Here is a 72089-nt window from a genome sequence, read left to right on the forward strand (position 1 = left end):
TAAGTTAAACTGGCACCATACAAACATTGTTCCCACAACTTCTGAGCTGCACTCACATTGCTAACCTTTAAAGAAAATGGTTGCTGAAAAGTTGCTGCTTCAGTCCCTGTTGTTCCTTTAGCTTACTTCATCCAATCCCCTTATTAAACTTATTTTCTGAGAAGCTCCAGACTGTGTTCTGCCACTGCCCTTTCTGCTACTGTCTTTTCTGATGTGTTAGTCCTGTTACTGCTATCTGCTACTTAACACGTTTCTTAAAACTACTACAAAATCACACCCATGACAATGATTACCGCAAACCTCCTCAAATCTGTGCCTTCTTACATAGTGTAACAATCTCACATCCTGGTGCATGAATAGTCCATTAACATATGAAGGTGATTTCAAAAGGGAGGACCCTGGTTATCATGTCAGACACTGTAATCAAAAGTTCTCTGGGATTTGCATTTCCTAGGAATGTGGGGATACATTCAGACAGTGGCTTCAAATCTCCAGGTATTATTTACAGTTCTATAGTTTGGCCACAGGAGTTCAATGGTTAAGACAAGTCATTTAACTGGATATGCACTGACCTATTGCTGTGGTCTAATGGCTTCATTAGTTGTCTCTTGACTAGTACATTGAAAAATGTATTGTGTTCAAGTCAGGTTTCAATGTACTGTGGAATGCTCGGAGGCAAAGTTCGGCCAATTTCTGAAAATGGTCCATTACAAACGGCCTTTTTGCCATACCTTCTTTTGGGCTTTTAAATGTTGACTTCTGTTAAATGAAATGCGTTCTTGCTGAATTACTGACTACAAGTATTAGACTGCCAGTAAACAGTATTACATGTCACTGGATCAAGAATTCATTTGGTCCTTATAAATGCATTCATAAATATTTCCTCTGATATTTGTAGCAATGTTCTGTCTTGTTGAAATACTGAACAAGGATCATCTTCACAACTCCATTTGAGGTTAATATGCAAAGCAACCAGAGGGGTTGTTACTCTTATGTTGTACTCACCTTAATATAACAATCAAGATATTCTCTCTACTTCCCACCCTGCGACTTGAGGCATTTGCTCCAATGTGGGTAAAGTAGCTTTCTCAGAAGTTGCAAGAGTTTCAAACATACTGCAGATCTCATTAAACAGAACATAACTAATGATACTTGAAGCAAAATGATATTCAGAATTTTTGAAATCAATCCTTTAATACTGTGATCTTGCAAGTATATTTTTATCTGCATACCAATTTAAAAAAAAAACCAAGGATCACACTACTTATATGTTGTTAATGAGGATCACTCAGGACATGCAACCCTAGTAGGAAAACATGAATTAAAAATACTGCGGTTTGGTGAAGGATCTGCAAAAAACAGCAGTACAAATCAGACAAAAGAAATGGGCAGGGCCTCCATTCCCACAATACATAACTTGCAAGTGACATTCTTCCAATGAGCAACATGCCAGAAGTACAGTATATACTTACAAACACTAAGGGTGGAATTGTCCCAGATTTGCATCAAGTGTGGTAGTGGGTGGTAAAACGATGTTTTATCCAGCAGCTGGGATGGCAGATTTTCATGCCATATTGTCCCAAACCCACCACATTATTTATGTATTCCCGGGAAACATGCCATTTCCACAGTGGGTGGGCTCTCATTTGCCCGCCCACCATCACCTCGCCGCTTCAACACACTGGGCGTTATATTTAAAGCCCAGCCACGCACACATCTGTGCTTCCAGCCCACGACTGCTGTAGAGAAGACATCCACGAATGGTACAAAGACTGCAATCCCCCGGTTTAATGACGCATCACTGGAATGCCATTTGGACGCCATGTAGGCCCACCGTGATGTCTTCTACCCCGGCTCTGGCTGCAGGATGGGCAGCAGCAACACCAATCCAGTATGGCAGACAGTAGCATCAGTGGTCAGTTCCAATGCTGTATAGAAGAGATTGGCCATCCAATGCAGATACAGAATGAATGATCTCACCTGTGCAGCCAGGGTATGGCACCCATCACATCACCCTAAACTCTCACATTCAAGCCCATCACACATTCACTGGCATCTCACTCACTGCCAGCTCAAGGGCCATCACCACCCACTCTCACACACCTCTTACAATACATAACTTCACATCTGGTGGTTTCATCTTAACTCTCACTATCTTGAGGCCACTTGTACAGCTCAACATGTGCCCCCACATACCCTGGCTTACCCTCCTTCCCCAGTACAGGTCTTTACCTGCAGCCTCTTCTCTTGCCTAAGGCCACTTCCCCCCCTTCCCCAAGCAAGCCCTAGCCCTGCAGCCATTGAAAAGCTAGCCACATATGGCTGATTTAGTAGGCAGAGACCTGCCCGTGAGCCCTCCCTAAAAGTGATGTGGTGCTGCCTGTGAAGCTTGGTGCTGATGACTGTGAGTGCTAATCGAAGCAAAGTAAGCAAACAAACCTTGAAACCCTGAGCAAAGTATGGCCTGCCAAGTGCACGCCGCTTATTTGCTGTTGTGAAACGCTTTGGTGTGTTTTCCCGCCAACGTGGGTGGACAATCCGAGGGGTGTGCGCAGGGATGAGTCTGGTGGGCTGGCCTTATTATATGCTGATGTATTACAATAAGGTTCCTGATGTCTGATTGCAGGAAACGTGGCCTGCCATCGGTGGGCGGAGCAGACGATCGCAAGCTGGTTTCATGCTGTCATGAAACCAATTTTTGGCCTTCTTGCCATATTGTTTGCTCATGCCACCGAACATGCCCAACGCCAACAGGCATGGAAAATCCCAGCCTAAAATTCTGTGGCTGCCGAAAATCTGAAATATTAACAGAAAATGCTGGAAAACACGTAGGAAGTCAGGCATTGAGAGAGGAACAAATGTAATGTTTCAGGTTGATGAAGAGCCTGGGTATTTCCAGCTTGTTTTTATTACAGTATATGATTTTTTGTTAAGCTCTTTGAATGAAATTTTCTTGGTGTAATTGCATTTGTAATCTTGGTGAAGATGTTCAAGAATTCTACAGTTATTGTAAACACAGTTGTATCACCTACATACTTGGCAAATTTGGATATTGCTTTGAAAAGTTAGCTTCAGTTGACTGTGCCAGACTACAGAGGAAAGCATCTCTAAACTGTGTCTTCAAGTGGGGAAAATACTGGTTCATGACTAGTTCATGACTTCAACTATGCAACAGTCAAGAGTTATGTCTTTAGATTCTCATACTGAATACTTCCCTTGGATTCAGCATCACCACCCACTTCTGTAAGTGGACTTTGCATTTCCCAATAATTAGAGTGTGTATTCATTTGCTCAATATTTGGGTAAATGCAGCATGATGCCAGGATCAAAATAAAAAGAGAATGTTTGTCACAATGTCTTCCATAACCAAAAAAAATGTCAGGCTATAAATTAGCAGAAAAATGTATCTATCATTAAACAGCTGAATGAACTATATTCTGCACAAGCAGTACATTTACAGTAATTACGAACTAGACTATTTTCTTTAATGTCTATATAACAGACATTTCAGCTGTGCTGTCACCATAAAGTAGTTTCTTGAAACATGATTGCTCACGTTTTCTGTGTTAAAATGTTATCATTGAGCCACTGACTTTGGCTAGCCATTCTGCTGGCTTCGGAATGATTGCTGCTTGGGATGAACTCAGCAGATGACCTGAGACTGAAGCGGGGATGGAAGCATTTTTTTACACAAGGAATAGAAGACGAATGGAATTCTCTCCCCGTAAAGCCTGTGAATGCAGGATTATTTGAAATTTTCAAACAGATTTACAGGTATTTGTTAGGTAATGGATATGAGTAGAAAAGTTAGTTAAAGAGATCAACCATGATTTATAGAATGAGGGAGGTGCTGAATATAGCCTACTCCTGTTTTTAAGCCTTCTATTCTTCTATCTCTGTAAACTCCTCCCATTCTACAGCTCGCCCAAATGTTCTATTTCTCTGAATCTGTCCTTTTGCTCATCCTCCTGCTTCTTTCCCTAATGGCAGCCTTGCCATCAATCATCTAGGTTCTATACTCTAGAATCTTCCTCCGAATCCCTTTGCTTCTTCACATCTGTCCCTTGCCTTCTTTACATCTGTCCCTTACCATAAGACTCTTCCTAAAACCCATCTCCTTAACCAACCATTATTCCTGATAATATTTCCTTTGTTTCAGCATTCATTTCTTTGAACACACCTCTGTGAAGTGCCTTGAGAAATTTTTCAGTGTTAAAGAAACTGTAGAAATGCATGGTGGCGTTAGATGCTGGTACATACAGCACTGAAATTCATTCAAATAGTCACTTGGTAGTACAGAACTTGAGTACTGCTGAAAGAAAGACATGTCTTAGCTTTTCGTCTTGCACTCAGGATGCTAGCAAGATTACCAACATAAGGGGAAAGCAACAATTTATACTATATGTGAAGAGACTGCTGATTGGTTGGCAAGTGGCATTGCCATGGAGAAAGCACCAGTGATGGTGACTGAAAGTTAACTGCCAAGCATTTGTTCAAAACTCTTGGAAACTTGTGGTTTTATTCTCTTAGTGTCTTGGATCTCAAATTTTGTCTACTTTAAACAAAAATTTACTAGTTCCTAGTAAACCAGATTGTACCAAAAACTTTGGAGTCTGCTCTTAGAAGTGCTTAATATTGGGCACAACAGCTTCCATTTAAAGTTGGGTGAAAACAACTTGTAATCTCAAAAAGAAATATCGAGCACACTTCCACTGCTTCACTCCCATTTCTTCCCATCAAGATTTGTATCCCCAATTATAAATGCAAAGTGTTGTTTAAGATGAATTATCTGAGGTCAATTAATCCAAGGTTTTCTTGGATTTTATTTTTCCACATCACTAAAGTATAATAATTTTCATAATATCATTGTGACTTATTGTAAAAGTAGGTTAATAGTGGGGTTTGGATAGTTTCTGTGAGTGTGTGTGGGATTTAATTGAATTGGAGGCAGCTGCTCTGGAGGTTTGGAAACATCAAAAGAAATTAGGTACAGAGGGGTTTGAAATGCTAAATACGTCAAAATGGCTGGTCTTAGAACATGAGGAGAATTTGCATTTTTAGATAAATTGGGGCAGTTTGAATTTTGAAGAGATAGTCGGATGTTTACATCTAACAGGAGAAGCTAGGCCAAGCAGTGTGTTTATTTTTCAGAAAGGTAACTGACAATATTAGCACCATGGAAAGTTTTATATTATGAGAAAGTGCGTTTTCAAGGACATACAGAACAATGGAATTTACAGATTAAAAGAGAGAAAACGTATATACGGGAGAATGAAAGGCTATGGAGACAGGCCTGGTGACATCCAGCAAAACATCCTCAGAAACGCCTCCAGCCATTTCTGCATGGGTAGAAATTTTGGGTCGGCAGGCGGCCGTGATCGGCAGGCCCAGGAGCGTCCGGGGAACGGGCCGCTGACCACGATTGGCCCCCGACTGGGATTTCATTCTGGTTGGCCAATTAACGGCTAGCCAGTTTGCAAGTCGCGCTGAAAGGCTCAGCACTGCCGGGGTGGGAGGAGGGCGAGCGCTGAAGTCAGCGTGGGCGCGGGGGAGTGCGGAATGAAAGCTCCCCGAAGGCAGGGAGCTGACAAATTTAAAATCAATAGAAGCAGAATGTAAAATTGGGAAAAAATGTTCATGCGTCAGAATGAGACACCTCAACATACGGAGGATGAAAATTTTTTCAAAACATTTTAATCTTTTTTTAAAGTTAATCATGGAAACCTCATCCCACCCTTGGGTGAGGTTTCCCCAAAAATGCAAAGGCCGCCTGGCAGATTTGCCCGCCCACTATCCATTATGTTGGACGAGCAGTGAAAAATCAACATCAGTTGCTATTTTAATGGCCTCAGTAGGCCTCTTAATTTTCAGTGGGTGTGCTGCCAACTCTCACATGCATGTGTTTGCTGACAGAAATATCGTGCAAGTATGTGATGACGTCGGGACGCTCGCCCGATGTCATTGCGTGCTATTTCACGCTTCAGCATGTTGGGCGCGTGCCCGCACACTGAGCAGAAAATTCTACCCCTCAAGTCTGTTGCATCCAGCCCTTAAATGTGAAAATTGTGCAGGCCTTTTTTTTTTTTACTTTAAAGTCTAGTTTGGACTGTTGCCTTACAAGGGGTGCATTTGGGAGTCAGCTTAGGTCAGAATTTTAGTATTGACTATAGTATTAAGTAACTGGAATCTTACGTATGTGTTTGACATCTTTTCTTTTATTGATAAATATTTTAATTTAGTTTAAAAAGAATCTCTACAGGTCTCGGTGGATTTATTACTTCTGAATTCAACGCACACATTTCAAAATAAACACAAATTGTAAAATCGTTGCGATAGCGGGATCAAGTTTCCCTCATGGAATTGATCTGCCTGCCATGTCATAACACACAAAAGTACCTGTTTCTAGGCTAGCCCCATAACCTTCTCAGCAGATGCGCTTAATAATATTGGATCAGAAATGGTTTACAATTCCTCTTAAAGGAGGAGACACCTCATATTTTGAGCATCCAGGAAGGACAGCAATATTAATATAGATTTCAACTGGGAATATGTATTTTCTGTGCCTTAAAAAAATTGAGGCACTTGAAATTTGGGAAGACATATTTCAGGAAGCCTTAAGGTACGTGAGCAAAAGCAGGACATAATCATTGCATGGCTGTAATTTTGTTTGTACCTACCTTCACCTGCAGACACTAGAAAGGCTATGATTTTCACTTGGATACTTTCTACTTTCTCTGCTACCTGATGGAATTCATTATTAAAGAATCTCAGAGTCCCAAGTATTTAAGTTCTGCTTTTCAACGAAACTGACACTCTGTCATCAGTATATGTAGCCATCGTGAGTACAATAATTAAAACACATTGATATTATCAGGTCTTTAGGACCAATAGCAAATATAAGTGTGGACAATGGGCATATTAAGGGATTTTCTAAGTTATAAAAATGTGTCGACTTATTTAAGAATTGTATCACTTTGCAAATGGTAAAAGTAATTTTTGTAGCCGTTATATATTGGAGATAACTTAAATTACAATGTTATGCTCAAGGATGCTTGGAATATTCAAGATAGATCCATTAAATTTATGGATATAATTTTGACTTTAAGTAAATAAAGGCATGCAGCCCAGCGGCGCAGGGACAGCAATCTGTTCAAACAGCAAATGGCGGGATTCTGGTACTGAGCCTTCTGGATCTTTTCTCAGTTGGTTGAAAAACTTAATTAGGTTGATTTTCTTTCTCCCTCTAGAGATCCCACGGAAATAAAGAAGGGCTGAAACATGCTCTTCGCTGTAAATTAGAGGGAACACCAAAAATTAGGAGAATCTATACATAAACTATGGCAAACAAAAAAAATTTACAGCTTGGCTGAAAATACATTTATCAAGGTACAAAGGGTAACAGTTCAAAGGAAATTCAAGGTGATGGCAGCGGAAGTAGTAAAGGAAGCTAAGTTGGAGTGGGATAAGAATTGGGTGGAGCAAACACCTGAAAGGAGGAGCTGAAAGGTGGCATAGAGATGAGCAAGGATAAGGGTAAGTCAAAAGAGAAGCCTATCATGGGAAGAGGGGAGGAGGTGGCGTAGTGGTAATATCACTAGACTAGTAATCCAGAGGCCCAAGCAAATGGTCTGGGAATATGGGTTCAAATCTCACCATGGCAGCTGGTGGAATTTAAATTCAATTAATAAATCTGAAATTAAAAGCTACTCTCAGTAAGGTCGATCTTGAAACCATTGTTGATTGTCGTAAAAACCTAATGCCCTTTAGGGAAGAAAATCTGTAGCCCTTACCTGGTCTGGCCTACAGGTGACTCCAAACCCAAAGCACTGTGGTTGACTCCTGAAATGACCTAGCAAGCCACTCAGTTGTATCAAACTGAGTCAATAAGGAGTGAAACTGGATGGACCACCTGACATCATTTAGTCACCAAAAATGACAATGGCAAAGTCTTCCTTAGTAACATCTGGGGGCTTGTGCCAAAATTCCTAGTCAAGCAACAGCCTGACAGAGTTATATTCACTGAATCATACCTTACAGACAATGTCTCAGACACCATCACCATTATCTCTGGGTAAATCCTGTCCCAATGACAGGACAGACCCACCAGAGGTGCAGGCACAGTGGTATACAGGTTAGAGGGAGTTGTCCTGCGAGTTATCAACATTAACTCTGGGCCTCATGAAGTTCAGGGCATCAGGTCAAACATGGGCAAGGAAACCTCCTACTGATTACCACCTACTGCTCCAATCCCTTCAGCTGATGAATCAGTATTCTTCCACGTTGAACGTCACTTGGAAGAAGGGTGGTAAGGGCACAGAATGTACCCTGAGCGGGGGACTTCAATGTCTATTGCTAAGAGTGGCTAGGTAGCACCATTACTGATTGAGCTGGTAGAGTCCTAAAGGTCACAGCTGCTAGACTGGTTCTTTGGCAGGTGGTGAGGGACCAACAAGTGGGAAAAACCTACTTGGCTCAATGCAAACTGGAGGAACATCACCTCATCTTCTGACCAGGCACTTTACAGTCTTCTGGAGTTAATATTGAGTTCAACTATTTCAGATCATGAACTCTCTTCTCCATCCCCACCCCCTTTCCAATCCCCTTTTCCCAATAATTTATCATTTTTTACAAATATATTTTTCTTTTCCCACCTATTTTTAAATTTATTTCAATCTATTGTTTCATCTCCACCTTTTAGCCCATTTCGATCCCTTCCCCCCACCCTACCCCCACTAGGGCTATCTGCTACTAGCTTGTCCTGCTTGCTACCATTAATGTCCCCATTAGCATATCCTTTAGATAATATCACGACCGTCAAGACCCCTTTGTCCATTTGTCTATGACATCTTCGGCAGTCTCTTCTTGGCCTCCACCTATAACTGGCCCCCTATCCAGCTCTACCTGTCCCACCCACGTCTACCGGCTTATATTTCATCTCATTTCTATATTTTTTAGTTCTGATGAAGGGTCATACGGACTCGAAACGTCAACTGTATCCCTCTCCGCAGATGCTGTCAGACCTGCTGAGTTTTTCCAGGTATTTTTGTTTTTGTTCTACTTGGCCTCATCCTTACCACCTACCCATCGCAGAGTCATCTGTCCATGACAATATTGGTAGGAGTGACTACCGCACTCTCCTTGCAGAGATGACATCATGTCTTCACACTGAGGATACCATCCATTGAGCATGGTGGCAGTGCCAAGCAACACAAAAGGATATATTCGGAACAGATCTAGCAACTCAGGACTTGGTATCCATGAGGTGCTGGGTCATCAGCAGCAGCAGAATTGTACTGAGCCACAACCTGTAATCTCATGGGCTTCACTCTATCATAACCATCAAGCGAGGGGGCCAACCCTGGGTCAAAGAAGATTGCAGGAGAGCATGTCAAGAGCAAAACAGGTCATAGCCAAAAATGAGGTGCCAACCTGGTGAAGCTACAACACAAGACTGCACAAGGGGAGCAAAGTGCAATAGACAGAGCTAACCAATTCCACAAGTAATGAATCAGGTCAAAGGTCTGCAATCCTGCCACATCCATTCATGAATGGTGGTGAGTAATTAAACAACTAACCGAGGAATGTGTCATCGTAAATATCCCCATATCTGTGCAAAAGACAAGACTGAAGCATTTTTATCCATCTTCTGCCAGAAGTGCCCATGGATGATCCATCTTTGCCCTTGCCTTCACACTGAGGATACTCTCCATTGTGCTAAATGGGAACAGATTTTGAACAGATCTAGCAATTCAAAACTGGGCATCTATGAGGCACCATGAGTCATCATCAGCAGCAGAATTATATTCAACCACAATCCGTAACCTCATGGCCCTGAATATCCCTCATTCTACTACTGCCATCTAGCCAGGAGATCAGCCACAGTTCAATGAAGAGTGCAGGAGGGCATGCCAGGAGCAGCACCAGACATACCTAAAAATGAGATGTCAATCTGGTAAAGCTACAACACAGGACTACTTGCATGCCAAGCTGAGGAAGCAGCATGCGATAGACAGAGCCAAGCATCCCACAGCTAATGGATCAGATCTAAGTTCTGCATTCCTATCACATTCAGTCGTGAATGGTGGTGGACAATTTAATAACCAACAGGAGGAGAAGGCTCCACAAATATCCACATTATCAATGATGGGGTAGCCCCAACACATCAGTGCAAAAGACAAGGCTGAAGCATTTGCAACCATCTTCAGCTAGAAGTGCTGAGTTGATGACCCATCTCAACATTCTCCTGTGATGCCCAGCATTGTAGATACCAGTGATTCACTCCATGTGATATCATGAAACAGCTGAAGGCACTGCATACTGCAAAAGCTATGGACCTTGATGACATTCTGACAGTAGTCCTAAAGACTTGTGCTCCAGAAATAGCCGTGTTCCAGTACTGTATAACACTGGCATCTAGCCAGCAATGTGGAAAATTGCCCAGGCATGTTCTGTCCACAAAAACACGGCCAATTACCACTCCATCAGTCTATTCTTGATCATCAGCAAAATTATGGAAAGGATTGTTGACAGTGCTATCAAGTGACACTTACTTAGCAATAGCCTGCTCATTGATGTTCAATTTGGGTTCTGCCAGGGTCACTTGACTCCTAACAGTCTTGGTCCAAACATGGACAAAAGTGCTGAACTATGAGGTGAGGTGAGAGCCTTTGCTGCTTTCGACATCAAGGCAATATTTGATCGAGTGTGGCATCAAGGAGCCCTAGTAAAACTGATATCAATGGAAATCAGGGGGGAAACTCTCCACTGGCTGAAGTTATATCTAGCACAGAGGAAGATGGTTGTGGTTGTTGAAGGTCAATCATCTCAGTCCCAGGTCATCACTGCAGGAGTTCCTCAGGGTAGTGTCCTAGGCTCAACCTTCTTCAGCTGCTTCATCAATGGTCTTCTCTCCATCATTAGATTATAAGTGGGGATGTTCGCTGATGATTGCACAATGTTTGACATCACTCATGACTCCTCAGGTACTGAAGCGTATCCATATGCAGCAAGACCTGGACAACAATCAGGCCCAGGCTGACAAGTGGCAAGTAACATTTGCACCACACAAGTGCCAGGCAATGACCATCTCCAACAAGAGAGACTCTAAGTTCTCCCTTTGACATTCAATGGCATTACACATAGCTGAATCCTTCACTATCAACATTCTGGGTGTGATTATTGACCAGAAACTGAACTGGACTAGCCATATAAATACTGTGGTTACAAGATCAGATCAGAGTCTGGGAATTCTGTGGCGAGGAACTCACCTCCTGTCTCCCCAAAACCTGTCCACCATCTACAAGCCACGAGTCAAGAGTGTGATCGAACACTCTCCACTTGCCCCGATGAGTGAAGCTCCAACAACACTCAAGAAGCTCGACACCATCCAGCACAAAGCAGCTTGCTTGACTAGCACCGCATTCATCAGGTTAAACATTCATTCCCTCCACTACTGGTGTACAGTGGCAACAGTCTGTATCATCTACGAGATACACTTCAGCAACTCACCAAGGTTGCTTTGCCAGCATCTTCCAAACTTGTCTTTTTCGATGGTAGAATTGCAAGGGCAGCAACACCACTAACTGCAAGTTCCCCTCCAAACCACACATCATCCTGGCTTGGAATTATATTGAAATTCCTTCAGTGTTGCTGGATCAAAATCCTGGAACCTCCTTCCTAACAGCACTGTGGGTGTACCTACGCCACATGGGCTGCAGCAGTTTATGAAGGCAGCTCACCACCACCTTCTCAAGGGCAATTAGGGATGGATGTTAAATTCTGGCCTGGCTGGTGATGCCCACATCCCATGAAAGAACAAGTGAAGAAAAAGAGAGAAAAGTATTGGGCTCAGGTTCAGCGCAGCAGCCAAAATCACATGCAAAGGAAGTTCAGGCTACGTGACAGAGATTAGGTGCAGTGTTAATAACCAGAGGGCAGGGAGCAGACAACATGAAACCTTACCTATATGTGAATGTTTATGATTAATTATTTATTAACAAAAATGATCATAAATAATTTAAACAAATGTAAAATTGATGTCCATGCATCAAACATGTGCCTAAATTCTCAATATAAACTTTCAGCATACAAACTTCCATGTTGAGAGAGCTAAAGACAAAGAAATCATTAAATACCCTCAAGTCTTAAAAGCATATAAAGATGAATGGTACTAAGCAGACCAATTTACCCAATATCTGGAAAGTCCATATGTAATTTGTTCAGTTTTGTCTCAAGTTCATTTTTTTTTGAACCAATAAAATCAGACAAATCTTGAGTTACCGGAAAAAGCCACAAAGCAGTACTGCCCTGGAAAATAAAAGGTTTAGTTCACACATCCACACCTTAAAATTTATTACTTGTACTGATGCACTCTATAAGCAATTTTAAAATATTTGGCTTCTATCACACAGCTACTGATGATACTAAAACTTACAAGGCAGTAATTTATACGTTTCTGAATCAACATGACAAATATCTATACTTTTAGAATCAGCTTTTTACCAGAAGTTGTCACGTGACTACTATGCTTTTTAGCTGATTGAATCATTTCCAAAAATAGTTATTTTATTCTGAGGAAGTATATTTATATATTTGTTCACTTCCTAACAACTCACTTGTTACTGTATTGTAATGATCAAATCTGCAAAGATTTCCCTATTTTCCTTTAGTTGTCTGATACATTCTTTTGGAATTTCAGACAGATGTCTTTGAAGAGTCAATATTCGCTTGGGGTCTCTAAAAGCATGTTAATATTTTGCAAGGAGTTCCCCAAACAAAAAATGTTCGTAAACTACACCTTTCATCAGGTTTGGCTAAATTTAGGAGTGGTTTAATTTCAAAAATTAAAGGAACAATCAGATATACAAAACTAGCAAATTGTAAATAAGGCTAGAGTTTAGAACAGTATGAATATGTGAGCTAAATACAGGTTAGATTATTTAAAGCACTGTTTATTAATTACTTCATAATGCAGCTAACTGAATATCAATAGCCATCATAAATTCCTGGAAAAACTCAGCAGGTCTGACAGCATCTGCGGAGAGGAATACAGTTGATGTTTCGAGTCCAAATGACTCTTCATCTGAACTAAAAAAGAGAAACGAGGTGAAATATAAGCTGGTAGAGGAGGGTGGGACAGGTAGAGCTGGATAGGGGGCCAATGATAGGTGGAGGCAAAGAAGAGATTGCCAAAGATGTCATAGACAAAAGGACAAAGGGGTGTTGACGGTGGTGATGTTATCGAAGGGATATGCTAATGGGGACATTAAGGGTAGCAAGCAGGACAAGCTAGTGGCAGATAGCCCTAGTGGGGGGTAGGGTGGGGGAAAGAGATCGAAATGGGCTAAAAGGTGGAGAAAAAACAATAGATCAAAATAAATTTAAAAATAGGTGGGAAAAGAAATATATATATTTTTTAAATGATAAATTATTGGAAAAAGGGGGATTGGAAAGGGGGTGGGGATGGAGGAGAGAGTTCATGATCTGAAATTGTTGAATTCAATATTAAGTCTGGAAGGCTGTTAAGTGCCTAGTCGGAAGATGAGGTGCTGTTCCTCCAGTTTGCATTGAGCTTCACTGGAACACTGCAGCAGGCCAAGGACGGACATGTGGGCATGAGAGCAGGGTGGTATGTTGAAATGGCAAGTGACAGGGAGGTCTGGGTCATGCTTGCGGACAGACCAAAGGTGTTCGACAAAGCGGTCACCCAGTCTGCGTTTGGTCTCTCCAATGTAGAGACCACATTGGGAGCAGTGAATGCAGTAGACTAAATTGAGGGAAGTGCAAGTGAAGTGCTGCTTCACTTGAAAGGAGAGTTTGGGCCCTTGGACGGTGAGGAGGAGGGAAGTAAAGGGGCAGGTGTTGCATCTTCTGCGGTTGCATGGAAAGGTGCCGTGGGAGGGGGTTGAGGTGTGGGGGGTGATGGAGGAGTGGACCAGGGTGTCCCAGAGGGAATGATCACTGCGGAAAGCCACCAGGGGGTGAAGGAATGATGTGTTTGGTGGTGGCATCATGCTGGAGTTGGCGGAAATGGCAGAGGATGATCCTTTGAACACGGAGGCTGGTGGGGTGATAAGTGAGGACAAGGGGGACCCTATCATGGTTCTTGGAGGGAGAGAAAGGTGTGAGGGCAGATGCGCGGGGGAGAGGCTGGACACGGTTGAGGGCCCTGTCAACCACCATGGGTGGAAAACCTCGGTTAAGGAAGAAGGAAGACATGTCAGAGGAACGGTTGTTGAAGGTAGCATCATCAGAACAGATGGAACAGAGGCGAAGGAACTGAGAGGATGGGATGGAGTCCTTACAGGAAGTGGAGTGTGAGGAGCTGTAGTCAAGGTAGCTGTGGGAGGCGATAGGCTTGTAATGAATATTGGTGGACAGTCTATCACCAGAAATTGAGACTGAGAGGTCAAGCAAGGGAAGGGAAGTGTCAGTGATGGACCATGTGAAAATGATGGAGGGGTGGAAATAGGAGGCAAAATTAATAAATATTTCCAGATCCAGACGAGAGCACGGAGCAGCATCGAAGCAGTCATTGATGTACCGGAGAAAGAGTTTTGGGAGGGGGCCTGAGTAGGACTGGAACAAGGAATGTTCTACATACCCCATAAAGAGACAGGCATAACTGGGGCCCATGCGGGTACCCATAGCCACACCTTTTATTTTATTTCTGGTGATAGACTGTCCACCAATATTCATTACAAGCCTATCGACTCCCATAGCTACCTCAACTACAATTCCTCACACTTCCTGTAAGGACTCCATCCCATTCTCTCAGTTCCTTCGCCTCCGTCGCATCCGTTCTGATGATGCCACTTTCAAAAACAGTTCCTCTGACATGTCTGCCTTCTTCCTTAACCGAGGTTTTCCACCCACGGTGGTTGATAGGGCCCTCAACCGTGTCCGGCCCATCTCCCGTGCATCAACTTTCACGCCTTCCTCTCCCTCCCAGATCCATGATAGGGTTCCCCTTGTCCTCACTTATCACTCCACCAGCCTCTGCATTCAAAGGATCATCCTCCGCTATTTCCACCAACTCCAGCATAATGCCACCACCAAACACATCTCCTCTTCACCCCCCCGGCGGCTTTCCGCAGGGATCATTCCCTCTGGGACACCCTGGTCCACTCCTGCATTACCCCCTACACTTCAACCCCCTCCCATGGCACCTTCCCATGCAACTGCAGAAGGTGCAACACCTGCCCCTTTACTTCCCTCCTCCTCACTGTCCAGGGGCCCAAACACTCCTTTCAAGTGAAGCAGCACTTCACTTGCACTTCCCTCAATTTAGTCTACTGCATTCACTGCTCCTAAAGCAGTCTCCTATACATTGGAGAGACCAAACGCAGACTGGGTGACCACTTTGTAGAACACTTTCGGTCTGTCCGCAAGCATGACCCAGACCTCCCTGTCGCTTGCCCTTTCAACACACCACCCTGCTCTCATGCCCACATGTCCATCCTTGGCCTGCTGCAATGTTCCAGTGAAGCTCAACGCAAACTGGAAGAACAGCACCTCATCTTCCGATTAGGCACCTAACTGCCTTCTGGACTTAATATTGAGTTCAACAATTCAGATCATGCACTTTCTCCTCCATCCCCACCCCCTTTCTGATCCCCCTTTTTCCAATAATTTATAATTAAAAAAAAGTTTTCTTTTCCCACTTATTTTTAAATTTATTTTGATCTATTGTTTTATATCCACCTTTTAGCCCATTTCGTTCCCTTCCCCACACCCCACCCCGACTAGGGCCATCTGCCACTAGCTTGTCCTGCTTGCTACCCTTAATGTCCCCATTAGCACATTCCTTCGATAAGATCAGCACCATCAACACCCCTTTGTCCTTTTGTCTATGACATCTTTGGCAATCTCTTCTTTGCCTCCACCTATCACTGGCCCTCTATCCAGCTCTACCTGTCCCACCCCCCTTTACCAGCTTATATTTCACCTCATTTCTCTATTTCCTTAGTTCTGATGAAGAGTCTGATGAAGGACTCGAAATGTCAACTGCATTCCTTTCTGCAGATGCTGTCAGACCTGCTGAGCTTTTCCAGGTATTTTTGCTTTTGGTTTGGATTTCCAGCATCCGCAGTATTTTGTCTTTATCTATAGCCATCATGCCTGTTTTTGCAAACAACCAGAGAAGAGATTGTTTTTTTCACATAAATAAAATGGGATGGAGGACATGTACCTGGCTTTCAGCTGTATAGTTTGAGAGAATGTGATTTCATTTGTAGCAAAACTATTAACAGGATATCATGTTGAACCTTCAATAAAAGTCTATTTATGCTTGTCAAAGGACTAATAAAGCACTTGACCACAGTAAATGTCAAGCCTTGAAAATCAAGTTGTGTAGTGAACCATTGTTTAGGAAAATGGCCGAACGCTGACAAGAAGGATATTTTGCTACTTCTAAGCATAGTAATGGAACATTACAAATATATTTTAGTTAAGGGAGGAGGCCTTCAGCATGCAATGTACATGAATATATGACAGACAGGGTTACTGCTATATTTATGACTGGTAGGTGTTCTGAAGGAAGGTTCATCCTTGAAAGTAAACAAAGATGAGGCATAAACTGGCCTGTATATGGTGGATGAGTAGCATTTGAAGAGGCTTTGGTTCACCAGGGGAAGTTAGGACGGAAGCATGCCAATTGGTGCATAAAATCTTTCAAGGACTACTCAACAATAAAAACAAACATAAAATAGTTTATGTTACTTACATGTTCTTTATATACGCTATGTATTGCTCCCAATTCTTCTCTTATCTTATTTGCTGCTGTGTCACGTTGTCTAGATGATTTGCAGTAAATACGCTGTTTCATGATTTGTGTAATGTACTCCTTAACAAACTGATAGTGGACACTAGATATCAGGACCTTTTATTTAAACAGATAATTAATTTGTACTTATTTATTATAGTCATTCTTTTTACAACATTTATTAATTGAAGTGTTTGATATTTGAAATATTAGCAGTATACCTGGCAATTGGCTTGTTTCATTTTCCTGAACTCTTCGCAATACTTTTCAGCAATGCTTATTATCTGATTAAAATCCTGATTACTGGAAAGCCATTTCTTTGTCATGAGTTTCTTAAAACAAAGCTAGAAAATAAAATTTCCAGTGCAGTAGCATATTATTGATGTATGAATGATTTGAGAACCCCCTTCCCAACATACCTTCACTTGAAGCAGAATATCATCTGAGAGAATTTTATTGAGTTCTCGTACAACATTGTTCAATGTTTCTTCTACTTTGCCGGCGTGTACAGCATTGTTTTGCTTAAGTGACCTTACATATTCCCTGTGGTGGAGAAGAAGGGAGATAAAGACAATAAGAATTTCATGTGTAAAAATGACCATAATTGAGAGTTCAGTTGTTGGGTGTGGAGAATGAAATGTAAAATGTAATAGGTAGGCTTTATTCAATAGGTAGTTTTAGGTGTCAGCCTATGCTTTTGAGTGCCACCTGGTGTACATATTATGTTGCAACACCAGGTTGGATTTCCCTCTGCCTTTCTGCTAGTTCTTCCAACATGCACATTTTATTGCTTTTGTTTGAGATTAAGGGGCAATTTGGTCGAGGTATTTAAAATTATGAAGGTACGTGTTGGATCTTTTGGATCCTCGCCGCATGCTTGTTGTAAGTGATGGCCAAGTTGGTACTATAGACAGAGTTGACCAGCAGACACTTCTTAGGCAGAAAACAATATGTTTATTTACCAAGGTACTCAGCAGCAACTACTTGCGTGCTTTCATTTCTAACCCAACTCTAAACTACTGACTACTAACTACAGAGATAGCCCGCACTACTCTTCTATTGGTTACTAAAGATCATGTGATCTTCCTTAGCAGCATTCTTCTTAAAGGTATATTACACACTAGATAAACCCATAATTACCAGTGTGTGGAACAGGGTTGATAGAAACAGCATGCTTCCAGTAATTGAAAAAATGAGAACAAGGGGACATAGATATGTTAAGTGTAAGAGATTTAGAACAACAGCAAGAGGAACATTTTTACAGGCAGTATGATAAAGTTGTGGATCATACTACCAGAATTAGTGCTGAAGCAAAGACCTAGTCAACATTTAATAGATTATATGGCCACTTGAAAAATAGAGGATAAAAAGAATGACAACAGGACTACATGCTGAGGGACACACTAAAGCTTGGGGCAGCCACCGCAGAGGCGCAATGGGGAAGGGTCGCTGCTTAAGACCTTTCTGCCACAGTGCACCGAGGGGCTGGGAACTGTAAAGAGCCCCTCGGGATGTACAGCTCAAAATGAATGTCCGCCAATGAATGTAATATTCATTGTTTGTACTGATACACCTTGTGATTCATGTTGTAAAAGTTGAACCTGATTGTATTTTTGTGATGGTGATTTTGAAATGGTTTAAATGTTGTTGAAGATTTATGAATAAAGTATATTTTTGCAAAAAAAAAATAAAAAGAATGACAACAAAGTTGGCACTTGGGATTCTGACTACTGTTCATTTGGAAGATAAAGACCAACATAAAGTGGTTAGGGTCAAAGGCCCTGCAATGTTTTTAGATATAAATGAGAAGGTAGCAGCAAGATGAAAATTTCCCTGGAGACATCCAAGACCTGAATACTGTCCAGAGAAGAACCGTACCACTGATCCTAGTGTTATTCAGCTAAGAAATGAGGGAAGATTAGAAAAACTTAGACTCTTCTGTTTTAAATGGAGACAAGGAGGGAACCTTTTAAAAACAAATGGAATAAATTAGGCTAATCTGAAAACTGTTTCATTATACACCACAACCGCAGGACTTGGGGATATACATGCAAACAGGTAATAGATAAGTTCAGGACTGATGTCTGGAAGTATTTTGTCACTTCTTCACACAAAAAAAGAGCTGGAATGGCCTTTCAGGTAGAGTAATGGAAACAAAACCTTTGCAGTCAATAAAAAGACAGATGCTATAATGGGGGATTGTAGTTTTCTCCAGAAGAATGGACTACATGGATTGAATAGCATCATTCGTCCACACCTATCTACAAGAGCTTTATCTTTGTAATACACAATATGCACATTGGCATCTACATGCCAATGGGGAAAATTCCCCAGGTATAGCTGTATACAAAAGCAGGACAAGTCTAATTCAGCCAATTATCACTCCATCAGCCTACCTTCAATCATCAAAGTAATAGTAGCTGTTGCTAACAGTGCTATCATGAGGCACTTACTGAGAAACAACCGGTTGACTGATGCTCAGTTTTGGTTCCACCAGGGCCACTTGGCTCCAGGCCTCATTATGGCTTTGGTCCAAACATGGACAAAAGAACTGAATTCCAGAAGTGAGGCAAGAACAACTGAATTGACATCAAGGCAGCATTTGATCAAATGTGGAATCAAGCAGCCTTAGCAAAACTGAAGTCAATGGGAATCGGCTAAAATTCTTCACTGGTTAGAGCCATGCTTAGCACAGAAGGAAGATGGTTGTGGTTATTGGATCATTTCAGCCCCAGGATATCCCTGCAGATGTTCCTCAGGGTGGTGTCCTAGGCCCAACCATCTTCAGTTGCTTCATCAACAACCTTCCCTCCAAGGTCAGAGGTGGCAATATTCACTGACGATTGCAAAGAGTTCAGAACCATTAACAAATTTTCAGTACTTAAGCAGCCTGTGCCTATATGCAGAAAAACCCGGGCAACATTCCAGCTTGGCTGATAAATGACAAGTAACATTTATGCCAATGCAAGTGCCAGGCAATTGTCATCTCCAACGAGAATCTAACCAGCTCACCTTGAGTTCCTCTCTTTGACATTCAATGGCATGAGCTTTGCTGAATTCTCCACCATCAATATCCTGGAACTTAACACTGACCAGAAACATAACTGGACCTGTGCATAAATACAGTGACTACAAGAGCAGGTGAAAGGCTGGGAATTCTGCAGCAGGTAACTCATCTCCTAATTCCTGGCTACAAGACACAAGTCAGGAGTGTGATGGAATACTCTCCACTTGACTGGATGAGTGCAGTTCTAACAACACTCAAGAAGCTTGACTCTATCCAGGACAAAACGGCCTGATTGATTGACATCCCATCCACAACCTTAAACATTTACTCTCTCCACCACCAGCACATGGTGTCAGGGTGTACCATCTACAAGATGCACTGCAGCAGCGTGCCAAGGCTCCTTCGGTAGCACTTTACAAACCCGTGACCTCTACCACAGAGAAGGACAAGGTCAGCAGGCGCATGGGAACACCACCACTTGCAAGTTTCCCTCCAAATCACACATCATCTTGACTTGGAACACTGTTGCTGGGTCAAAATTGTGGAACTTCTTGCCTAACAGCACTGTAGGTATACCTACACCATATGGAGTGCAGCAGTTCAAAAAGGTAGCTCACCATTACCTTCTAAAGGGCAATTAGAGATTGGGAACAAATGCAAGTCTTGCCAGCTATGTCAAAAAAATTAAGCACTGCTCCAGGATTTGTAAAGACATGCCTGGCAAACCTAATTGAATTATTTGAACAGGTGAATAGAGCAGTAGACAGAGGAATGTCTATGTATGTAATTTATATGGACTTCCAGAAGGCGGTTGAGAAAAGTCCCTCATAAGAGACTGTTAGCCAACATTGAAGCTCATGAATTTGAGGGCAAGTTTGTGATCTGGTTAGGAAATTCTTTGATTGGCAGAAGGCAAAAAGTAGAGATAACAGGCAGGCACTCTAATTGGCAGGATGTAATTAGTGGTGTCCTACAAGGATCTGTGTTGGGCCCCAACAATTCACCATATTTACTAATGATGTAAATGAAGAAATAGAAACACACATATACAAATTTGTTGATGATACAATGATGGGAGTCACCGTAAGCAGTATTGGGAAGCATGAAATTATGATGAAATATTGAAAGACTTAGTGAATGGGCAAAATTGTGAAAAATAGATTTCAATGTAGGAAAAAGTGAGGGAAAATAGAACAAAGTATTTTCTAAATGGTGAAAAGCTAGAAACAGTGGAGCTCAAAAGGGACTTGGAGGTCCAGGCATATATATCATTAAAATGTCATGAAAAGTTACATAAAATAATCGTGGAAAATGAATGGAATTTTGGCCTTTGTATTTAGAAGACTAGAATGTAAGTGGGGCAAAAGTCATGCTTCAGCTGTACCATGTCCTGGTTAGGCCACACATGGAATACTGAGAGTAGTTCTGGGCACCACACCTTAAGAAGGATATATTAATCTTGAAGGGAGTGCAGCGAAGGTTTACCAGAATGATACCTGGGCTTACAAGGAGAGGTCTCGCAAATAGGATTGTATTCCCTGGAAGTTAGAAGTTTTCAAGGCATTAAGGGGAACAAATTAGAAAGAGAAAAATTATTTCCATTGTTTGGGGAGTGTAGGGCTAGGGGACTCAGTCTAAAAATTAAAGCTAGACATTTCAAGAGTGAAATTAGGAAACAGTTCTACATACAAGGGATAGCAGAAATTTGGAACAACAAACTGCCAACAATTGATGATCGATTTTTTTTTGTTAACCAAAGGTATTAAGAGATATGAAGCAATGGGCATATTGAATGAAGTTGCAGATCAACCATAATCTCACTGAATGATGGAACAAGTTTGAGGGGCTAAATGGTCCACTCCAGTTCCCATGTTCCTAGAGGCTTGATCATATAATCCTGACACACAATCCAGTGCAGGACTTGGGGAGCGTTACATTCTTGGAGGTCCAATATGCTCCCTCAGTTAGACGTAAAAGATTCCAAGGTACTATCTGGAGCAGTGGAAAGACGTTCTACAAGTGTCCAGGCAATAGTTATCCCTCAATCAATATCAGCAAAAATGAATTATCAGGCACATATTTCATCATTCTTTGTTGGACCTAATAGTGCTAACTTTTCTCCAACACTGGAACTGCAACTATATTTCAGAAGTAATAAAAACAGAAAATGCCAGAAAAACTCAGCAGGTTTGCCAGCATCTGTGAAGAGAGAAACAGAGTTAATGTTTTGAGTCCGTATAAGTCTTCTTCAAAGCTGAAGAGGGGTAGAAATGTTTTTTTTTCGTTCATGGGATGGGGGTGTCGCTGGCTAGGCCAGCATTTATTGCCCTCAAGAACTGAGTGGCTTGCTAGGACATTTCAGAGTCAACCACATTGCTGTGGGCCTGGAGTCACATGTAGGTCAGATCAGGTAAGGACAGCAGATTTCCTTCTCATTAGTGCACCAGATGAATTGACAATGGTTTTATGCTCATTGTTAGGCTTTTAATTCCAGATTTTTTATTCACCATCTTCCTTGGTGGGATTCGAACGCGGGTCCCCAGAGCAATACCCTTGCTCACTGGATTACTAGTCCTGTGACAATAACACTCTGCTGATGGGTTTTTTACTGTTTAGGAGGGGGTGGAGCAGGTGGAGCAGAATAGAAGGTCAGGGATAGGTGGGAGCTCAGAAGAGATTTGATAAAGATGTCATGGACACAAGGCAAAGGGAATATTAATGGTAGTGTTAAAGACTAAAGGCGGCACCGATACTGGCATAAACATAAAGCAACAGAATGTGTTAATAGCAGAACAAGGGTCAGCGCTCTGTGAAAACACAATGTAGAAATAAGTGACAGATGGCCCTGTCGAGGTACTTAATTGACCATGAAGTGCTTTGGGATGTCCTTAAATCTTCCTTTCTTTAAAACTGCAACTAACATGAATATATTAGAAAATTGTTTATGCTGTTTATATCAATCACTAAAAAGATTTACCTTAAGTCAATGCAGCTGTTGATGCCTACTATCAAAAGTGGCAGCGGGTTTGAAATGCTCTTTTTTTTGTCCTTCAGATGCTGTTGATAGCTTCAAAAAATGTCCAAATTAGTCATTGTTTAATTCTAACGAAAATATATTGTGTAAAGTAATAATCACGTTTAAACGAAATTTCACTCAAGTATGGTTATCTTTAGTAAGGATCTAATTCACTAATAACAACCCTTATAAAAGTGAAATAAATTATATAAACACAAATAAGTGATTAAATGGAATACTACTATTCTGATAGCTGGAAACACTTATTTAATTCCAATATAGAATGGATTAAAAATCCTGAATCTATATCTTTTTCCCCCTTTTCACAAGAATAATTGGTGTTGAATTTTGTTTGATAAAACTAAGTAGCAGCTTAGGGTGTTTTATTACGTTAAAAGCATTATATGTTGTTGATGACGATACTACCAAGACCATAAACATGCAAACAAAGCAATTGGGGTTAATTTCTGGAGGAACAGAATTGAAAAGCAGGAAAGAAATGTTGAACCAGTATAGGCCTTTTGTTAGACCACACTTACTGTGTACAGTTCTGGAATCCATATTAAAAAAGGGTAAAGCGGCACTGAAGCTGGTGTAAAAAAAAAATGATACCAAAACTGAGAGGTTCTAACTATCTGGAAAGGCTGGACAGTTTGCACTAGAAAAATTAAAGGTGACCTACTGGAGATCTTTAAAATTATGAAGGGGTTTGATAGGGTAGATATAGAGAAGGTGTTACCCACTTGTGGAAGAACAAAATCTAGGTGCCATAAAAGTAGGACAGTCACTCATAAACCCAATGGGAAATTCAGGAGGAAAACTTTACCCAGAAAAAGTGGTTAGAATGTGGAACTTAAGCTGAATAGCATAGATGTCTGTAAAGGAAAGTAACTACATAATGGAGAACAGAATAAAAGAATATGCAGACAGGGTTAGATGAATTAGGGTAGGAGGAGGCTCGTGTGGACCATAACACCAGTACAGACCAGTTGACCAAAAGGCCTGTTTCTGTGCTATAAATTTATTTCATTGAAACATAGAAATAGAGAAAGATTTATGTGCCCATACCAGCCAAAAAGACATAGCCTGAATAATCCCACCCTCCAGCCCTTGAGAGGTATGGAACCTCGAATGCATGTACAAGTGTCTTTTTAAATGTGATGCAGGTTTCCACCTCTGCTACCCTTTGGACAGTGAGTTGCAGATCCCCACCACACTCTGGTGAAAAAAACACTCAAACTTCATAGCACTCAAATGTGATTCCATTATTTAATGAAGTTAAGGCATTGTCCACAAAAAAGTAACATAAAAATGATAATAAGACTGAAAGTATGCAATCAGGATTAAAAAGCTTTCAATAAGAGTATTCAAGATTTCCTGTGTTTCTAGCAGGGTAGCCACACTCATAGGGAGTATGGGTCAGTGATAGGGCTACAGGATTTTCACCTTAATTCTTTTCCCATGTAGGAGTACAATCTCTCTCCTTTCTGTCCTTTACGAACTGCTGCAAAGTCCCTGGCTGAACTTCCATACTGGTTCAGTAGCAGCATACGCCAATCATTGTGGTTTGAACAAGCACCTTGAGAAAACTTATTGTAGCTATACTGGTACAAAATCTCCAGGGTCATTGATGGTTGTAAACTTATGACTGTAAAGCAGGCTACAATGGACTTAATGTTATTATAAACATTACCAGTGTATTAAATCTGTTAATTCATCCAAGGAGATTTGTAAAGCTTTGTCCTTCAGTTTATTGCTGATGTCACCTGATTTACTCACGTATTCATGAATCATCTGCAAAATAAAATCACAAAGGAATTAAATTACATATTATTGTGCAACCATACATTACCTTAATAGAGCTCACTAAAAACACAAACTTATATACATACTTATTGATTTTGTGGATCAAATTTAAAACTTTTGCCTACTATACGAGAAACCAGACTCTCACTTATTATGCTGGCTCTAAATTGCATTAACAGCATTTTCTATATTGCATTCCATCAGTATAAGGTGAACAAATCGGTCTCATGTGACACAGATAATTTAATAGGAAAAGAAAAACAGGAGAAAAACACTAATGACCTTGGAGGCATGTTGAAACCATTGGTTCCATGAGGTTTCACCTGACTTTGCCCATCTCAGCTCATCTGCTGCTGAAACCCTCATCCATGCCTTCATTACCTCTAGACTTAACTATTCCAATTCACTCCTGGCTGGCTTCCCACATTCTACCCTCTATAAACTTGGTCATTCAAAGCTCTGCGCCCATGTCTTTACTCACAGCAAGTCCCAACCTCTTATCACCGCCATACTTACTGGCCTACATTGACTCCCAGTCAAGCAACATCTTGGATTTTAAAATTCTCATCCATGTTTTCAAATTGCTCAATGGACTTGCCCCTCGCTACCTCTATAATCTCCAACCCTACAACCTTCTAAGATATCTGTACCCCTCTAATTCTGGCCTCCTGTGCACTCCCAGTTATAATTACTCCACCATTGGTGGTCGTGCTTTCAGTGGCCTAGGTCCCAAGCCCTGGAATTCCGTCCCTGCACCTCTCAGCCTCTCTACCTCATTTCCTCTTTTAAGAGGCTTCTTAAAACATACCAGTTTGACCAAGCTGTTGGTCATCTGACCTAATATGTCCTCATGTGGCTCAGTGTCATACTTTGTTTTATAATGCTCCTTTGAAGCACCTTGGGCTGTTTCAGTGTGTTAAAGATGCTACATATATATAAGCTGTTGGTGTTGTTCAAGATAAAATTCTCCCTTTGCTTGGTTGTGCTACTTTTATTTCACTCCTAGATGGCACTGTGGTGTTGTAGATTTTAGTTAGTTTGACCAAAAATGAATAAATTTATACTGACAGCCTTTTAGGTGCCGAGTTAACATTGCCTCTGCTTCCCAAATGCTGCACATCACATGTGAAAGAAAGGAGAAAAGTGTTTAAAATAGGGTAGATACATTTAAGTGCAGAATTAAAACAGAGAATGCTAGAAAACATTCAACAGGTCAAGACTTATCTGTGGAGAGTCAATGACCTTTTTTCAGAGCTGGAAGATGTTAGAGATTAACAGACTTTAAGCACAATGCAATGGAAAAGTGAGAGTGGAGGAGAAACAAGGGCAAGAGCATTAAACAAACAAAAAGCGATGATGGTGCAGGGTAAAAAAGGTTCGCAATGGGACAAGTAACAATCACAGAATCATGACAGTGGAGGTCATTCGGCCCATCAAGTCTGCACTGGCTCTCTGAAAGAGCGTTCTATCTAGTTCCACTCCCCTACCTTACTCATTTCCTCTTTTCAGATAGCAATCCTACTCCCTGTTGAATACCTTGATTGAGTCTGCCTCCATCACACTCTCGAAGTTTGTTCCAGACTCCAATCACCCTCTGGGTGAAAAAAACATTTCCTCACATCACTTCTACTCCTTTTGCCAATTATTTTGAATCCGTGTCCTCTAGTTCGTGATGCTCTCTTGAGTTGGAACAGTTTCTCACTATTTACCCTGTCTATACCACTCAGGATCTTCAATTCCTCTATCAAGTCTCCTCTCAGCCATCTTTTCTCCAAGCAAAACAGTCCCAACCTCTCCAATCTATCCTCATAGCTACAGTTCTTCATCCCTGGATAAAGAAACAAAAGGTGGAACCAAAAGAGCAGTAAGTGACAACAGCAGAAGAGCAGTGGGGAGGGAAACATGGAAAATTGGGCCGTTTAACCTGGAATGTGAACCTGGGTCATCAACCTGGAATGTAAATGCTTCTCTCACTGCAGATTCTGCCTGATATAACTTACTCTTTCATGGGATATGGACATTGCTGGCAAGTTCAGCATTTATTGCCCATGCTAGTTACTCTTGAACTGACTGGCTTGCTAGGCAGTTAAGAGTCAATCACATTACTGTGGACCTGGAATCACATGTGGGCCAGCCCAGGTAAGGATGGCAGATTTCCTTCCCTTCAGGGCATTAGTGAACCAGATGGGTTTTTGCAACAATTGATAATAGTTTCATGGTCACCATTACTGGGACTTGATTCTATTAATTGAATTTACATTCCACCAGCTGCCCTGTTGGGATTTGAACCCAGAGCATTAGTCTGGGCATCTGGATTATTAGTCCAGTGACATTACCAGTTCAACAACCTCAGACCATGAATTCTGTCCTCCATTTTGTAAGATCCCCACCCCCCCCAACTCCCCACCACCACCCCACCCCCCCACCCTCCCCCCCCCCCCCCCCCCCCCCCCCCCCACCAACCACCTCCCCAAGTGCCAGTCTGCACCTTGTTTTCATGTTTTGCTTTCAAACAGCATTGATCTTTATCCTGCCATTAACATCTACTCTGGACCAATGCTTTGTTCCTTTATTACTACCATTCCCACTCCCTCTGTCATTTGTTCCAAGACATCTTTATTACTTAATCACCCCTGCTCTCCAACCTATCCCTGACCCTCCCTCCTTTTCCAACAGCATTTTCCATCACACTTCTGCCTCTCTTCAGTTCTGATGAAGAATTGTATTGGACTTGAAACTTAACTCTGTTTCTCTAGCCCACAGATGTTGCCAGACCTGAGTTTTTCCAGCACTTCTGTTTTTATTTCAGTGACAATACCACTATGCTACCATCTCCTCTCTGCTGAGTGCTTTCCAGCATTTGCTTTTGCTTTCATTTAAGTATAAACTTTTTTCTCTGGTGGGGGATCCAGAACAAGTCAAGTACAGCATTCCATTATGCTCCCTCTATCAGCTTTCCCCCACCAAAAGAAATGGATCCTATTGACTTACCCCATTGGATTTCTTAATCATTTTAAACTTTGACCAGGGAAAGCCCTAAGATATGGAGTTAATTGTCAAGGACGAAAGGTTCCCAATGTTTGACTTCAGGAAATGACATCTCATCTAAGACTGGATATTGGAAGTTGGTCCTTCTAGGACATCTATTTTTATGTAATGAAAATAATGTTGGTCCTCTGAACCATTCTAGCCACCCAGCTATTAATCATATGTCACTCAGAAAACATTTAGATTAGCAGTAGATTAAGTGTTTGAACAAGTTACATAAATCGTCGACACAGTGATAAGGAGTAGTCATGGATAGAGTGGTGGTGATTCTTGGCACTTGTTGAGATAATATGCGAAGTTAACATAGCTGGTGCACATAGTTTGAAGTTCAATTCTGTGTATTTTTTTCAATTTTTGCAGGTTGAGATGATGGCACAGGAAATGTAGACTTGTATCACATGAAGTAACTTGTCAGAAATCTTTGACAGTGATGAATTTTGTGACGGCAGTGATAGAGAACAGGCAGCTGAGAATTATTTCATCTGGTGACTGAATATGTGGTTATTAAAAGCACCGGGCTATCAGTTATACTCTCCTTTCTCTGGCTACTGTCTGTCCTTTCTCGGTATCTTTCTCATGCTGAACCAGCAGAACAAGTCTTGACTGAACTTTCAAAGAAATATATTTGCTACCAAAATAACACCTACCTTCAGCAGTAAATCAGAAAATGGCCTTCCCATATCATTTACATCTCAAGGAACCTCCTTATACACTGGTTACTTATACACTGGTGGTAATTATTTGGGAAGGAAGTTGGGGAAAATGACACTACACCCTGGGTGGTAATGTAAAAGAAAATTCAGGCTAATATCTTGGCTTTGAGTATTAGAAGTATTAGTAATACCTCACATACTGAAATTTGAAGCATGATAAAATTAAAATTAAGGAAACGGTAGACTTTTTGAATAATTATTTTGGGCGGGATTTTCACAACCAAGACTGGTAGTTTTCCCAACTCAGCATGCCTGCTTTGGTTTAAAGGGCCCTGTTAGACCCGTTTACTCCAGGCAGGCAGGGGTGGAATAGAACCAGGCCTGCCAATCCCAGAAAGAGATCCTAGGTGGCAAAGGGGGTAGGCTAGTGGTGAGCTGGGCTGGTTAGAAGATCTGCCTTGGTTCTCTGGGTCTTCATCCCAGTTGTTTTATACATTGTTAGACCCTCTACCTCTCATCCACCACCCCCCCACCCCTTGGCCACTCATTCACTCTGCCACCTCCATAGGCACTCACCCAGTATCCACCATAGGCCGACCTCAGAGGTCTTGTGGAGATGTAAAACAAACTTCCAACAATCGAATACAGCTCTCATACAAACTTGATAGTGAAATAACCTCTCAGTCAAGAGAATCATTCAAAGTTTTTGAATCTAATTGAGTGGTTAATCTCTTATAAAAATAAACTTTTATTCAGAACCCATAACAAGGACAGCTAATCCTTTAATCACCTCTTTAAATTGCCAATTAAACTGTGAACTCAGAATGCCTCTCTTGGGATAGTTGTAGATTTTAAAACTCAGCCAAGCATTCACAATGACATAATAATAGCCATTGGGGAAATGGCTACAAAGACCTCTATTGAAACTGCATGATCAGATGGTAATATTTTATTCTAACTTATACTAGATGGCCTGTCAATCAAAGCAATCAGGCAGAGGGTTTTTTAAAAAACTCTCACTGACAGTTTCAGCCTTTTCTTCACATTTAAAAAGTGGGGTATTTAAAAAACTTCAAATCATGACACTTAAACAGGCCTTACCCACCCTTTTAAGAGTGTTTATGTCTACTCCCACATTGCCAGTTAAGGCCCTTGCAACATCAAAATGTGGTCTGTTGGAACTCAGCACTAAGTTCAAATGGCTCTGCTGAGTTAAGGCTTCTCTCCTTTGTGAGTCACATCCTGCCCCCTCCCCCTGCTAACAAAAATTGGATGTCAAAAATGGGAGCAAGGCTTCCACATCCAGATCCTGTCAGCCATTTTTAACATCTGTGGAGTCTTCCCAATTCTGCGAAAGTTTGGCTCTCTGTGTCTGTCTTCACAATATAGGAAGTGAGTAAAATACAGTTATTCCCTTGAAATTAATAATAATTCAAGGACTGGAACTCACTAAAGTTAATGCTAGCATGAAAATAATATTAAAAAAATAATGGCACTAGAGATTGAAAAAATGCCCCAGATCTGATGATTTCCAGTTACTGGTTTTAAAGGAAATAGGTGTGGAAATTACAGTGGCTTTAACCATAATCTTCCAAAGTTCTCACAATTCAAGAATTGTTTCTTTAGATTAGAAAACTGTAGCAAATGTAGCTCCATTATTTAAGAATAGTGAGAGGGATAATCCAGGAAATTATAGACTAGTTAGTCTAACATTTGTTTTGTGGAAGTTATTGGAATCTACAATTAAAAAAAGGATGACTGAGTACTTAGAGAAATGAGAGTTGATTAGAAAGTGCTCTAAAGGATAATAGAAAGCATAGAACATGCCTAAGAAACCTATTTGAATATTTGAGGAAGTAACTAAGCAAGTCAAGGAATTGTCTGTAGGTGTATTTTATAACAGCAGGGCCCAAACTGCAGCTTGCAGACTGCTGGGGTGCTGTAGAGACTTTCCTGGGATCCACAAAATAATGTGAAAGTGCTCACTGAGCAGGTCCAACCTTGCAGGTGTACGACGTGGACGGCCACTCTGGGCACCACGGTTAGAAGTAAGTGAATGATCAGCAACTGGAAGCAGGCTTGGTGCGAGCCACGAAGCAGAAGCATAGTGTGGCCACAACATGTTCAGCACAGAGTGAACTAGCTGTCTCACACAGGAATGGAGCTTGCATGCTTACACAGGGTGATATGAAAATCAGCAGAAAGACCCATAGTTACCAAGGCTGGTGGTGGGCACCTCACGAGTTTAGTCTTGTTTGAGAGAGTATTTCTTTAAATATTTAAATACTACATGCTTAAACTCAAAGAAAAGACACCAAAATAGAGGCCATTTGATCCAACATGCTCCATTCAAACCTATAGTCTTTCCAAATTTAAAACCACCATCATAACTCTCTATTCCTCTCTCTCTCACATGCTTATCTAGCTTACCCTTAAATGTATCCATACTACTCGCTTCAAGCACTCCCTGACGTAGTGAGTTCCACATTCTTACCATTCTTTGGGTAAATAAGTTTCTTCTGAGCCCCCTACTGGATTTCTTAGTGACTACTGTATACTGATGGCCCCTACTTAGGCTCTTACCCACAAGAGGAAACATTCCCTCCTAATTTAATTAGTAATGGTTATGGGGAGAGGGCGGGAAATTGAGTTGAGGTCAAAATGAGATCAGCCATGATCGTAATGAATGGCGGGGCAGGCTCGAGGGGCTGAATTGCCTACTCCTAGTTCTTATGTTCTAATCAGCTCTATCAAAGCCTTTCATAATTTTAAAGACTTCTACTAGTTCACCCCTCAGCCTGCTTATTTTAAGAGAAAAGAGACCCAGCTGGTCAATCCTTTCTTGATATGTATACCCAAGCAATTCTGATATCGTCCTTGTAAACCTCCTCTGCACCCTCTCCAGTGCCCCGATATCCTTTTTATAATATGTGACCAGGACTGCTTGCAATACTCTAAGTGTGGTCTAACCAAGGTTCAGAACCGCTTTCGCATAACTTCCTCAAGATGATGAATGGAAACAGCTCTGTAATCAGATTGTCAAGATTCAATAGATGCCAAGACTGGTTGGATGAGAATAATGAAAACATCTCTCATCTTTTCAAACAGAAACCATTTGGTACATGCAAATCTTCTAGCAGCCCCACAGTCATCAACTATCAAGCCTATAAAAATGCTAAACACAAGCTCCAGTATGCCTTAAAAGAAATGCAGAATAACTGTTGGAACACAAAAGCTGATGAGCTGCAACATCTGAGAGGCAAGATTCATGTTTTTACAATGTAGACTCTATATGGCCCAGCTATGAGAAAATTATACCTTAAGAACTACAATTTATAGAAGAATTAAACCATGTATTCAAATATGTAGCTTTACATGTCTATATGAGTTTAAACACTATAATGTAGAATTTAAGTGACCTTTTGTAACCATGCCTTGCATACTTGCTCCTAACTACATTAAGCTGCACCAAGCTGGTTAGAGCTGGTATAAATTGATAAGGTGTTCTGGATGTGCGAGAGTCTTCTTAGGAATGTAATAGATTAGGGGCTAACATTAGATGCTCAGGCACAATTTCATGTCAATTATGTGCCCTAGTAACTGGTCAACTGGCTCAAATGGTTTGTAGAGGAGGAAACTAATTACAGTTTAGAGTATAAGAAGAGGTTGAAACCATGTCCTTTGCAGTGAAGAGTAAATAGAATGAGCAAAAAGTACCTCTACCTAGGATCCAAGAAGTACAAGAAACTCCAACAGGATACAGAAACCCAAAGAGACTACAAAAATTTAAGAAGATGTCTGAGTCCAGGAAGGACAAGAGAGAGAAATTTACAAGATAAATCCAGTCCTGGTTTTTGTCCGCTCCATTGTCTATAGATGAGACAGGAAGTATAACTTGTTAAGCAGTGTTAATTACTGCCTATGCTTTCTCTGGAAGGCATTCAGTAGCTTGTTGATGCTTTGCCTCAGGACACTATGGCCTGACAATAAGTATGAAGAAGATGGAGGTCTTTTATCAAGCCGCTCCTGGCTACAAACTCCAAGACCCCACAGTTACCATCAACGACACCACCATTCCATTCAGTACAGAAGTTTTGTTATCTTGAGAGTATCCTCTCCAATAACACTATGCTGGATGATGAAATCAACCAATTGCCTGGCAAAAGCAAGCTAGTATTTGGCCGAATCACTCACAGACTTTGGAAAGAACATGGAGTTTGTCTCAGAACAAATTGCCACAGTCTTTCAGGCAGTGGTTCTTATATCACTTCTATGTTGGTGCAAGGCTTGGACAACCAACCAGCATCACACAAAGCAGCTAGAGGCATTCCATCTTTGTTGTCTGAGATCTATTTACAACATCAGGTGGCAGAACAAAATACCCAACACTGAGGTTTTTGCGAAGTCCTGCATATCTTCATCAACAGCATGCTCATCAAAGCTCAGTTTTGCTAGATTGGTCATATGGTTCGCATGGAGGAATATTTGTAATTATATCTTTGTTTCCAGATGATCTTCTATTCTCTCCTTTAGTAGGAATTCTATTATTTTTCCTACCACCAATGTTAAGTTGAGTAGCCTAGAGTTCTCTGGGCATGTTCTATTTCCCTGCTTAAAAACAGGAATTATTTAGCTATCTGTAAATCCCCTGGGCACTGCACGTTTGTCTAACAAATTATTAAGTATTTGTAGTGATACCACTGCTATCTTTTCCCTAGATTCTTTTAATACGTGGATGCAATCCACTTGGATCGGGGGTTTTATCCTCTTCGAGTTTGTGTAGTTTATTCAATACATCACCCTTTTTATTTTAAACGCGCTTGTCCCATTGTGCATCTCATTACAGTAGTCCTGCCATTCACGGGGGTTACATTCCTGTGATTTCTCGCAAAGGGCGAAATCACAAACAACGAACACACTTTATAATGGGAAGGAATTAGATAGGTTCCAGTCATTGCAAAATTACTTGCCTGCTGTACATCTGAGCTTTGCTCTTCCATATGCGGAAAGCTCTCCAACTCTTTACCTACCTCTCCTGAGCAGTGACAACCCTCAAATTCACACCCCAAACATTAAAAAAGCATGTCCTTGAATGCAGTTATCATAAACAAAAACACTATTGCAATTAGAGTTTTAACTTTACTCAGCATATAATTGTTCTGCATTGCCAGCATGTTCTTTAGCAGCTTGGCTTTGAGCTTATTTACACTTCATAAAGAGCTTAATGCACTTTTAACCCTTTCACCCAAACAAGTCTAATTTTTATTTCAACAAATTAAAACCTGCAAAGCATTAATCTAGGAAGTAGTTCACCAGCTGACAGCCCTCCCCCACAATCTACTTCATTTTTCAAATTTGACCACTGACTGTAGTATCTAGGAAGTCAAACCCTTGCTTTTAAGCTTTTCCTCATTTGTAATCCCTTGAAGATGATAAGCAGATATTTTAAAATGAACCTCAATAGAAATCTTTCCAATTTCTGACAATATTTTGGGACTAATACCATAGATGAGTGAAGATTTGGGCCAGGATGGGCTATTAGGTGTACAAGCACATTTGCGAAGGTAAACAAATTCGCGAAAGGAAGCCATATATGGCGGGAAGTTTACTGTATTCAATTTTAGGTCTACCTGTTCTCTCTCCATGGCAAATACTGAAGTAAAATGATCATTTAATGCTTCTGCCATTTCCAAATGGTCCTTTTCCATCACAGCCTTCCTTTTTTATTAATCTGCCTGTAAAATATTTTACTATTTTGTGTTGTTGATAATTTAATTTCGTAGCTTTTCTTTACCTAATTGTTTTTTCTTTCCTAATCTCTGTAGTCTCTTCTTTCAAGCACTCCTTTGCTGTCTATATACTTAAGGTATACCTCTTTCCTAACCCTCAATTTTTCTCATATCTTTATTCATCCATGGAATCCCACAAGAGTTTAGTTTATTTTCTTTTAGTGGAATATAATTTTCCTCATTCTGTTGAGCACCATTTTAAATATTTCCCATTGTTGTTCTATATTGCTGTTTGTCAATGTAATTATCCATTTTACTTTCTGAAATTCTATTCTCAGCCCCTCAAAATCAGTTTTTTGCCAAACTATTAATCTTGTTTTCATTATGCTTATGTTCTACTCTATCATCATCTTAAATCATATTATATTATGGTCACTAGTGCCTAGATGTTCCCTTACTTTTACCTCTCTTATCTGCTCAGGTCCATCCCCCATCAATATGTGATGAGTGATGTCCCACAAAGTTCTGTGCTGGGACCTCAACTACTCGTTATATTAATAACTAAGATAACACAATAGACAAATATCTAAGGATGCTGATGTCACAAAGATTGGTGGTATAGTAAATAGTGTAGGCAGGAGCACAAACTTACTCAGAGAAATTGATATATTAAGTGAGTGGGCAAAACTATGGCAGAAGGATTTCAATACAGGTAAGTAAATCATCCACTTAGGACCAAAAAAAAAATGGATTTGAGTTTCATTTAAATGGTAAAAAGCTAGGAACAGTAGAGGCCCAAAGAAATTTGTTCACCTATACACAGATCATTATAGTAGTCAGGTACAAATCATAATCAAAAAGGCTAATGGAATGTTAGTCTTCATAACTAGGGGCTAGAATATAAAAGGGGTGGAAGTGTTGCTGCTGCAGCCAAAGTCCTGGTATAATCTATAACATTTTTTTCATGAAATAAGTAGCTCTTCCTGAATACCACAAAACTGTCCCACAGATTATTATAACTGTTGTTAACACAATGCAGTGTGAACAACCAAGATAGCTGATAAATTGATAATTTATTACATGTAAATGCTGTACAGCACTTGAATATTGTGTATAGTTCTGGGCGTCACACCTTAGAGGATATATTGACCTTGGAAGGGTGCAACCCAGATTCAAAAGCATGTTTTTATTTATTCTTTCACAGAATGTAGGTGTTGCCAGCTAGGCCAACATTTATTGCCAATCCCCAATTGCCCTTGGAAAGGTGGTGGTGAGCTGCAGTCTATGTGATGTAGGTACACCAATAGTGCTGTTAGGGAGGGAGTTCCAGGATTTTGAGCCAACGACAGTGAAGGAACTGTAATATAGCTGCATGTATGGTGTGTAGCTTGGAGGGGAACTAGGCAGGCGGTAGTGTTCCCATGCATCTGCTGCTTGTCCTTCTAGGTGGTAGAGGTTACAGATTTGGAAGGTGTTGTCAAAGGGGCCTTGGCGAGATGCTGCAGTGCATCTTGTAAACGTTACCCACTGCTGCCACTGTCTTCAGTGGTGGAGGGAGTGAATGTTTAATGTGTGGAAGGGGTGTCAATCAATTGGCCTGTTTTACCCTGGATGTTGAAATTCTTGAGTGTTGTTGGAACTGCACTCATCCAGGCAAGTGGAGAGTATTTCATCACACTCCTGATTTGTGGCTTGTAGATGGTGGACAGGTTTTGCAGAGGCAGGAGATGCATTACTCTTTGCAGAATTCCCAGCCTCTGACCTGCTCTTGTAGCAACAGTATTGATATACCTGGTCCACTTCAGTTTCTGGTCAATGGTAATGCCCAGGGTGTTGATTGTGGGCAATTCAATAATGGTAAGTCCATTGAATACAAAGGGGGATGGTTTGATACTCTATGGGCAGAATTTTGCCCTTGATGGGCGGGCGGGCAGCCGATCGCCGCCACCTAAACAGGCCCCACCGCCATTTTAAGTGGGAGGGCCAATTAAGGCCCGCCCAGCGGGCTGCCCGATAGGAAGTGCAATGCGTTTCCTGAGCGGGGGGTGGGGGGGGGGGGGGTAGTATTCCCCAACTGTCAGAGTGCGCTCTTTCGTGTGTGCACGCACATCTCCCTGAGACTAAGTGCGGCCTCAGGGAGAGTGCCGACAGTGTTTCAAACTTTAAAAATAGATAAATAAAAAAATTAACATGTCCCTCTCGTGACAATGTCACATGAGATGGGACATGTTAATAAATATCACAAAAACTTTATTAAACTTTTTTAAAACAGACATGAAACCTCATCCCACCAGGGTCCTGGCCTGCCCACCAGCCTTAAGGTTGGACGGGCAGGGCCTTTAATTGCCTTAATTATCCTGTCAATGGCCTCAATTGGCCATTGACAGGTCAGCGGGCGGACAGCTGATCGCACTGTCTGCCCGCCTTCCTAAATATTTAAATGGGGAGGGATGACATCGGGGGTTCCTCCTGACATCATCCCGCGTCATTTTCATGTCGGCGAGTGGGTCTCGCCCCCAGCTCGCCAACGGAAAAATTCTGCCCCATGTTACTAGTGCTCCAATGGTTAGGACATGGAGAGATTACGTAAATTTGTTTATAATCCCTGAAATTATTTAGAAGGTTAAGATCTGATTTTATTGAGGTTTTTAGAATTATGAAAATAATTTGTAGAGTAGATAAAAAGAAACTTTTCTAGTGGTGAGGAGTTGAGAACAAACTAAAAGGCCATAACCATAAAAATCAGAACCAAGCCATTTAGAAGAGAAGTTAGGAAACATTTACTGCAGCACAGATGGAAGAAGTGTAGACCTTTTTCTCACAAAAAAGTAGATGCAGTAGATTGCAGATGTAGTAGATTGATACCTACCTGACAACATGAAAAATTGCCCAGGTATGCTCTGTTCACAAAAAGCAGGACAAATCCAACCTAGCCCTATTGCTTTGTCATCAAAATGAATCAAAATGATGGAAGGTGGAGTTGACAGTGCTATCACGCAACACTTACAAAGCAATTACCTGCTCATTGATGGTCATTCTGGATTTTGTCAAGGCCACTCAGCTTGGCACCTAATAACAGCCTTGATCCAAACACGGACGAAAGAGCTGAATTCTAGAAGTGAGGCATGACATCAAGGAGCCCTAGCAATACTGAAGTCAATAGGAACTAGGGAAAACTCTCCAATGGTTGGAGTCATACTTAGCACAAAGGAAGATGGTTGTGGTTGCTGGAGGTCAATCATCTCAGTTCTAGGACATCTCTGCAGGTGTTCCTGAGGGTAGTATCCTTGGTCGAACTATCTCCAGCTGCTTCATCAGATACCTTTCGTCCATCATAAGGTCAGAAATGGGGATGTTTGCTGATGATTTCAGAGTGTTCAGTACCATTCGCATCTTCTCAGAAATTGAAGCTGTACAGACCCGCATGCAGCAAGATCTGAACAACATTCAGGCTTGGGCTGATATGTGGCATGAATGTTACTTGCCATTTATGTGCCAGGCAATGATCATCTTCAACAAGAGAGAATTTAACCATCTCATTTTGATGTTCAGACGACTAAACATTACTAAATTACCCTGCCATCAACATCCCAGGGAACTACCATTGATCAGAAACTTAACTGGCCCAGCCATATAAATTCTGTAGCTACAAGAGTAGGTCAGAAGCTGGGAATTCTTTAGTGAGCAACTCACCTCCTGACTTCCCAAAGCCCGTCCACCATGTACAAGGCATAAGTCAAGAGTGTGATGCAATACCCTTCCCTTTTTGGACAAATGCAGCTCCAAGGAGCTTGATACAATCCAGTACAAAGCAGCCCCCTTGATTGGCACCTCATCCACCACTTTAAAGATTCACTTCGTCCATCAAAGATGCACAGTAGCAGCAATATATACCATTAATGAATTGGGCTGCAGTAACTCACCAAGTCTCCTTTGATAGTACCTTCCAAAGCCATGATCTCTACCACTTAGGCGAATAGGGCAGCTGATGCATGGAAACACCTGCAGGTTGCCCTCCAAGCCACACACTGTCCTGGCTTGGACATATAATCACCATTCCTGCACTGTTGTTGCAGCAAAATCCTGGAAGTTCATCGCTAACAGCACTACAGGCATTTCTGCCACGTAGAGTGCAGCAGTTCAAAAAGGTGGCTCACCATCACTTTGAAAGGTAATTTGGGATGAGCAATAAATACAGGCCTTTCCAGTGATGCTCATGTCCCATGACTAAATAAAAGAAACTCAATTAATAACTTTAAATCTGAGATCGATAGATTTTTGCTGAACAAGCGATATGAAGACGAGACCCGGGATGGAATTAAGGTACCGACCAGCTATAATCTCATTGAATGATGCAACAGGCTAGAGGAGCTAAATGGCTTTGTCCTGTTCCAATGTACTGAAATACATTCAGAACATTGAGATATTTACCTGACTTATGTGAAAGACCATATCAGAATGGTAGTGACCCATCATTAATTCTGGTTCTTGTGCTTCAAATTCAAGCCATTTTTTCTTCTCTTCCTCCAAAGTGTTTTTCATCAAGTTTGAAATTACTATCTGTAAATTCAAAAAGGACAGAAATTACCTCGCTTAAAAACTTTGATTTTTGTAAGTGATTTTGTTAGTGAAATACTGCATATTCAATAATTTTAGATGATCATTTTTAAATTTGAGATTAGGTTGTTGAACACTGACTTTTTTTCATTTAGTGCCATAGCCTGCATACATAACTACTACTATCCTCTTATGAGTATACCTTACATTTCTCACCGGAACATCTCAGTATTAGAGCAGTTGAGCTGCAACGGCAGCCTATTACAAATGAGCAGCCCTTTAAAAATTAAGGTTTTTGGCCTTAGAAAAGTAACTTAAAAATTTGGAATGATAGATCAAGAGGGGTGTGTTAGATTACAATAAGCCTAAAAGGATGGGACTTAAAGAATCTCTTAAATATAAACACCCAATAGTTTCTGTTGCATTCTTCTTTTCTTCGATGTAAACATGCCAATCACGCACAAAGATTAGTGAAACAATAATGTAGCTTCTTTACTTTTATTTGACACAATGCCTTTCAATTGGGGGGAGCAAAAGGGAATGTAGTGGTAGTAGAGGGACAATATAGTGAAGGGGATTGACACTGTTCTCTACAGCAAAGAACCAGAGTTCAGGCGGCTATGTTGTCTGCCTGGTGCCATGGTTTGGGATATCTGTTCAGGTCTGGAGAAGAACTTGCAATGGGAGGAGGAAGATCCAGTTGACATGGTCCATGTAGGTACCTAAGACATACGTAGAACTAGGAAATAGGTTCTGCGAAGTCAGTATGAGGGGCTAGGTACCAAATTAAGAAGCAGAACCTCAAAGGTAATAATATCTGGATTATTACCTGAGCCACATGCAAATTTGCATAGGGCAAATAAGATTACAGAGGTGAAGGCATGGCTCAAAGACTGTTGTGGGAGAAGTGGGTCCCGGTTTGTGAGGCACTAGCATCAGTACGGGCAAAGAGGGGGCTGTACCATTGGGACAGTTTACATCTGAACCATGGTGGGATGAGTCCTCGCAAATCGCATAACTAGGGAAGTAGAGAGGGCTTTAAACTAAACAAGAGGGGTGAGGGATCAAGCTTGGGTAGAGGTAGCAATTTAATGTCTAGAGTCAAGACAGGAGAACAAAATAGTAATATGAGAAATGAGGATCAGAGAATGGCAGGAAGGGACAGAGAGAAAAAAAACTAATAATGCATCAATATTCAGGACTAGATGTTACAAAGATAACAAAAAGGCAAAACTGAAGGCTCTCTAATGCTATGTGCATTCAGATAAGTAAAGAAATTGATGGCCAATATTAAAGTAAATAAACATGATCTGATTTCAATTACGGAGAAATGGCTGCAGGATGACAAACATTGGGTCCTTAATATTGAAGGGTATATGACATTCAAGAAGAATAGGAAACCATGTATTGGTGGAGGGGTAACATTGTTAATCAAAGAGGGCATTGGTGCAACAGTTAGAGATGAACTTGGTTCAGGAGATTGGTTTGAAAAGAGATGAGGAATAGTAGGAGAAAAAACTCATTAGTGGGAGTGGTCTACAGGCCCCCAAACAGTAGCCACAGTGTAGGACGAAGTATCCAGGAGAAAATATTGTGTGCTTATGATAAAGGGACAGCAATAATCATGGGTGATTTTAACCTACACATAAACTAGAAAAATCAGATTGGCAGAAGTAGCCTGGATGAGGAATTCTTAGAAAGGTATCGAGATAGTTTCTTAGAGCAGCAGGTTCTGGAACCAACCAGAGAGCAGGTTATATTAGACTTGGTATTGTGTAATGTGACAAGATCAATTAATGACCTGAGAGTAAAAGCACCGCTAGGTAGCAGCGACCACAATACGGTTGAATTTTACATCCAGTTTGAAAGGGAGAAGAGTGAGTCTAAGACTAGTACCTTAAATTTAAATATGGGCAACTACGTGAGGATGAAAGCTGAGCCAGCTGATGTGAACTCGGAAATTAGGCTAGAGGATAGATCAATACAGAAGCAATGGCAGGCATTTAAGGGGATATTTTAGAGTATTCAGAATAAGTACATTCCTACTATAAAGAAAAATTCTAAGGGGAGGACCCAACAACTGTGGTTAACTAAAGAAGTTAAGGAAAGCATCAAGCTTAAGGAAAAAGCATACAACTCCACAAAGATGACTGACAGGACAGATGATTGGACAGAATATAAAGAACGGCAGAGAATGGCTAAAAGGTTAATCAAGAGAAAGAAATTAGAATATGAGAGGGAGCTAGCTAGAAATGTAAAAATGGATAGCAAGAGTTTCAACAGGTACTTAAAAAGGAAAAGAGTAAGTAAAGTGAGTGTTGGTCCTCTAGAGATTGGCAGTGGGGAGTTAATAGTACACAATGAGGAAATGGCAGAAGAAATGAACAAATATTTTGCTTGTGCTCACTGCAGAGGATACAAAAACATTCCAGTAATAGTTGCAAATCAGGAGGTGAATGGGAGAAGGGAACTTGGTGAAATCGAAATCACTAAGGAAATGGTACTGAGCAAATTGATGGAGCTGCGGGCTGGCAAGTCTCTGAGCCCGATACACTATCCTAGGGTCTTAAAAGAGGTGGCTAATGAGGTAGTTGATGCACTTGTGTTAATTTTCCAAAATTTGCTAAATTCTGGAAAGGTTCCATCAGATTGGAAAGTGGCAAATATAGCCCCTCTAATCAAGAAGGGAGGGAGGCAGAAAACAGGAAACTATAGGCCAGTTAGCTTGACATCTGTCAAGGGGAAGTTATAAGAATCGATCATTAAGGAGGGTATAGCTGGGCTCAGAAGAGCTCAAGGCAATTGTGAAGAGTCAGCATGCTTTTGTGAAAGGAAAATCATGTTTAGCCAATTTATTGGAGTTTTCTTGAAGGAGTAACATGCGCAGTGGCTAAAGGAAAGAACGTAGACATACTGTACTTGGATTCCCAGAAGGCATTTGATAAGGTACCACATCAAAGATTATTACGGAAAATAAAAGCGTATGGTGTAGGGGGTAACGTATTAGCATGGACAGAATATTGGCTGGCAGGCAGAAAGTAGAGAATATGCATAAATGGGTCTTTTTCTGATTGGAGGGACTTGACAAGTGGAGTCCCACAGGGGTCTGTACTTGGACCTCAACTTTTTACAATTTATATCAATTACTTAGATGAGGGGAGTGAAGACATGGTAGCTAAATTTGTAGATGACACAAAGATGGGTAGGAAAGTATGTTGTGAAGAGGACATGAGGAGGTTGTAGATGGATATAGATTGGCTGAGTGAATGGGCAAAGATCTGGCAAATGGAGTTTAATGTGGGAAAAATGAAGCTGTTCACTTTGGCAGGAAGAACAGAAAAGCAGAATATTATTTAAATGGAGAATGGCTGCATAATTCTGAGATGCAGAGGGATCCAGGTGTTCTAATACATGAGTCACAAAAAGTTAATCTGCAGGTAAAGCAAGTAATTAAGAAGGCTAATGGAACGCTATCCTTTACTGCGAGAGGGATTGAACATAAAAGGATGATATACTTCAGTTGTACAGGATATTGGTGAAGACCGCACCTCGAATAGTGTGTGAAATCTTGGGCTCCTTACTTAAGGAAGGGTGTAATGCACTGAGGCCGTTCAAAGCAAGTTTACTAGATGGATACCTGGAATGAGTGGGTTGTCTTTTGAGGAAAGGTTGGACAGGCTGGGCTTGTTTCCACTGGAGTTTAGAAGAGCAAGGGATGATTTTATTGAAGTACACAAGATCCTGAACAGCCTTGACAAGATAGACGTCGAAAAGATGTTTCCTCTTGTGGGCGAGTCCGGAACTAGGGGTCACTGTTTTAACATTAGGGGTCACCCTTTTAGGACAGAGATGAGGAAAAACTTTTTCTCTCAGAGGGTTGTGCGACTTTGGAACTCTCTGCCTCAGAGGTGGAGGAGGCGAGCTCATTGAACATTTTTAAGGCAGAGGTAGATTGATTCTTCTAACAAGAATCTAAGGTTATCGGGGTTAGATAGGAATGTTGAAATCGAAACACAAGATGATCAGCCATGATCTTACCGAATGGCAGAGCAGGCTCAAGGGGCCGAATGGTCTACTCCTGTTCCTATTTCTTATGTTTTTATGTTTATTTGAAAATAAGACAATATAAAGATAGATTGACTAGGAGGCTAAGTATAGTACATCTAGGCCCATAAATGCCAATCCCCAGAGCATCGTGCCTGAGGTGGGGGGTCGGGAGGGAAATGGGGTGTAATCCAAAGATGCGCTGGAGGACCACCCAGGAAGTCCCCATCTAAGGAATGCACGGCAATTATCTGGGAAGTTCAAACTTCCATTGGGCAATTGCCCTGCACTGGGAACCATCTGATGCTCCGATTTAAATTGCATATTAAATCTGACGGTTCCAACTGTCTTACAGGAATAGTTACCCAAGAAAAGTTAGAAGAATTACAATGACATCCAACTACTGGGTAACTACATTATTGATACCAACTTCCTCCCCACCCCGCCCTGCACCCCCCCACCCCCGACCACCTCCCCCCCAACACATCCGACTATCCTGCTGAATCCCACAGGACCTAACCTGACTACTCGCCCTCCCCTCGCCCCCCACCACAACTATCCCCCCAACTCCATGACCACCCTCCCATCCCCTTGACTACCCTTTTAAGATACACACCCAACCCCCCACAGGAACTCCTCCCCCGACCACCCTCCCAACGCCTCCCCAATACCTTTCCCACCCCTCGACCAACCCCAAACCCCCTAGATTACCCTCTTAGACCAGCCCCCAATTGATCACCCCACTACTGACCACCCAACACCCCCCACACTGACCAACCTCATTCATTGACCACCCAACACCCCCCAATACACCAACTGAACCCCCCACTGACCAGCCCCTCCCCCCGACCACCTGACCCATCCATTAATCAACCCCTCCCACTGACCACTCAAAACCCCTCCTCCACACACCTCCCCTCCGCCTTATGCTACCCACTTAGCTTACATGCGTACCTTCTCCCTGGCTTCTCAAAGTGACTGGACCTTTAAACCTATCTGTTTTACAGCAGCTGGTGCTGTAACAAAGGGGGGTATGTCTTCCTGACCCTTGACCCCCAACTGAAGGCCTCGGGAACCCGCTGCAGTGGACTGTTCTCACCCAGCCTGAGTTGGAAGGCTGGGCAAAAAAGGTACCCCTGCACTTCAGGGTAAGTAACTAGGAGCAGAGTGGAAATCCCAACTGAAGATATGACCTTAATCTCTACCCTGCCGCTTGCAGACTACATGCAAGTCACAGGAATATTCCATCGCATCCTGTTGAGGTGTGTAATGATTGACAGTAGTTTAAGATACGTGCCTTTAAAGGTTTATGCACATCAGATCACAACAGCTTCTACCATATATCACCCATATTCCTTAATGATGAGAAATGAACTATTATAGAATTTTTTATTACTCCTACAACACAGGATAACTGCAAATATGTAAAAGCATTCATTACCCTTTCCATGTATTTATTTAAGTAGCTTGACTGAAATGCAGAAGATGCAATTATCATAGTGCTACTATTGTGGTTAATTCATTCCTCCAACAGTGCCACCAACTGTAGCACATTCTCAGTTGCCCATACGAATATTTAATGTTCTACAAGCAACCTACTTTTAAATACAAATCCCCTGAGATATGGACAAGTGCCATCAGCGGAGAGTAGATATCTTCTTACACGGGCCAACGAGTGCCTCCTCACCCTTGACCTCCAGCACTTAAGCGACTCATACTCTGTGCGACACCTCATCTTCTTCAGGATTCAGGTTTACTTCCTATACTACCTGGATATCTGATAGAACTTGGAAGTGAGAGCAAATAGCAACATATGTACAAATATGTGAAAAGGGGCTGTGCAGCCCTGAAACAGAGGAAGATCCCTCTTTCTGCTTTTCCTCTGCTTGTTGCTGTGACACATCTACAAGTGAAGGAAGCATGCGCAGCACAATGACCATAGCACTTTCAGCGCAGGGGATGAGCATGTATTGTGCTGAAAGATTATGGACGGATTTTTGCCATGATGGAGAGGCTCTCCATCTCAGCAAAGATCCTGGAATTGGCCAAAAATTCTAAGTCCTGCTCCTGAACCTGGCACTTCCCATCTTTGTGAGGGCAGAACAGGAGTCAGGGGGGCATTTGTGCATGTGCGATTTGCGGAGGCAGCTGGCCAGTTAAGTCACCAGCTGCCTTCACTGAAGTGATATTTTGAAAGAACAGGAGTGTGGAATCCAGAGCGTGCAGATTAGAACAGTAATAGGAGGTCCTGAACTAGGTGGATTCTTATGGAGAGCCAGGAGAGGCAAAGTACAACTTTGGATAGTGCCACAGGTCACCTTTAGGAGAGATAAGGCACCCTTTGGGATTGTTAAATGTGAATATGATTATGTACTTTTTACAGAACTGTCCGGCTGTCAAACCTGTCAAAGTTATCCAGGAAGTGTCAAAGAACTGTTCAAGGATGCTAGGTGAGTTGGCAAGAGCAAAGGGTTGTGGGTAGGGGGCATAAGTTGTCACTGAGTTGGCATAGGGATATGGGGGCAATGTGGACAGAGAGGCACTAAGTTGGCATGGGGGTTGGGTGGGGACATGGGTTGGCATAGGGAGTGTGTGTAGGGGGGGGGGGTGAAAAAGGTGAGGGCTGGAGGAATATTTTTTGTTTTATTATTATTTAAATAGTGTTGGAGCACAGAGGCGGGCCTTGCACCCAGCAGCCTTCACGCTTGTTCCGGGGTTGCCAGCCCTGACTCTAGTTTCACGCCCAATCCTCCACCCCCAGCCAGGAAATCTCCCAATTCTGCGAACCCAACCCCGGGATAAAAAAAAAAATCGGGCTTATGTTTATCCTCCAGAAGCTGAAGAGCACAAGACTAAGATGTTTAGAATTAACTTGCATATTTGCCCAAATGTACCAGGGCTTTCTTTTCATTGGGGAAAAAGGTTAAAAGTTAGTGGTTCCATCGCCAATAGTTTTGTTTTGTCACTCTCTCCAAGAAGAATGTAGATGTCTGAAACATCTCTATTTGACAATATTTGGAATTCAATCCAGCTATCAGTAATTATTCCTCAATGTGGATGATAATTGACGCAGGTTATGTGCTAATACCAATCATGCAAAAGCGTTCAGTACTTTTTTTCATGTTAGGCTGAGAGTGAAGGAACACGTGCACAAGAAAAGGAGTGTGATGGGTTTCACGGCATCTTATGCACATCCGTGATAAGGTGTAAAAGTTGGCACTCAATGCAGTGAAGGTATGGTATCTACAAATGTGTGCTTATTAAGCTATGTCGTTACAAGGTGGTCTGTCCCCCATTACTTTGGCTACTTCTGGTCACTAAATGTCAGGCAAAAGTTGGAAGAGATAGCAATGACTACTGAATTTTTGCTATACTGGAACATTCATAACATTTAGCTCGCTTCCTTCAATTATAGATCACTCCATTGTTATTATTTTCCATTGTTTTAGCCAATGAAACCTCTGCGAAGAAGTGTGAAAATTGACAGTTTCTGGGTCCTGTTGCACCATTCACAGATATAAAAGTAAGTACTTAATTGGATGTTAAGCATTTTGGGACATACTCAAGTTGTGAAACAGACCATATAAATGCCATTATTTCTTCATTACAGTCACTCTCCAATGTCCTTGTGCCCTCATGTAATAGAGGCAGCTCACTCTTTGAAATTGTTGCATACTTAAATTATGAAGCTGCGCTGGTTTTCTATCCCCACTACAATGCAAACTACAGAACATGAATAGTACAGAGTTCTCATGACTTTGATCAAAGAAAACACAATGGAGTCAGAGTGGAGATTGCATTGGATGCCAGACTCCCCACTCTAAAACACTGCAGATCCCTCATCCCCTACATGCCTTTAAGAAAATGCTTTTTTGCTGGTGATCTGCCTTTAATTCTAAGTTCAGTCAAGCTGAGAACAAACCATTCTTGCTCTGCTCATTGACCCACACCAGCAAGCCTTCCTCCAGTTGCAGAAGAGCTGCCTAAAAAGAAATTGTGTCATGCCTTGTGCATGTGGGATCAGGTTTGGGAACAAAAGTACAGTAATCTGTTATGTAAAGGATTGTGACCAAAAAGGGGAAGACATTTTATACAATATGTGAGGGACTCAATCTAAAACATATTGCACTTGTGTCAATGATTACAGAATGTAGTTCACCTTCATTAAATCAGTTGATTAGTACAATTCATCACTTAATTCATACCTTCAATTCTTTAGCATATTTGTCCATGACATTTTCTATAACCTTTTGGTCTAACAAAGGACCAAGTTCTTGTACGTTCACTTCTGGTGAAAGATCAGGATGACTCATAACATCACCACTGCAACAAAATGGAATATTTTAGACACCTGATTTTCAGAATATGATACTCTTAAGCTGGTATACTATAGAATTACAATAGATCTTTTTGAAGAACAAAGAGCTTAATTAATTTCAAGATTGAAGCAAAATAATGCAGATATTTTAAATTAAAAATAGAAAGTGCTGGAAATAGTCAACAGGTCTGGGAGCATCTGTGGAGTGAACTGAAGAAAGGTAGCTGCAGTGTTCCAGTGAAGCTCAAAACAAACTCGAGGAATAAGCACCTCATCTTCCGATTAAGCACCTTACAGCCTTCTGGACTCAATGAGTTCAACAATTTCAGACCATGAACTCTGTACCCCATTTCAAATCTTTTTTTTGCCATGTGCTGGTCTGAATTTTGTTTTTCGTATTTTTGCTTTCGGAAAGAGCTGTTCATTATCCAGCCATTTACGATCACTCTGGACAAATGCTTTGTTTCTATTTCTTTTACAACCATTATCACTCCTTTTGTTCCATGGCACCTTTGTCATTTTATCTCTCCAACTCTCTATCCTATCCCAGACCTTCCCTTTTGTTCTTCATCCCTGCCCCCCAGCCCCCTTTCAACAACATAGCTCAACACCTATCACAGGTGTTCACGGCTCTCCCCTTACCTTGACCAAGCAGCAATTCATGTGGATAGCAGGTGCCAAGGTGCTGCCTGAGCTGACAACCACACACACACTGGGGTCGTTCTCAGCTGTGTGATGGGTGACAGCGAATCAACACTGGGTGACGCTGAAAATGTCCCCACCCAAACACATTACCGCATCTAAGTTTGCTCCAAGTGCCTTCATTGAGTAGCAAAATAAAGCAACAAAGGAGTTCAGTCCAGCTCACAAAAGTGAAAACAAGAAAGGATAGACAGGAGAAGATATAAGTTGCAAGATTTGTTTCCACGGGTGAGAAGTATTAAAATGACAAGTCATCCTCGGCTACGCTGACTCCCTTATTGTTGGCCACAGAATACAATTGGTCATGATCACGTAGTGGTTTCCCTACCCATTTTCCTGGCTAAAGCATGATGGGGTGGGGTGAGAGTGTAAAACATTAGGATATGAAAAAGTACCATAACTAAAATAAGAAAGAAAACACACCTTCTTGAGGTGTTGTTATTAACTAGGTGTAACTAAGGTACATGCTTATTTTACCATTAAAAATATATGAGTGCAAAATCAGAGACAGTAGAACAGCACTGACAATAGTGAAGTCAATGAAAAAGGAAATTTATCTACAGGAAAAAATCGTTTTGATAAGAACAAACAAGAAACATTGTTCCTATAAGTGATAAAACGAATTAAAAAAAATCAGATTCTCAAGCATACTTGCTGAGCCAGCAAGTTTGCAAGTTTAACTTCTTATAGGAGCGAGACCAGTTATATATCGATTTACTCATACAAATTCAGTGCTGTCCTCCAGTGGTATTCTGTATGATAACTGTTCCGATGAAAGGCCATTGACCTGAAATGTTTACGCTGCTTCTCTCTCCACAGATCTGTCTGACCTGCTGAGCGTTTCCAGCATTTTCTGTTTTCCTTTCCGGTTTCCAGCACCTGCCATATTTTGTTTTAATGATAATTGTAGCAGTTTTGTTATGGTTGTCATATGATTTCATGAACAATGCAATATTTTGTGTGTCAAATAATTGTTTCTCCTCATCATTTAATAAACCAATACAAAACAAAAATACTTAATATACCTTTTGTAGGTGTTAATAATCCAATTGAGAAATGGATAAAGTTCAATCAATTCAAGGTGTTTCTGTTGGATGCATTCCAGGTGAGATGATACACTTTCATGATAGCATTTTGTATACATGTTAAAAATATTGTATTTTTCTGGGTAACATTTTTGTACCAAATCTTTCACAATTTTCAGGTCTTCCAAAATAGTTTGTTGAAGATGTGTTAAGTGTAATGCAAGCCATGATGTCTCCTGCTCCTTTGTAGGTAAAAACACTTTGGTTATCCTTTCCTCCACACTTTTTCTAACTGTTTCTCTCCACAAATCTTGCCACTTCCGAGGTCTTCTGAAACAGTTAATGCCAGAATGATTCAACCTTTCTTGCCACTTTTTATCTGCTGCTTCTTCCAGTTCAACAACTTTAAATGCTAAACATAGAATGTTACCATTTTGTTTAGATATAGTGAGCGAATTAGTGAATATGGACATTATTTGTTTAGCAAGTTCATCACAGAGCAAGTTGAAATCTCGAACTCTTTTTGTGTATTCTTGAAATGTTTCTTCATCTTTTTCAGGGTCTCTCTCATTGAGCAACTCTTCTTCCAATTTATTTATATTTTCATTTGCCTCCAATAAATTGTTTTTGGAGATTAACTGGTTTATTTCCATTACTGCAAAACATTTAAACAGAATAAATAGATCAAAAACATTATATTTCATGCATTGTTTGCATCAACTTGTATTTTTCTAATTTTTATCTTTCTGTTGGGTTTCAGGGATATAACTTATACAGAATATACTACTGGAATGAAGGCCACAAAAGATTTCAAATGATATTTTCTACTGAATTAGAAACTATTTTCTATATGTAAATATGAAGTCATGAGTGAGTTCTTTAATGATGAAATTAGCAGGTTCCCTCAATGACTTGACTTGTAAATGTGTGGTGTGGCGTTAAGTCTTAGAAACCAGTAAAAACCCAGGTTCAATTCTCAATTAAATAGTCATATTCAGGCAACACTATGGTTTTGAAGTTATAACTAACTTCAGTGACCTTGAACTACAGGAAGGGGAGGGAGAAAATTACCCAGGGTTCCTGCATTTGATTTTTCGACCTTATAGAGGTTGAATAATTTCATATTCCACTTAAATGAGATAAGTATTTATTTATATGCTGTTCTGAAGCACCTACGCCATATAGAAAGAATTCATTAGAATGTTGAAGGACATAGTCTAAACAGTCGATTACAAAGTATACTACTTTGGTCAGAACACATTTCAAGAAGTCTCTGTTTCTTTGGCAACCAGAAATAAAGGAAACACTTCAGCATTTTGGGCACTGCAAGGAAAAGTCACAAGACTGATCTGTGGGGATTGAAATTGCTGCATTTCCATGCATGTTAACAGTGCATGCCTCAACCCAAGATTGGTCCTTGGGCTTCATTCATATTTTCCTACACATTTTTCATTGCACAATTTAATCATGAGGACTGTGATGTTGGTGCACTCCTCCTCCGGGCTCAACAGGAATGCTTCTTCCAATTTAAAAAGAAATTAAACTTATTTTTTGTTGGTGGCATTGCTTTGTAACTTCAGATATTATGGCTAGCTATAGTGTTCAAGTTAATTGAAGAGATGAAAGATTATAAGAAAAATCTAAAGTAAGTAATGTGATGGCAACCCTGTTTTGATACAAATCATATGCAACATTTTGGTATGAGATTCTGAAATTAATTTCAAATGTAAATCCATGCAGAATTCTTTAACATTTCTGTCTCTTACCTGATAGTGGCAACTTGTTCTCAATTGTCCCTTTAACATCTTGGTTTTCTACTGCATTGCACTCTTCTTCCTGTTCTTTCAAGTTGTTTACTGTATTTCCAGCTGACACAGTCACTGTTTTATTTTTGTCTGTATAGGGAGAAGCTGACAAACTAAACCTTTTGCTTAATCGCACTATACTTCTAAATATTCCAGGCTGTTCTCTTGGATTTGAATCAGGCACATTAATTTCCATGTTACTGGATTCTTGTGATATTTTCTTACTATTTCTGTGGATGCTATGTTTCTTACTGGTCATCCCAGTTTCAACATCTGAATTATTATAGGCAGTCTGACTTCCATCAGGTGCATCCTCGCCTCCATGTAAATCATCATTTAATGCTATTTTTGGACTCAACATCTTTCAGGTGTTTTATTCGGTTGTACTTCTTAATGCGAGCAACAGTGGAATGTCTCTTCTGCGTTTCAGAGAATAAAATTTAATATTTAAAAAATAAATATATAGCTTAATACTCAATATATACTATATATATCAGTCATATAATAACTTTAAATGGCAATACTGTATACTTGAACAAGCTTTTACAATTCAAAAGAAATGGAAAAAAGATCTATCATGGATAAAATATTTACTTCTAAGATGGTGGATTTGAAAGTAATGTATTGGATTGTAATTCAGTGGTACTGATACTGATTTCTCTGGAAGATTGTACAGTTTGCTTGTTATGGTTACTGTCCTATCAATCACTGCTATATCAATTATATTCCATATATTATTCACCAGTTTATTTGCCCAAATCACAGCACTAGTATTTGAAACAGTTAGAATTATATGCAATGATTCTGACATACCTTTGAGCTTATGGAGAAAAACCAAAAAAGGTTAAATCAACAGGTTTAATTAAAGGAGAAGAGACAGTCTGAAGACTATTAATTTTACAACAAAACTGATCAATGTTTTTGTATTTAGCACAACAGTCACAGCTGACTGTGTCAAGCCTGAACTTCTGACTACCAACTCCACTTAACGATTGGGATTCTGATATTGAATAAGACAAATCAAAGACCCTGACACACTTTGCTCTACCAGTGGATTCTGTGATGCCAGCAAACTTTCAGTTTCTTTGTGATTTCCACTTTCTGACGAAAGGAGGTTTCTAAGCTCTCCTTTTGTCAGATTTCTTCTTTCAAGCAAATATTTTACATGGCACTAATGGAGTCATTCTCCAATCTTCACCCGATATGTGAACATATGTAGTTTCTTTGCAACAATTCCAATCACATACTTCTTCTTATCACCTAAGTGGTTTTTCACCATGACCTTCTGAAAGCATTGAACTCTCTAAGTTGCATGCCTCATGTATCATGACTCATTTTCACTTTGTCTGCTTTTCTCTTACTTATCTCCACATCAGGCTTAAGAAAACTAAACCTTGCCCTGTGAGCATGTTTAAACAGTAACCCATAACGTGAACAACCTGTTGTAGACGGTGGGGTTATTCTGTAAGCAAACAGAAAATTGTCTAGCCTTGTTGAAGAGAAATATGGAATTACTGCCTAGCTGGTCACCTAAAATATTTCAGCAAACTCCTCTTCACAATCTGCACATTTCTTTTTACAGCACCATTCAATGTTGGGTGATACAGTGATCTTAAAGTGTGTTTGACTCCATTCTTACTCAGAAATATTTCAAACTCTTCTGATGTAAACTGTGGCCCATTTTCTGAGACCAACATCTCTGGCAACCCATAAATTGCAAACTAACTTCTCAAAACCTCATTAATTTTGGCACTGGTGGTATTGGGCACAGACTCAACATTTAGCCACTTGCTATAGCTATCAACTAAAACAAGGTACCCTTATCCTTCCACTTCAAAGAAATCAACCATGTACTCGTTCACACGGTTTTCCTATGTTTGACCATGGAATGAAAGGAACCTTGGTTGGATCATTTCGTATTCTGAGAGACACTTAGCAACTTTTCACAAACTCTTCAATATCTTCATCTACCTTTGGCTACCAAAAATAGCTTCTTGCTAATGCTTTCATTGGGACCATTGCTGTGTGCTCTTGATAAAGTTCCTCTAACAATCTCTCTTAGAGGAATAATGACTCTTAAACCCCATCGAATACAGCCTTGACCTACACTCAGTTCATTTCTACATTTAAAATACTCCTGCAATTTCTCATCATCACATTCTTTAAGCTAGCCATTCATGAGCATTTTACTGAGTACCATACTTTGCGAGTTTCTTCACTAATTTCTCTGACAGACACTAGCATGTCATTTGTGTATGTAAAGTAATTCACAGGTAACTCTGTAGCTAAAAATTAATCAGCCTTCACAGGAAATCTTGAATGTCCACTTTTGTATCACCTGACTTACGATATTCAATATCGTACCGATGGGCCATCAAAGTCAATGCCATCTCTGAAGCTGTGCTTCCCTTCTTTGAACCAAATATGATCATAAGGGCTTCTTAGTCAATCAACAAAGTGAACTTCCTACTGTACAAGTATTTATGGCACTTAGTCACACTGCATATGATTGAAAATGTTTCTTCTCAATTTGTGGGTAATTTTGCTCTGACTTCGTTAAAATGTATGAAACATATGCCCAGGCTCCTCCACACCTTCCATTATGTGAGATAACACCACACCTAACCCCGTGGTGAGGCATCGCACATTAAAACCAACAGTTTCTTGGGATCATAGTGGGTCAAAACAGCATCATTAGTCTGTACTTTCTTCACTTTTTCAAATACTTTGACACTCCACAGGCCATTCTCAATCTAATCCATCTTTGAACAGTTGATTCAATGGAGCTAATGTATTAGTTAAATCAGAGACGAACTTAAATAATAGAACATTCATTGGGATTGTTGCGTAAATTCTTCTTTGTTCAACCTTCTCCTGTGTTGGGTGGATGCCATCACCATCTATTTGGTGGCCCAGGTATGTTACACTTGACACCATGAAGGAACAGGTGTGCTTTTTAGCTTTGAGGCCTTACTCTGGAAGCCAATCTAGGACTTTTAAAAACTTTATAATGTGCTCTTTCTCTGTCTTACTGCCAATTAGAATGTCATCTAAATCGCTCTGTTGTGTACGGCACTAAGTAAGACTAACACACGCTCCACTGCAGGTAACCATTATAGATTAACTTTATTTACACCTCTCCAACGGAGAGGGTAACAGAAAGGGTTCTACACTACAGAGAGGAAGACTTCAGGTAAAAGGCTTTGAAACCTTGCATGAGAAATTGCCTTATGTATTTCTGTTTGTAGTGGTGCTACTGAGGCCTTGCACCACGACCTGTGTCCCCATGCTACTGACTGCTTCTTGCAGTCTGTACGACAGGTGTATCCCTGTGTGCACAAAAAATTTTGATTCACCACTATATTGGTGCCACACTGGCTGATGGTGATGCCAGAATCCCAAACTTAGGCATTGAATGTCCAGGCAGTGTTGTGTTTTTGTTGTTTACGCAAGAAAAAACAAGCGTGATGCTATAAATAGGGAGTTTTTCACTATTGCAAAGTGTTGGTAGTACTCTAAAATATTTTGAAAGTGTTTTGGTGAGTTTTTGGTTTTGCCAGTGTTGCCTCATCCTCACAGCAGTGGTGGGAGGGAGGGGTGGCAGGGGAAGAGTTGCTGACAAGGGCACAAAAGCTGCATTATGTATGGGAGCTGCAGTAGCAATCCTCTGGGTCTGCAGAATGACAGGGAGATGGAAAGGAAACTGCAGAGAGTGCAAGCTCTGCATCTTGCCTTCTTCCAAGTTGGAGCCAGTCTCCTTGACCATAACAGGAGGTTGTCTGACAGGACAGCCAATGCATCCAGGATCTTGGTGTGCATGCCCATTCAGTGTTCTTCTGCAAGCTGCCTCATCCAGTCTTCTGCTGTAGTACTTGTCTGCAACCTAATCCTCCACACCTTTCAGTGAGCTAGCAAGTTAACCATCCTCTAACTTTGACCTGGCTGAAGCCATTCGTGCCTGCATGAGTCACCATGTGATCCCAACTCAATACAAAAGGTGCCTGCAGTGTCTCAGCTGGTAACTAAGTGTCAGAATTATGGAGCCTCATGCTGTTCTTGCTCTCTTTCCTTCTCCTGGGGCTCCTGTGATTGAGCAGGTAACAGTGTCTGAAACCAGGATCTCAGAAGGGGAAAGTTACTGTGAGGGAAGTGGGGTGGGGTAGGAAGCAAAATGCCCAAGGTCACATCATGAGCATGCTCATCATGGCAGCTGGCAGGATGAGGGTGAACTGAGAGTTGATAAGGAGGATAAGGCAGGAACATGTCACCATCTTCAATGTTTTCAGTGGAATTTCACGGCCCAATTGCAGCCTTCCCCATGATCCTGAGAACCATCTCCTCTGTAGGGCTCAAGAGATTCAGAAATCTTTGCCCCCAGCTGGCTTTGCTCTGCTGCCTTGTATTGTGTGCCACCTTATCATGCAGGACAGCAGGCAGATTGTCAATGATCATGTGGTACTAGGTTTGGGTAATGTGCCTGCCATGGTTGAATATCTCCAAGTATGTGAGAGGTGGAGTGAGGCTAGGAGCACTGGTCCATGTGTAGGGGTGAGGGGAATATCTGGATGTTAGATGCAAGTCCTGGTATTTTAGAGTACTACCAACACTTTGCAATAGTGAAAAACTCCCTATTTATAGCATCACGCTTGTTTTTTCTTGCGTAAACAACAAAAACACAACACTGCCTGGACATTCATTGCCTAAGTTTGGGATTCTGGCATCACCATCAGCCAGTGTGGCACCAATATAGTGGTGAATCAAAATTTTTTGTGCACACAGGGATACACCTGTCGTACAGACTGCAAGAAGCAGTCAGCAGCATGGGGACACAGGTAGTGGTGCAAGGCCTCAGTAGCACCACTACAAACAGAAATACATAAGGCAATTTCTCATGCAAGGTTTCAAAGCCTTTTACCTGAAGTCTTCCTCTCTGTAGTGTAGAACCCTTTCTGTTACCCTCTCCGTTGGAGAGGTGTAAATAAAGTTAATCTGCCCTCACTTTGCAATAATTTACTTTGTAGCAATTCTGTTGAATGTAGCTTCCCTTTAAAAGGTACTGCCTGCCTTTAAGAAGGGCTGGCTGGCTGCACCACATTGTCTGCCAACAATGTTCCCAGGCCCTTCTGTTGGGTGCAGGAGCTGCAGGCAGCATTTGGGAGCAGGCAACTGTGCTGGTGCTATTCAGGCCAATGCTACAATGAGATTGGAATGGGTACATAAAGTTTGCATGGACATAGACTGGTTCTGAATTGCAACCCCTATGCCCAAAAAGTATGGCTAATCAATCTCGAGCATGTTGCCACTAATGACAAGCTTCTATAGGAAGGAGGTTGATTTTACCTTAGCTGATATACAAAGATGGTCTGGGACAAAGTCTATAATAGTGCCAAATTTAGTTTCTGATAAAAACAAAAAAACTGCGGATGCTGGAAATCCAAAACAAAAACAAAAACAGAATTACCTGGAAAAACTCAGCAGGTCTGGCAGCATTGGCGGAGAAGAGTTGACGTTTCGAGTCCTCATGACCCTTCGACAGAACTTGAGTTCGAGTCCAAGAAAGAGTTGAAATATAAGCTGGTTTAAGGTGTGTGTGTGGAGGGCGGAGAGAGAGAGAGAGAGTGGGAGGTGGAGTGGGGGTGTGGTTGTAGGGACAAACAAGCAGTGATAGAAGCAGATTATCAAAAGATGTCAACAACAATAATACAAAAGAACACATAGGTGTTAAAGTTGGTGATATTATCTAAACGAATGTGCTAATTAAGAATGGATGGTAGGGCACTCAAGGTATAGCTCTAGTGGGGATGCCCACGCAAAAGATGCAATACCTGCCCTTTCACTTCCTCTCTCCTCACCGTCCAAGGACCCAACACTCCTTTTAAGTGAAGCAGCATTTCACTTGCATTTCCCCCAACTTAGTCTACTGCATTCGTTGCTCCCAATGTGGTCTTCTCTACATTGGAGAGACCAAACGTAAACTGGGAGACCGCTTTGCAGAACACCTGCGGTCTGTCCGCAAGAATGACCCAAACCTCCCTGTCGCTTGCCATTTTAACACTCCACCCTGCTCTCTTGCCCACATGTCTGTCCTTGGCTTGCTGCATTGTTCCAGTGAAGCCCAACGCAAACTGGAGGAACAACACCTCATCTTCCGACTAGGCACTTTACAGCCATCCAGACTGAATATTGAATTCAACAACTTTAGGTCGTGAGCTCCCTCCCCCATCCCCACACCATCCCCACCCCCTTTCTGTTTCCCCCTTCCTTTTCTCTTTTTTTTTTCCAATAAATTAGATAGATTTTCCTTTTCCCACCTATTTCCATTATAAAAAGAGAAAAAAAAAATTTATTTATTTTATTTTTTTTTACATCTTTTATGCTCTCCCCACCCCCACTAGAGCTATACCTTGAGTGCCCTACCATCCATTCTTAATTAGCACATTCGTTTAGATAATATCACCAACTTTAACTTTAACACCTATGTGTTCTATTGTACTATTGTTGTTGACATCTTTTGATGATCTGCTTCTATCGCTGCTTGTTTGTCGCTACAACCACACCAACCCCCTCCACCTCTCTGTCTCTCTGTCTCTCCGCCCCCCACACACACACCTTAAACCAGCTTATATTTCAGCTCTTTCCTGGACTCGAACTCAAGTTCTGTCGAAGGGTCATGAGGACTCGAAACGTCAACTCTTTTCTTCTCCGCCGATGCTGCCAGACCTGCTGAGTTTTTCCAGGTAATTCTGTTTTTGTCCTGGAGTTGCTGCTCGTTTCAGTGGAGTAATGATTGCAAAGGCGTGATTTCACTATCATCACCACACAAATCCAGGTCATTGTTAAGAATGAAAATAGCCCACAAGCAACATATCACACTGGCTTGCAATGCCTCACATTAGTAATTGTCATTTAAAAAAATACAACAAATTTCAACCAATCACAATTTTTTTTCTTTTTATGGTTATAATATTCACCATCGCCTTCTCAAGGGCAATTAGGGACGGGCAACAAATGCAGGCCTAGCAGGCGACGCCATCACCTTTATTTGTTAATTTGGAACAACACTTGGAAAATACACTAAGGGTCAATTCGCTTGTCAAAATTGCAAACAAATACTTTTCAATAAACCTAAATGGAAGCTTTTAATGAAAATGAAACAAAAAGTAATCAACCAGGAAATAAAGAGGTAAGGTTGAACTTTTTTTAAACTTACAGTTTAGAGGCAAAACAGAGAAAGAAAACGTAAACATATATAAAATGAGAATATTCGGCTTAGAGAGCGACGAGTTAAATTAAATCCCACTTACTGTGTTCTTCGGTGCCGGGCAGGGGTCGACATCATTTAGGAAAACCCGCCTGAGATCATCACCTGGGTCCCGAGATCACCTGGGCGGGTTCTGATTAAAGTCCAGATGCTGATTGGACCGCGTGGAGCATTGGGCGAATGAGATTTGTGAACGAACGGAGAAGGAAAGACATTTTTGTAACTACTGATGGTTTCAACCACCTTCAACGTCAAAGATCTTTCACTTTAGCCTCGATCTGGCAGGTTCATAGAACAGGTAACGATGAAAAACAACACGAGATATGCACCGCTCAAATATTGACATTGCTGAGATCGGGGACTGTAACTAGCTTTCACCTCACCATCAAAACATAAACGAGCCCGTTTGTACCGCTTCCTCTTCACCATGGACGTCCAATCCCTCTACACCTCCATCCCCCACCAGGATGGTCTGAGGGCCCTTAGCTTCTTCCTCGAACAGAGGCCCGAACAATCCCCATCCACCACTACTCTCCTCCGTCTGGCTGAACTTGTTCTCACGCTGAACAATTTCTCCTTCAACTCCTCTCACTTCCTCCAAATAAAAGGTGTGGCTATGGGTACCCGCATGGGCCCCAGCTATGCCTGTCTCTTTATGGGGTATGTGGAACATTCCTTGTTGCAGTCCTACTCCGGCCCCCTTCCACAACTCTTTCTCCGGTACATCGATGATTACTTCGGTGCCGCTTCATGCTCTCGTCAGGACTTGGAAAAATTTATTAATTTTGCTTCCAATCTCCACCCCTCCATCATTTTCACGTGGTCCATCTCTGACACTTCCCTTCCCTTCCTTGACCTCTCTGTCTCAATCTCTGGTGATAGACTGTCCACCAATATCTATTACAAACCCACCGACTCCCACAGCTATCTCGACTACAGCTCCTCACACCCCGCTTCCTGTAAGGACTCCATCCCATTCTCTCAGTTCCTTCGCCTCCGTCGCATCTGTTCCGATGATGCTACATTCAAAAACAGTTCCTCTGACATGTCCTCCTTCTTCCTTAACCGAGGTTTTCCACCCACGGTCGTTGACAGGGCCCTCAACCGTGTCCGGCCCATCTCCCGCGCATCCGCCCTCACGCCTTCTCCTCCCTCCCAGAAACATGATAGGGTCCCCCTTGTCCTCACTTATCACCCCACCAGCCTCCGCATTCAAAGGATCATCCTCCGCCATTTCCGCCAACTCCAGCATGATGCCACCACCAAACACATCTTCCCTTCACCCCCCTTATCGGCATTCCGTAGGGATCGCTCCCTCCGGGACACCCTGGTCCACTCCTCCATCACCCCCTACTCCTCAACCCCCTCCTATGGCACCACCCCATGCCCACGCAAAAGATGCAACACCTGCCCCTTCACTTCCTCTCTCCTCACCGTCCAAGGACCCAAACACTCCTTTCAAGTGAAGCAGCATTTCACTTGCATTTCCCCCAACTTAGTCTACTGCATTCGTTGCTCCCAATGTGGTCTCCTCTACATTGGAGAGACCAAACGTAAACTGGGCGACCGCTTTGCAGAACACCTGCGGTCTGTCCGCAAGAATGACCCAAACCTCCCTGTCGCTTGCCATTTCAACACTCCACCCTGCTCTCTTGCCCACATGTCTGTCCTTGGCTTGCTGCATTGTTCCAGTGAAGCCCAACGCAAACTGGAGGAACAACCACCTCATCTTCCGACTAGGGACTTTACAGCCTTCCGGACTGAATATTGAATTCAACAACTTTAGGTCGTAAGCTCCCTCCCCCATCCCCACCCCCTTTCTGTTTCCCCCTTCCCTTTTTTTTCCAATAAATTATAAAGATTTTTCTTTTCCCACCTATTTCCATTATATAAAAAAAAAACCCCACTAGAGCTATACCTTGAGTGCCCTACCATCCATTCTTAATTAGCACATTCATTTAGATAATATCACCAACTTTAATTTTAACACCTATGTGTTCTATTGTACTATTGTCGTTGACATCTTTTGATGATCTGCTTCTATCACTGCTTGTTTGTCCCTACAACCACACCCCCCACCCCCTCCACCTCTTTGTCTCTCTATCTCTCCGCCCCCCACACACACACCTTAAACCAACTTATATTTCAACTCTTTCTTGGACTCGAACGCAAGTTCTGTCGAAGGGTCATGAGGACTCGAAACGTCAACTCTTTTCTTCTCCGCCGATGCTGCCAGACCTGCTGAGTTTTTCCAGGTAATTCCGTTTGTTACATCGCCTGTATAAGTATAACATGGAGTCATTTTTGGTATAGGAGGTTATTCGATGCATAAACTGGTGTGAACTAAACAGGGAATGGGTGAATTATCAATGGTGTATGCTTAAATATGTGAATTTCCTGACTAGTGTAAAAACGACTATTCAACTTTGGAAGTGTTGTTCTTAACCCACACAACTGAACGCCACCACATGACCGAAACAGGGAAATTCATGCATAACTCCAAGAATATACAAGTTTACAATATACAATATTTTCACTTTATATTATACTTGTGCACTCCCATTCAATTTAGTGCACTGTTATATTGTCCATAAGTCCAAATATAAATTAAGATAATTTTAACGAGATATGTGCTTGTTTTATACATCCTGCTTCTCAAGCAGGGAATTTGTTGAATTTTAATCATGTAAACCATCCAATATCAGTAAGGTCGTAATCCACTGGTAGGAGGGTCAGTGACCAAAGACACAGAAGGGAAATGAGGAAAAACAAAAATACCTGGAAAAACTCAGCAAGTCTGGCAGCACCTGCGGAGAGGAACACAGTTAACGTTTCGAGTCCGAATGACCCTTCAACAGAACTAAGTAAAAATAGAAGAGAGGTGAAATATAAGCTGGTTTAAGGGAGGGGGGGTAGGTGGGACAAGTAGAGCCAGTGATAGGTGGGGATAACCAAAAGATGTCACAGACAAAAGGACAAAGAGGTGTTGAAGGTGGTGAAGGAATCAAAAAAGGCTAAAAGGTAGTGATAAAACAATGGACGGAAATACATTTAAAAATAATTGAAATAGGTGGGAAAAGAAAAATCTATATAAATTATTGGAAAAAAGGGGGGGATCAGAAAGGGGGTGGGGATGGAGGAGCGAGTTCATGATCTAAAATTGTTGAACTCAATATTCAGTCCGGAAGGCTGTAAAGCGCCTAGTCAGAAGATGAGGTGCTGTTCCTCCAATTTGCATTGAGCTTCATTGGAACAATGCAGCAAGCCAAGGACGGACATGTGGGCATGAGAGCAGGATGGAGTGTTGAAATGGCAAGTGACAGGGAGGTCAGGGTAATGCTTGCGGACAGACCGAAGGAAGGCGTTCTGCAAATCGGTCACCCAATCTGCATTTGGTCTCTCCATTGTAGAGGAAACCACATTGGGAGCAACGAATGCAGAAGACTAAATTGAGGGAAGTGCAAGTTCCGGACTGAATATTGAGTTCAACAATTTTAGATAATGAACTCTCTCCTCCATCCCCACCCCTTTTCCGATCCCCCCCTTTTTTCCGATAATTTATATAGATTTTTCTTTTCCCACCTATTTCCATTATTTTAAATGTATTTCCATCCATTGTTTTATCTCTACCTTTTAGCCTTTTTTGATTCCTTCACCCCACCCCACCCCCACTAAGGCTTTCTGTACCTTGCTTGTCCTGCTTTCTACCCTTAATTAGCACAGTCCTTAGATAATATCACCACCTTCAACACCTCTTTGTCCTTTTGTCTGTGACATCTTTTGGTTATCTCCACCTATCACTGGCTCTACTTGTCCTGCCCCCCTCCACCCCCTTAAACAGGCTTATATTTCACCTCTCTTCTATTTTTACTTAGTCTGTTGAAGGGTCATTCAGACTCGAAACATTAACTGTGTTCCTCCCAGCAGATGCTGCCAGACTTGCTGAGTTTTTCCAGGTATTTTTGTTTTTGTTTTGGATTTCCAGCTTCTGCAGTTTTTTGCTTTTATCTTAGGGAAATGAGGAAAGTCTTCAACACAACAAGTTATGTTCTGGAACACAATATTCAAAAGGATAGTTGAAGCAGATTCATTTTCCCAGATTTTGAAGTCAGTGACAAAGGGATGGCACCTGTCACTGACCTGAAGGAAGCTGCCCACAAAGATTTAGCAGGTTTGGTGTGATTGTTATGCCCTATAACAATGTTGTTTAATTCTGGCCCCATCTGTAGAGAGTCTCTGGCTTCTAGGTGCAGAGAAGCCATTAAGCAGGCCGAGCAGCCAATCGGATTGAAGGCTTCTCAGACAGCAAACCAAAAAGTAAAAACAACTAATCATTGTTCACTTTTTAATCATTTTTCAGAGAGAGAAATAAAGATTGGAACTTCCCATGGGATTAAGGTAGAAACTGAAGTATCATAAACTTTAAAAAATAAAATTAAGACCTTTTTTTTAATCATTTTAAAAATCTATGGAATGTTTATTGGCTGCCTACAGTAAGCTCTCAAATTCTCTCCATAAATGTCTCTGCTTGTCCATCTCTCTTGTCCTTAGAGATCATACTTAAAACCTACCACTTTTCCCAGACTTTCAGCCACCTGCCCTAATTGAAGAATCATGCTTCAGACACCATGAAGTATGCTTCAGAATCTTGATTATATTACAGCAAGTCTTTATTAACAACTCATAACTATATACATACATATAGTAGAGGGTACAGCTATGGAGCCAACTCCATCCTAGGTCTTTACACATCTCCAGGCTACCCTTGGCTCTGGGTCATATGTCTTTTTACATCACTGTGTGGGCGGTACTGTCATCAGTCCCACGTTAACCCTGTTTGTATCAGATCCTACACCTCCCCCCAAGTCTTTAGTCATGGATATAAAGTTACTTTAGTTTACTTCAAGTCTTATATTATTATAAGTCTTGTCCTTTTACCTTATTGTTACAAACTTAATGTTATTCTACATTATTACTTACAGTATTAACATTAACAAAATTCTTGCTACCCCTACTCCTCCCTCCAAGTCTTTCAAGTTAGAGGTTCAGGTGGTCAGGGGGCCTTATAACTCCTCCATATCTTGTTTGCCGTCCTGTCAGGAGAGTGGTAGGCTCTGGTGGTTCTGGTTTTTGTTGTTGGCTTGGAGGTTGGACTGGTGTTTGAGTATTGTTTCATCTGTTTCTTCCATTGCTTGATGTTAAATCATGCCTGGTTGGTCTGGCTGGTTTGGCAGTGCATGGTTGTTGTTACTCTTGATCCTTTCTTACAGGGTGGTTGAAAATGGTATTTGTCTGCTTGTGGTGCCTTTTCTTCCTTTTCCACTTGGGCAATCAGGAAGTTCTCTGAAACTGAGGAAGGGCGTTCCTGTGCCAACAAGAAGATTAAGTAGCATGCTCACCTCTGTGTTTTGTTGTTGATGATGCAAGACTTCTATGAGGTTCCAGCATCCCTTGTGGTTCTGGCACACTGGCTGGAAGTTGCCATGTGTGAACAGTAGTTGGTGTGTCTACCAACTGTACCATCATTGTAGTTGGAGGTAGAGGTTCCTCAGACTGTTGATCCTTCTCTGGTACCACTTCCATCGGAGGTGCTATAGTAATCTCATGTGCAGTAGGTTGGTCTGACCTTCGGGGACTTTCCTGGACCTGGAATGATGATGGACAAACCTGCTCCACAAAAAGACAAGAGCAATCACAGGCAAAATCAGAGTGGACTCAGGACCATGTTGTTCCGGCTGGCTGATAATTGTGGTGGTCTTGACATCGTCTGCCATTTGGAGGAAGTTGAGGGCTACACAAGCATCCCTGCTCAGAAGAGATAGAGGCTGATTATGGACAATGTAAATCAGTGCAACAATCTGTTTGCTGCTTCATATTGTATTTTCTCTACTGATCAGTTTTTCCTTTGCAGAATATAATTACCCTGTGCTACCTTTCAACGTTGCATTCGATAATTGTGTTTCTGCCAATTGTTTTTGAAAGACCTCATGCTCTTTGGTGAGAACTTCTACCTTTGCTTGGTATTCCATGTTCTGGATTTTCTCCTCTTTGTATATCTCTTTGTGAATGTAGTGTTTTTCCAAGGTTCCTTCCAAATGTGCAACTGTTTGCTTCAGTGCTGCAGCCTCGTTCTTGTACATTTCAGCTCCCTCCCAGAATAGTGAACATTCCTCAGTCTTCTCTGAAAACTGAGCTCCGTTCTTTTAGAGTGGCATTAAATTCATTTTGTCTCACTTTGTAATGTTCCTGAAGGACAAACTTGGACCTGAAGGGTCCTTGTAGTACATGATGGTCCTTCAACAAACAAGGTTTTCTTTTTGTTGCAAAGCTCAAGTGCTTCATTTTGAGTTTTTTTGTAATTTAGCAGAGTCTCATTGAGTTAGTTCTGCCATTCTGCTGCTCAAGGTAATCTTTATTCCGTCGTGTTGCCGAAGGGTTATGGGTTCTTTTTGAATAAAATTATTTTTATTTTTAATTATTTTTATAATCATTATTTTTGAATCTGGTCCTGAAGGATGATTAACTGCTCTTTCAACTGTTTAATTTCTTGTTCAGCTCCTGTTTTCTGAATGTCTCTGTCAGTGTATAGCTTTGTTATTGCTGATAGTTCCAGCACCACTTTTTCCTGAAGTAGCATTCGTCGTCTTTTCCCACTCCTCATGTTTTGCCAAGGGCACATGTTGGTTGGTCAAAGTGTCTTTCAAGGCAACAAGCCCTGTGCATGCCTTTTTCATCTGCTGTCATGCCTGGTTCTACTTGAGGTTAAGTTCATTCAACTCAGCTTTGATGAGACCATTTTCTGAGTGAATCTCTGCTTTTCCTTGGTCCTCCTGGCACAGAATTTCTTCCTTGTTATTCACTACCAGCCACTGATACAGTTCTGGAAAAGTGTCCACATCTTCGAAAAGTAAATTATTTGGGACTTCCGTCTAGGTCTTTACACATCTCTGTTCATCTCTAGACAGCTCCTGGCTCAGGGTCATGTACCCTCTTACATCACTGTGTGGGCAGTACTGTACTCAGTCCCACATTGACCCTGTATGTACCAGACCCTACTATTATACTAATATCTCAACAACTTGTGCTTGTACAGCACCTTTAATGTCGTAAAACATCCAGAGACATTCTCAAACAATATTTGGCACTGAGCCATGTGAGATATTAGGGTAGTTAGAGTTTGGTTTTGAAGAGTGTCTTACAGGAGGAAAAAGGCACAGAGAGTTTTAAGGAGTGGTGGATTGAAATTGGGGGATTTGCAAAAGGCTAGATTTGAAGGAGTGCAGAGATCTCAGACGGGAAAGTACAGAGATGGAGTGTTGTGGTCAGGGAAGGATTTGAAAACAATAATAAGAATTTAAAATTGAGGCATTGCTGGACTAATGAAGTTCAATGAATGCAAGTGTAATGGGGAATGGGACTTGTTGTGAGTTAGGATATTGTACTGACTTGACGGACCAGACAAGTTTCAACAAGAAACAGATAAGCATTATTACAGAAAGCTTTTCAGGTGCTACATACTCGATCAGGGCTCTCTTCTGGAAACCCCGCCCCTCTGAATTACCCACGCTTAGGGCTTATTGGTCAGAGCCTCCAAGAACATCACATGACCCCTAATAGACAGCAGGAGAGGCTAAACCTTCAGTTACTATATTTCCTCCCCCTTTAGTTTTTTTATGGTTTCTATTTACTGAGGCTATTTGAATATTCAAAAACATATGTACAACTTCAGGTGTTTAAAGATTAAGTATCTGAGGAGCTTTCCTTATCCAGTTAGAGCAGTGTAGCTGAGGTTCCTCCACATGATCAACATGATCAGGAATAGCAGCATGAGGTATATCACTAGAAAGTGGCAGTTCTGGGTTAGGCAACTCTACAGAGACATCAGGTATGTCTTTTCTAGGTCGATCTGTCACCTCAGAGATTGATGGTTCGACGTTAATCACGGGTGAGATAGTTGGTTGTTGGAATGTCTCTTTATCACAAATATGGTCCATGTGTTTTTGAACAATTCTTTCTTCCACTTGGAAGGATAAGGGACCAGTCTCTGAAACAATGGTTCCAGGAACCCAACAAGGTCCACTCCCAAAATTCTGCATGAATACTGTGTCTCCTACAGTAAATGTGCAAGCTTTGCTATACATATCGTGATTCAATTTTTGATTTCTCTAGTTCCTCTCTCCCTTCTACTCTAAGTTTGGAAACACCAGACTTAATATTATACGTGGGCAGTGTTTCATCAATAATTCAGATGGTTGTTGAACCCATAATCAAACGTGGCGTTGTACAATAACTGAAAAGAAAATGGGAAAGTCAAGTTTCTAGAGTACTTCTGATAACCTCTTCATTCCAGATTTGAAAGTTTGCACAACTTTCTCAGCTAAACCATTTGATGAGGGATGGTATGGGGCTGTTTTAATATGTCTGACTCCATTTAAATTCATGAATCTCTGAAACTCTGTATTGTTAAAGCCTTCACCGTTATCAGAAACAATGCTTTCCAGTAGGCGTGTAATCTAAAACAATGACGCAGCTTCTCGATAGTTGCGCTTGATGTTGGTTACCTGACTTCATATGCATCCATCCATTTAGAATGTGCACTTACAATCAACAAAAGCATGGTACCTTAGAATGGTCCTACATAATCAATATGTAGTCTAATCCAGGGTTGACCAGGCCACTTCCTTGGATGCAGTGGAGCTGAAACAGGCAACTTCTGTTGTTTCTGACAATGGTGGCAGTGCTTGACCATGCTTTCAATCAATGCCTGGCCACCAGACATAGCTTAGCGCAAGCATTTTCATCTTCAATATGCCTGGATGCGCATTGTGGAGCTCTGTCAAGAGTGGTTATCTTCCTTTACTTTTGATCCCCACAACAAAATTCCATCCTGATAACTTAACTCTGTTTTTCAGACATGAAATGGTCTCATCTCTTCAGATATAGGTGAATTTGACCACCCTTGCAAAACGAGATATTTGACTTTCAAAAAATTGGATCTCTGTTCACCCAATTTCTAATTTGCTTCTCGCACACAGGCAAAGAATCCAAGTAATTCAGTACTAGCACAACTTCTTGTGGCACTGGAGCATGTACAATGCTGTCTGGTAACGGGAAATGACTGAGTGCATCTGCATTTGCAATATGTAAACCAGGATGGTGCATAAAGGTATATGCAGGTAATATCAAAGCCCAATGTTTTATTCTTGCTGATGCTATGGGGGAATAGCTTTATCCTCACTGAATAAACCCATTAATGGTTTATAGTCTGACACTATGGTGAAATGTCATCCATGCAGACACAGGTGGAATTTCTTCACTCCGAATATCACCGATAAACCTTCCTTTTCTAGTGGGGAATAACCCTTCTCAGCTGTGGAGAGGGTTCTGGAGACATAGACAATTGAACTTTCTGATCCATCTTCCATTCTATGTGATAACATAGCTCCTACACCATAAGGAGAAGCATCACATGTTAATACCAATTCTTTTGAGGGGGCGTAGTGTACCAATAGACATGATGAATGCAACAGTTTCTTTACTTTCACAAAGGCTTCTTCCTGTTGTGAATTCCACAACCAAAGGTGATTCTGTTTTAACAAGTGTAATGGTGCTAACACAGTTGATAAGTTTGGCAAGCAGCGGCCACAGTAGTTGATCATACCCAGGAAAGACTTGAGTTTGGTTACATTGGATGGTGAGGGTGCACCTTTGTTGCCTGAACATTCTTTTTTACCGTCTGCAAACCCATGGCATCCACCCTGTGACCCAGGTAAGTAACTTCGGGTGCTTGAAATGTACATTTTTCTTTCTTTAATCATATTCTGGCTTCCATGAATCTCAGCACCTCCTCCAGGTTGGCCAAGTGTTCGGTCTCAGTTGACCCTGTGATCAGAACATCATCTAGATATACTACCACTCAGGGAAGTCCTTTAAAAGACTCGTCATTGCACATGCAGATGACACTCCAAGGGTAGGCGGATATACTGATAAAGACCCTTGTGTGTGTTGATAGTCACATATCCTCTAGATGTGTTATCCTGCTCCAATTGTTGGAGAGCATGACTCATATCCAATTTTGTATAGGGTTTGCCTCCAGCTAGCTTTGCATATAAACCGTCTATCCTTGGAATGGGGTACTTATCTAGTTTGGCTGCTTTGTTTACAGTCAAATTACCCTGCAAATGCATATGGTTTGGTCAGGCTTAACCATTGAAACTATGTGTGCTGCCTATTCTGAGAATTGGACTGGCTGGATGATGCCCAGCTTTTCTAACTGGCACAGTTCTGCATCCACCTTCTCCTTCAATGCATAAGGCACAGGTCTGGCCTTAAAGAAATGTGGTGTCATCTGAGGATCCACTTATATTTTTGCTTGCAAGCCTTTTAACTCCCCTAATTCATCCCGAAATACACTATTGTATTTCCTTAGCAGTTCAGGAACTCCTCTGGCTTTCAGGTGAAATATTTCAGACCAGTCAAGCTTGGTTTTCTCTAACCAGTCTCGGCCTAGAAGACTAGGTCCTTCCCCTGTCACTATTATCACTGGAAGCTGGGCTGTGTTGCCTATATGACACTAGTACTGTGGCAATGCCCTTTACCTCAATAGATTCTCCAGTGTATATCTTCAATTTAGTGGTTAGCTGCTCCAGATTCAATGGTAGGGTATCTTCATTTAGCTATTTAAATGTGTGCTCTCCTACCACTGTGGTTGAGGCTCCCGGTGCCAGAGGAATTGATGAGTGTTCCACCAACAGGTGAGCTGAGATAGAGATGGAGATGAACAGTGTTATAGAGATGGAAACAGGCAGTGGAGCGGGTGTGTTTAGAAGCTTATCTCAGGGTCAAGTAGGATTTCAATGTTGTGAACAGTCAGGTCCAGAGGGCAGAAAGGGATAGAGTTAGTGGCAAAGGAACCAAATTTGTGGTGGTGACTGAAAACAATGGCTTCAATCTATTCCACATTTAGTTGGAGAAAATTTCTGGTCATCCAGTACTAGACGTCACCTAAGCAGGGTGACAAATCAGAGGCAGATTTTCTTGGTGTTATTTTTTTGTCTGATTATGTTCCTGTGAAGTGCCCTTCAAACATTTTTGCTCTGTTAAAAATGCTATACATATGTAATTTATTGTTGTTGCTAACTCATGTTAAAAAGGTAGTAGGATCTCATGCAGCTGAATCCAAAATGACATAAAGGAACTCCGAACAGCTCAGTTGGATAACACGTATTTCAGGGGCAGGACTTTTAGTTCGGCGGGCGCCTGCGATCGGCGGGCCTGGGAGCGGTTGGGGAATGGACACCTGACCGCAATCAGCCCCCGACCGCAATTTCAGCCAATTAACAGCCAGCCAGAGTGAAATGTGCACTGAAAGGATCAGCGCTGACGGGATGGGGGCGGGAAGTGGGCGAGCGCTGAAGTTAGCGCAGGCACCGGGGAGCGCTCACAGAAAGCTCTCTGAAGGCAGAGAGCTGCCTCGGGGAGCTGAAGAATTTAAACGCAATAAAAAGTAAAATCCAGTAAAATAAAAAATGCCCACGCAGCAGAATCAGTCACCAGAACATGTACAATATGAACATTCTGTCCATACATTTTTGTTTTATTTAATAACGGAAACCACATCCAAGCCCGATGAGGTTTCCTGAAAACGAAAGGGCTGCTTGGCCGATTCGCCTGCCCACCAACCGTTATGGGCAACAAAAAATCTCTGTAAATTGCACCGTTAATGGGCTGAATTGCCCTCTTAATTGTCGGCGGGCGTGCTTCCGAGTTTAGCACATGCCCGCCAACCAAAGTACTGCATGAATGCGTGATGATGTTAGGACACCGCCTGATGTCATCATACACCATTTCATGTTGGAGTGGCTCAGGCGCGTACCTGAACAGTAAGCGAAAAACTCTGCACCTGGAGTTTACTTTCAACTTCTTATACAATCCGATATTCTACCTTGGATTTCTGCTGCTTATGTTTTTTGCTTTATTGGTATTTTGTCACTTCTACCATTGTCAAAGGCTTTCTGAAATCCACAGTAAACTAAATCGTTGGAAGATGTACTTTATTTATCATTCCCCTAAGAAGTCTGATGAAATCTATGCTCGCTGTTTCTTAATAAGTTATTGCTATATAGGCTTTTTCCCTTTCTTAGAATGGTTTCTATTATTTTTCTTGCCAATGATCTCACACGATATTGGGTTATGATACCAGAGTCAGGTTTCAAAGAAGCATTATTATTTGGAAGTGTTCCTTACAAAGCATTTGACTAGGATTATAATTTGAGGCATTTAATGATTTGAATGGTGATCAATGAAGTAATTGTATTTTGATCACATTTATGCAATAAATTAAAATTTTTGGTATATCAGAAATAGAGAGCTTAAAACATTTGTAAACGTTTGAAGCTTGGATCAGCTTTTGACATTTCTCATTTTTGGGTCAAAATGTTGTATCTTCAGGCATCACGAGGGCTTGAATTTATGAACTCAGTTGGCCTTTCAGTGCCAGATATTAGGAGTTTTTTTAAAACAAAATTGTGGTTACTTTGAATCTAAAGTTAAATACCAGAGACACAAGGAATTTTAACTTTTTCACCAGCTTGCAGTGTAGGAAGTAGGTTAGGGGGGGACAATGGGAAACCCAGAAGGCAGGGTTTCCCTGCATAATGTGGAGTTTTAACTCCACAGTTTATATGTGGATGTCACTGAGGTTCTCTGTTTGATCCAGGTTTGGCTTCCAATTAGGATAGGAATGCTGGAGAAAAGACCACAGGACCAGATAGGTCTGAGCCCTGATGTGGGGTGGGAGTTGTGGGGCCTTTAATTCCTGACCCCAGTGGGAGGGGTGGTGGGGGTGTGAGGGGGTATCCAATCTTGTGGTGGAGGAGGGGTTGGAGATCGGAGACCTAAGGAAACTGAGGCCCCCGCAGTTTGGGGTGGGGGTGGGGGTAGGATTGGGGGTTTCTGTGTAGCAGAGGTTGGGCAGGGTCCTCGGGGAGATTGAAGGCCTTGAGTTGGAAATGGGGTCTAGTGGGTTAGGGGATAGGGAGTCAGATTCCTGGGGGGGGTGGGGGGGAGTGCACACCAGATGGGTAGGGGGTATCAACCTCAGCAGGGGGGGTCGTGTTGACAGAGACCTTGGAAGGGCAAGGATATCTGAGGCCACGGAACAGAGAGGAGATATCAGAAGCCTTGGGTGGGTATTGGAGGCCTCAGGAGGGAGGTTGCCGGGGTTGGGGGTGGGGGTGGTGGCTGGTGGTGTCTGATCGCGGTGGTTGGGAAGCAGACACACAAGGTAAGTGGAAATGTGCTTTCCTGGATCCAGCAGTTCTTGCCCTCTTTTAATTGTTGGGTTTCCCTATGTTTGAAAAAACACAGCTGCCCAGAGTTAAATGGGAAATGGTGGATAAATATGAGGCAGGCAGCCTCATTATAATATTTAAATTGCAAACCCACCTCCTGAAGGTGGGATGGGTGGTGGTGTTTGGAGGTAAGCTGCGATCTGGATTCAAATTTTTAAACACTTTTTAAGCTCCCACCTGAACTAAACTCATCTGTTTTCTTGGAATTAAAGCCCCTCACCACCCACACTTTTTACATAAAAGCTGATATTGTTGTTCAGGTTAAAATGAATGAAAATCTGGATGGCCTGACTGTGGTGTTGTTGTTGTTACCTTGTACAGAAATTGTACAGCAGTCAATTCTAAAGTTTTAGGAAGATAAATTGTTCATGCCATATAATCTCAGGAAATGGGGCAGGCTAAGTGTTTTAGCTCTGTAACATTTGATGCTCAATAGTATTTTGTGTGTTTTGTTAGGAGTTTGGCCAAGGCTACTCTGTATTCAGTTAGTCTGCATTGGTTCTTATCAGCTAGCACCACCTGCTGAAACCTTTCACTCTTGTGATGAGCTAGAATTCCCCTGCAATAATTATTTTTGATATGAAAACAAAAACAGCAAATAGAGAACATAATTGTTTAATATAATGCTTAACCTACACTGGCCTTAAAATAAAAAGTAAAAAAAAATTAAACAGCAAATGCAAATCTCAGGATGTCAATTTGGTAATGTTAAGTGTAGCTATAGGCAACATTACTTTTGGTACAGTGATTAAGTTAGACTGTTGTTTGGAGTGAGGAAAAATAATGCAAACCCTGAACAGTTATCAGTTTGATATTACATTTATTTAATGAACTTGAAAGTTAACATTTTTTTCTTTGCATTTCCACAGTCTAACCCTCCTTGCAGTTTTAGGTTCCCCATCATTACAGAAGGGTACAACAAAATATGCATCACACATGACAAATTGGTCACTAGATTAAAGTGTTTGTGTTTGAAGGCTTTTAGCTCAAGCAGTGTAGCAAAT

The 72089-nt window shown here is 41.4% G+C and overlaps 1 protein-coding gene across 6 annotated transcripts; it reads right to left on the reverse strand.

Moving 5' to 3' along the window:
• Positions 1-6195: 6195 nt before the first annotated feature.
• Positions 6196-58219, reverse strand: LOC121292236 (exocyst complex component 3-like). 6 transcript variants are annotated; one of them, XM_041213959.1, is made up of 13 exons: positions 58117-58210; positions 57777-58011; positions 50434-50891; positions 48668-49322; positions 46828-46945; positions 38453-38581; positions 24479-24579; positions 22747-22836; positions 17182-17305; positions 16984-17106; positions 16724-16879; positions 12188-12306; positions 6196-7288 (listed from the first exon to the last, which is right to left on the reverse strand). In XM_041213959.1, the coding sequence occupies exons 3-13, from the start codon at positions 50831-50833 to the stop codon at positions 7102-7104; spliced, it is 2202 nt and encodes a 733-aa protein (XP_041069893.1). In that variant the 5' UTR covers positions 50834-50891; positions 57777-58011; positions 58117-58210; the 3' UTR covers positions 6196-7101. The 6 variants fall into 6 exon arrangements, with proteins under 6 accessions (XP_041069893.1, XP_041069894.1, XP_041069895.1 ...); XM_041213960.1 differs by having other exon boundaries at positions 16724-16852; positions 57777-58219; XM_041213962.1 differs by having other exon boundaries at positions 7156-7288; positions 12188-12269; positions 57777-58219.
• Positions 58220-72089: the final 13870 nt, after the last annotated feature.

Source organism: Carcharodon carcharias, chromosome 20 (assembly GCF_017639515.1).
Source record: "Carcharodon carcharias isolate sCarCar2 chromosome 20, sCarCar2.pri, whole genome shotgun sequence".
NCBI lineage: Eukaryota > Metazoa > Chordata > Chondrichthyes > Lamniformes > Lamnidae > Carcharodon > Carcharodon carcharias.

Excerpts from the sequence above, each read along its gene's own strand:
- LOC121292236 (XM_041213959.1), bottom strand. The coding sequence starts at position 50,833 with ATGTTGAGTCCAAAAATAGCATTAAATGATGATTTACATGGAGGCGAG. Across the intron at positions 38,582-46,827 it reads AATATGCTAAAGAATTGAAG|ATAGTAATTTCAAACTTGAT; the intron begins GTATGAATTAAG and ends TTGAATTTACAG. Across the intron at positions 12,307-16,723 it reads ATAGCGTATATAAAGAACAT|GGCAGTACTGCTTTGTGGCT; the intron begins GTAAGTAACATA and ends TTTATTTTCCAG.